The sequence below is a fragment of the Vipera berus genome (genome assembly GCF_964194415.1).
Source record: "Vipera berus genome assembly, chromosome: 5".
Taxonomy (NCBI): Eukaryota; Metazoa; Chordata; class Lepidosauria; order Squamata; family Viperidae; genus Vipera; species Vipera berus.
The window spans coordinates 35,338,689-35,410,777 of NC_138207.1; the positions used below are offsets into that span (position 1 = coordinate 35,338,689).

The 72,089-nt window shown below is 35.5% G+C and overlaps 1 protein-coding gene across 4 annotated transcripts; it reads left to right on the forward strand.

Annotated features, from left to right (window-relative positions):
• The first annotated feature begins 13,479 nt into the window (after nucleotides 1-13,479).
• On the forward strand, nucleotides 13,480-45,755 carry SLC25A36 (solute carrier family 25 member 36). 4 transcript variants are annotated; one of them, XM_081328910.1, is made up of 8 exons: nucleotides 13,480-13,595; nucleotides 24,189-24,350; nucleotides 27,285-27,390; nucleotides 28,311-28,388; nucleotides 31,075-31,175; nucleotides 37,059-37,125; nucleotides 38,659-38,948; nucleotides 40,337-45,755. In XM_081328910.1, the coding sequence occupies exons 2-8, from the start codon at nucleotides 24,302-24,304 to the stop codon at nucleotides 40,558-40,560; spliced, it is 915 nt and encodes a 304-aa protein (XP_081185036.1). In that variant the 5' UTR covers nucleotides 13,480-13,595; nucleotides 24,189-24,301; the 3' UTR covers nucleotides 40,561-45,755. The 4 variants fall into 4 exon arrangements, with proteins under 4 accessions (XP_081185036.1, XP_081185035.1, XP_081185037.1 ...); XM_081328911.1 differs by lacking the exon at nucleotides 13,480-13,595 and adding an exon at nucleotides 17,685-17,876; XM_081328909.1 differs by lacking the exon at nucleotides 27,285-27,390.
• Nucleotides 45,756-72,089: the final 26,334 nt, after the last annotated feature.

Consider the following 72,089-nt stretch of genomic DNA (forward strand, 5'->3'; position numbering starts at 1 on the left):
GTCCATTAAAACATGCTCTGTTTTTTTATTGTGTTTAAATATCCATTATTTTTTTTAAAAAAAAATAAAAGTGCAATATTCAAAAGTGGGTACAAGGATTCAGAGAGTTTAGGATTTGAAATGGGTGTTAGGCCTCAAAAAGGTTAGTAATCAGATGAAATACTATAAATTTGTAACATTCCAAAAACAAAAATGTAATGATTTGGGGAAGTTATTTATTATTAATTGATTGATTAATATAGCTTAGCTCACCTATTTCCCTTTGTGAATTCTAATGGATCACAAAATAGATGCTGGTAAAGCCATGAATGGCTCCCAAATTACTTATTTAGCACCTTTGACTTGCTTGAGAATTGATACTATATAAGTGGCTTCCATAAAGAAGTTTGGAATATAATAACTATTTGGTTTTCTCATGACCAAAAGCATATTTTAGTGCCTAGAACAACTAGTTCAGAACTAAATGGAATGAATCTTCCAGCATTTTTTAGTGCCATAAGTATACCCTAAAAATAAAATCCTATTGGCATATTTAGTGATGTTTTTGTTGACACATTAAAAATATGGTGACACTGTTTAGTCAAGTGGGAATTAAACATTCTCTCCTAAAGAGATACATTTAAATGCACATGTTTAATGAAAATTGAACCATAAATCTGCGTGTATGCTTTTAAGTATTCAGGATGGATAAACTATGGCTGTTAAGCCACACATTTATGACTTCTAGAGCTCTCCAAATTCATCCCAACAAAATCCAGTGGCAAATTACTGAATAATTGCTTACTTTAAGGCAAAACAAAATAAAACAAATTGGGAAAAATATGACAAAATTGCCAACTCCATCACTTCCTCCAGTGGCATCATCATATCTCTAATCCCATCCTTTGCCTGTCAACCACTGGAAAACAAAATAAATTAAAGTTTGCCTTCAGCTGCAAAAGGGCAGCTTGTTTCTGTTTTAATGTCTATATAATATCCAAGGAAATAATAATAATAATAATAATAATAATAATAATAATAATAATAATAATAATAATAATAATAATAATAATGATGATGATGATGATGATGATGATGATGATGATAATGATGTTGGAAGGGACCTTGGAGGTCAGCTAGTCCAACCCCCTTCTCAGCTAGGAAACCCTATACCATTTCAGACAAACGGCTGTCCAGTCTTTTCTTAAAAACTTCCAGTGTTGGAGCATTCACAGCTTCCGGAGGCAGGTTGTTCTGCTGATTAATTGTTCTAATTCTCTCCTTGACTAGTTTCCATCTGTTCCTTCTTGTCCTGCCTTCAGGTGCTTTGGAGAATAGCTTGACTTCCTCTTCTTTGTGGCAGCCCCTGAGATATTGGAACACTGCTATCATGTCACCCCTCGTACTTCTCTTCATTAAACTAGACATACCCAATTCCAGCAACCATTCCTTATATGTTTTAGCCTCCAGTCCCCTAATCATCTTTGTTTATTTATTTATTTATTTATTTATTTATTTATTTATTTATTTATTTATTTATTTATTATATTTGTATACCGCCCTTCTCCCGAAGGACTCAGGGCGGTGAACAGGGCACATATAAAAATACAGAGTACAAAAATTAAAAAAGAATTAAATAGGAGCCCGAGCTAAAGCAATAGATAGTAATATAAAAATCCACAATAAAAACCCCAACACATCCCCCATCAGGCCAGGCCGGCTTGTTCAAATAGATAGGTCTTCAGACCGCGTCAGAAGGAGCAAAGGTCAGGTGCCATCCGGAGCTCAACCGGCAGCTGATTCCATAAAGCCGGGGCACCCACAGAGAAGGCCCTCCCCCTGGGGGCCACCAGCCGACATTCTCTGACCGGTGGCACCCTGAGGAGGCCCTCTCTGTGGGAACGCACAGGGCGGAGGGAAGTTGACGCCGGCAGCAGGTGATCCCCGAGGTACTCCGGACCCATGCCATGTAGGGCCTTGAAAACCATTACCAAAACCTTGAATCTCACCCGGAAGACAACTGGTAGCCAATGCAGCTCGCGGAGCAAAGGTGTAACATGGGAGTACCGGGAAACTCCCAAGACAACTCTCGCGGCTGCAATCTGTACCAGCTGGAGCCTCCGAGTGGTCTTCAAGGGAAGCCCCATGTAGAGAGCGTTGCAGTAGTCCAGACAAGAGGTCACGAGCGCATGAGTGACCGTACACAGGGCATCCCGGTCTAGATAGGGCCGCAACTGGGGCACCAGGCGAACCTGGGCAAAAGCCCCCCTAGTCACAGCCACTATATGATCTTAAAGTAAGCCGCGAATCTAGGAGGACTCCCAAGTTGCGAGCCCTATCTACGGGGGGTAAAAGCTCACCCCCCCATGGAAAGAGGTGGAATATTCTGAATATCCCGGGATGTTGGGGTTGAGTTGAAGTCTGTTCCTCCCCATCCAGACCCGAACTGCCTCCAGGCAACGGGACATCATGTCGAGGGCATCACTGGGGTGGTTTGGGGTCAAAATGAAAAGCTGGGTATCATCAGTATGCTCCAAAACCACGAATGCTCTTCTCTGTACTCTTTCTAGAGTCTCAACATCTTTTTTACATTGTGGTGACCAAAACTGGATGCAGTATTCCAAGTGTGGTCTTACCAAGGCATTGTAAAGTGGTATTAATACTTCACGTGATCTTGATTCTATTCCTCTGTTAATGCAACTTAGCACTGTGTTGGCTTTTTGGCGCCTGCAGCACACTGCTGGCTCATATTTAAGTGATTGTCCACTAGGACTCTGAGATCCCTCTCACAGTCACTACTATTGAGCCAGGTACCACCTATACTATACCTGTGCATTTGATTTTTCCTGCCTAAATGTAGAACCTTACCTTTTTCACTATTGAATTTCATTTTGTTAGATAGCACCCAGTGTTCAAATCTGTCCAGATCCTCCTGTATCTTAAGCCTATCTTCTGGAGTATTCTTGCCAGCTTGGTGTTGTCTGCAAATTTGATGAGTTCCCTATCTATCCCCTCGTCCAAATCGTTGATGAAGTTGTTGAATAGCACCGGACCCAGAACAGAGCCCTGGGGTACCCCACTACACACTTCCTTCCATAAAGATGCAGTTCCACTGAGGACCACACGCTGAGTATGGCCTGTCAGCCAGCTACGAATCCATCCAGTGGTGATGCTGTCTAATCCACATTTTTCTATCTTATCAAGTAGTAGGTTGTGATCTACTTTATCAAATGCCTTATTGAAGTCCAAGTAAATTATATCTACAGCATTCCTTTTGTCACTTGGTCAAAGAATGCAATAAAATTTGTTTGGCATGATCTGTTTTTGACAAACCCATGTTGGCTTTTAGTAATGACTTTGCTTGCATCTAGGTGTTCACTGATTTGTTGCTTTATTATCTTTTTCCAGAATCTTCCCAGGTATTGAGATCAGGCTGATAGGTCTGTAGTTTCCTGGATCTATTTTTCCCCTTTTTTGAAGATGGGGACTACATCAGCTCTTTTCCAGTCCTCTGGTAGTTCCCCAGTGCTCCAGGATCTTTGAAAGATATAGTTTAGTGGTTCTGAGATCACATCTACCAGTTCCTTCAGAACTTTGGGGTGTAATGCATCTGGTCCTGGTGATTTGAACTCATCTAGGCTAGACAGGTGCTCACTTACCATTTTCTTGCCTATCTTAACTTGTATTTCTATTCTATTTTTTATGGCACTATTTTTGATAGGTTGGTCTGTTTTTTCCCTTTGTGTAAAGACAGAAGCAAAAAAACAAGTTAAATAGTTCTGCTTTCTCCCTGTTGCTTGTCTCCTTCTTGCCACTTTCCCCCACTAATGGACCAATCATTCCTTAACTTTTTTCCTGTTTTTTACATGTTGAAAGAAGCTTTTTTGTTATTTTTGACTTTGGTCGCAAGCCTTAGTTCATTTTGAGCCTTAGCTTTCCTCATTTCATCTTTGCAGGCACGGGCTATTTGCTAATATTCTGCCTTAGTTATGTTGCCCCTCTTTCTACTTTTTATACTTGTCCTTTTTATCTTTCAATTTATCAGAGAGTTCTTTATGGAGCCATGCTGGTTTCTTTTGAGAGCTCTTATTTTTCTTCTTTGCTGATTTTGTGCTAGACTGGGCTTTTATTATCTCACTTTTCAAAATTTCCCAAGTTTCTTGAGTTGTTTTCCCCTTTAGCACTCTCATCCATGGAATCCTTCCCAAGCTCTCTCTAACTTTATTGAAATTAGCTCTTTTAAAGTCCAAGACTCTAGTTTGACTGTGTTCTATTGCTTGTGCTTCCAGAATGTTTTATTCCAATATTGCATGATCACTTTTCCCCAAGATTTCTGTGGCTTCAACACCTTCTATCATTTCATCTCTGTGAGGATTAGTTCCAATATGGCTAATCCCCTAGTTCCCTTCTCTACCTTTTGGGAGACAAAGATGTATACTTGAGACTGAGGAAAGCATTTAGCCTTGAGTCCTATACTGGGGACAACATTCCAAGTAATAGACAAAGCCAAATAAATAAAAGGCTGAGGCCAAAACAAACTATTTTCCATTTTATTTAATAAAAATGTTGAAAAAAATTTTTTTCTTCTTCTTCATTTAATCATTGCCCTTTTTATAGTTTCATTATGTGGAATTGAAGACATGTGGCTTCTCTGTTGTGGCAAATTTCCTATACAGCAGACTCCTCATCAAGATTAATTATAAGAGTAATTAAATAAAAATGGTAAGGGAAAAAGAGTAGCCTTTATCAAGGAGAACATCATTCCAGTTATCTTAGCAATAATACAAAGTTCATCACTGGCTTCTTATATGGAGTGTTTTGTTGTTGTTTTTTACAAAATAGTTTACCATTCAGGCTTAGGAGGTTGAAGTACTAACTGGTCCAGTACTGTTCAATCTGTGAAGATCAGCCAAAATGAGCTAGATTCTGATAAGTGTTATGGTGTAAAAGTCTGTTTTCCCTAAATGTTCCAGTTTTGGCAACACAGAGCTTTTCCAGAGAGAGGCACAGATTCAGAGACTGTGCAGTCCTGAGCTGGACGAAGAAAAAGAGGGAGGGAATGCTGAGGATAGTCAAACCCTGGACTCCTAGGATTCTAATCCTAGAATACCTCAAGATTTATGTAGTAGGTTAGAAGGTTATAGCTCAAGTTTGACAAGAATCTGTACAATAAGTGTGAACAAATGAAGGACTGAACTCGATTAGAATTTGCAATGTTATCTCTGAGTTTGGTCCTGACCTCCATTTTAGATAGGGATCTACCAAGCTTATTATTTGTAGCATCCCATGCACATATGTGGGAAAATTGATCTCTTGATCTTTTTGCTATCTACAGAGAACAATTTTCAGAGCTTGAGCTATTTATTCCTTGAAACATTCCAACTCACATCTTTCTCCTACAAAGTCTTTTTGCCAGCCTTTTTTTAAAAAAAAAACATGGCAAGATATTAAACAGTTATATCCTGATACTGTTCTGCTGACATAAGAACAGAAGAACAGGACATTAAAACAGCAGGATGGATGAGGTCTACATTGGCTCAGTTTAGTTTTGTTAAACTATTTGTGTTTATTTAGAAATTTTTGGAAGGGCGAGGAAGAACACGGGAAAGTGAAATAAAAAAGCTATGTACATGTTATGGTTGGATTACAGAGATCCCTATTATATGAGATCCTGGCTCTTGAAGGATGTTCTTAAAATTGGAATAAGAACAGCATGCACTGATCAGTGTGCTTCATCTCATTAAAAGGAAATACTGTCCACGAGAAACAGAGTATCACATATTTTACTGCACAAAGTTTTACTTTGTTCAAACTTTGAGGCACATCCAATTTATACAATTACATGTTTAAAAATCCTGTAATTGGTTTCCTCTTATGCTCATAAGGAGAAAAAAACTACTAATTTAGTATCTAAATCAGAACTGAATGTTCTATTTAGAGGTTACAAAGGGTAATTTTTATTTGAAATTGTTACAAATTTTCTTTTTAAAATGATTAAGACACTACATAGTATACGTTCCAATGCTTCATTAAAAAAAATTTCAGAAATGCATCTCAGAGACATTCAAACCGTATTAGAAGAAAAGGAGAGGGAATACCTTAACATGATGTCTTGCAACATTTTCTCCCATTTTCAGTGATTATTTCTTATTGACTTTCACAAATATAGAAACTTTCTTCTTCCGTGCTTTTGATTCCTCATGTTTCTTTCTCAACTCAGAGATGTAGTTGAATTGTGGATTATAGAACATTTAATTCAGATTTGGCCATCCTGATGCATTAGAGCTACAAATATCTTTCCTTCCTTTCCATGAATCCTGTTTCCCCATTCTTGGTATTATGATTTTTATTCACCTGTAGCATAAAATACAAAAATACAAAAGCAAATAATAGGAAACAAAAGTAGGGAAAAGGGAAAAAGAGAAGTGGGAAAGTGGGAATAAAGGGGGGGGGGAACGGTGTTGACTTCTGACTCCGTCTGTTGCAGTAAAATAAGGCATTAACATAGAATCTCAACTTTTTACATTTGTATAGTAGTATGAACTAGCCATTTCTATATCAACAATCTAATCACTAAAACCCAAAATCATAGCATCATTTTTTTCCACCTAAAGCACAAAGTCCAGAAGCAGTTTCCAAGTAGAAACAAAAGTACTTACATTCTTTCCTTTACCAAAACAGTCAATTTAGCCATCTCTGCTAATTCCATCAACTTTTGTAGCCATTTGTCCATGGTGGGAAATGAAACATCCTTTCATTTTTGTGCATAGAGCAGTCTTGCTGCTGTCAACCCAGTAGTGGGATTCAGCTGGTTTGCACCACTTCATCAGAACTGGTAGCTAATTTTTTGTTGCCCAGGCCCAGAATGGATTTCCGGAAGTGGCATCCACACAGAGAACTGGTTGTTCACATATCTGAATTCCATTGAGTCAACCTATATAAAATCAGAGTTCCAGTTTTTTCCCAAGTCTTTTTCCATTAGACCTAGCAAGAAAGTTTCTAGTTTAATCTTTATATTCACTTTAAGAATTTTCTGCTTTATGAATAGACTTGAGTTCTACTTCCACCTTAGCCATGAATCCTACTCCAATATTTCTTTGCTTTATCACGTTCACCATAATTGATAAAAAGTCCCTTCTTTACATTTACATTTCCAATATTCATTTGAGATACCTTTATACATTCTAGATAACTTATCTGGTGTTAAATACCAGCGATACATCATTTTACAAAAGTTTTCTTTTAAGTTATAGTTTAGTGTGAATTTTAAGCCTTTTGTCCACATAGTCTCTATTGTTCAAGCATCACATGATATCCAAAGTTCCTTGCCCACTGAATCATACAGTGTTTTACATGTTCACTTTCCAATTCAATTTTAATAACATTTTGTAGACCTTGGCAATTCCCCATTCTGACCACAGAAGAATTTTGTTTAACAGAGTAAAGGAAATAAGGAAAGGCTTTCAAACTCCTCCTCCCGATCTAAGAACTAAAAAGCTGGGCCCTAAGCACTTTGCATCTTTGCTACATCCAACCTGGTCCTTGTCTCTCTCCCAAATATATGACAACCAAAAGTCTGCCTATTTCTTCTGTCATCTGGATGGTGTCAGATTGGACAAAACTGTCAAAACCCAACAGTCAATTTTATAACACTTGAATTTCCTTTATTTATGTCCATTCACATAAATATGTGAATGATGGTTAAGGCACAAGGCTAAAAACCATGAGACTTGAGTTCAACTTCCACCTTAGCCATGAAAGCTGGCTGGGTGACTTTGGGCCGGTCTCTCACTCTCTGCCCAACTCACCTTAGAGGGTTATTGTTGTGTGGAAAAGAGGAGGAGAAAGGAGTAGTATGTATGGTGTCTGCCTTGAGTTTTTTATAAAAAATAATAAAAGTGGGATAACAAATAAAGAAATGTGGTGCTGCTTCCCATTGCTTCTTACAGTTAAAATAGACAGAGGTTCCTATTTTCTCTGTGACACTCTTCCATTTTAAAATGTGGAGGATTTTACTCTACATGGCCTGGTATAATTTGTTGAAACCAGAAAACACACTAGTTGCTATCTCATGTCCACATCTAGTAGTAGCACCTGGATGAGGGAGCTGTGAGAAAAAACTAAAATAGGAAGGAGATCACAGATGAGAAAAGGTTGAGAAACACTGGTTTAGAAGTGCAAGTGGTCAAGAGGTTATGAGGGCAACTGAGACTGGAATTTCCATTGCTACATGATGTAATTGTAAAGCATGATGTTATGTGATGGTAGATTTGAGACATCAAATAGCACTCCTGCTAGGAAAGCTGTGCCCCATCCTAATGAGCAAGTGCTAAACTTTGATGTCACCTCTGTCTGGAAAACACTGAAGAAACTTAACATTCGGAAAGCACCAGGCCCAGATAATATCCCTGGACGTGTCCTTAGAGAGTGTGCAGATGAGCTGGCTTGTGTTCTCACAGATATTTTCAATCTCTTATTTGCAGTAGGCAGTGGTCCCATTATGTTTTAAGATGGCCATCATCTTGCCAGTGCCCAAAAAGTCCACAATTACAGTCCTCAATGATTACCGTCTGGTTGCACTGACATCCACCATTATGAAATGCTTTGAGAAGCTGATAAAGGACTTTATTGTATCTAGCCTCCCGCCAGCATTTGATCCGCTTCAGTTTGCCTACTGACCAAATCGCTCTATGGAGGATGCAATTTCTTCTATTCTCCATCTGAGCTTGAAGCACTTAGAGGAAAGAAATACTCATGTACGTTTGTTGTTTGTTGACTTCAGTTCGGCGTTTAACACAATCATTCCCCAGCATCTAGTAGACAAACTGGGCCTTTTAGGCTTAAACACCCCTTTGTGCAACTGGATTCTTGATTTTCTTACCAACAGGCCCCAATATGTGTGAGCTGGAACATACCTCTAATACCATTTTCTTGAGCACAGGGTCTCCTCAGGGCTGCATCCTAAGTCCACTGCTGTTCACCCTGTTGACTCATGACTATTGTGCTAGGTTTGCCACCAACCATATTGTGAAGTTTGCAGATGATACAACAGTAATGGGCCTTATTCATGATGACAATGTGGAAGCTTACTGCAAGGAGGTTGAGGGGTTGGTGAACTGCTGTAAGGAAAACAGCCTAGTTTTAAATACTGGGAAAACCAAAGAGATGATTGTCGATTTCAGAAAAGGCAGGCACAGCCACACTTCTCTGTGAATTAATGATTCACCTGTGGAGATGGTTACCAGCATAAAATTCCTGGGTGTGCAGCTAACGAGTAGGCTGGCTTGGTCGCTCAACAGTGAGAAACTGGTGAAGCAGGCACAGCAGCACCTGCACTTTCTGCGTCACATGAGAAAAGCTCATCTTCCTTCCCCTGTCCTTACCACTTTCTACAGGGGGACGATTGAGAGCATCCTGTCATACAGCATCACAGTCTGTTGGAAACATCACTGCTTCAGAAAGGAAGGCGGTGCAGAGAGTGGTGAGGATGGACAAAAAGATCAGTGACAGTTCCCTCCCTCCCTCCCATCCAGGACATAGCACAGAAGTGTTGTTTGAACAGGGTCTGTAAGATTATCTGGGATGCTATACATCCTCTTCACAACCTGTTTTCCTTGTTACCTTCTGGGAGGAGGCTTCGTGGTATCCGCAGCAGAACATTCAGATTCAGCCATAGTTTATTCCATACAGCATTAACCTTGTGAACTCTCAGGCTTCCTCCTTCTGTTATATATTCAAGATGGACAGTATTTAATATTTTATTGTTATGTATATATAGGGGTGTACGTCTATACATAGGTTGTATATAGTATATTTTAGGTGTGTGTCATGTGTAATATATGTGTGCAGGAATGTAAATACTTAGTACTATATTTCTTACTATTGTTAACACGTTAAAGTATGAGGTAAACCAATCTGACAGAAGAACACGCGGGAATTTTGACAGCTGTCAAAATTCCCCGCCAGAGCGCAGGCGCAGCCGACTGACAGCTCGCAGCTGTCAAAACAACGGAGAGCCGCCCGGCCACGAGGAAGAAGAACTGTCAAGGAGCGGCCCAGACGATTGGACGAGAGAGGCGCGGCGCGAAAAGACTAAAACCTGATTGGTCCGGCTAGCCGGCAGCCGGCTATAAAAGCCGAGCTAGTTTGTACCTTTTTTGCCTTGCTCTAAATAAACCCTGTTAGCCAGCCAGCTGTCACTGTGTGGTCCTTCAGCCACTTCATCATGTATGTGTTTCACTTTGAGAGCAGGCAACTAAATTTCATTTTTGATGTGTGCTGTTGTGCCCAAAATAAAAAATAACAATAAAGATTATCTTATCTTATCTTATCTTATCTTATCTTATCTTATCTTATCTTATCTTATCTTATCTTATCTTATCTTATCATCATCTTATCTTATCTTATCTTATCTTATCTTATCTTATCTTATCCTTAATCTTATCTTATCATTTAGTGATGGCAATACCAGCAGTCCCACTTGCCATCATAACTTCAATTAAAGAGGTTTTAAATGAGCACATGGGAAGTGATGGCAAGCAGGCTGCCAGTTGGGGGCATGGAGTGGGCCCTACAGAGCACATGAGCTGATGTGCAGGCAGAAAGGTATTGTAGGAATGTCCTATGGAGCATAGGCATGAGCACATACTGTAAGTGGATACTGCAAAGAGTGGGCCAGCAAGCAGTGAGGAAGCAGCTGGAGAAGGAGCAATTTGCAACCTACAGCCAGCTTCTTTATTGACTTTGCTTGTGGGAAACCAGCATGGAAGATCGCAAATTGTGATCATGTGATACTACAATAGCTGCAAATTTGGGGACTGGTCATAAGTCCCTTTCTTTCAGTGCCATTATAACTTTCAGTTATGATTGCTGAATGGGTGATTGTAACCCAAGGAGCATCTGTAGTTGGTACATTGCATGATGACTCTTTTTTGCAGGTACTCAGCTGATGGCTACATTGTTTTTGTTTAATCTCAAAATATTCATCTGCTGTCCAGGATTATTTTTTGCTTTTTGTTGTGAATGCCTCTCAGTGATAGTAGTCCTTAAATTATGACCATTTGTTTAGCAACCATTCAAAGTTATGATAGCACTGAAAAAGTGACTTACAGCCGGTCCTTGCACTTATGACTGTTGCCACATCGCTGCAGTCAGATGATAAAAATTAAGATGCTTGGCAACCAGCATGTATTTATGATGGTTGCAGCATGGCAGGATTATGCAATCATTATTTGCGACCTTCCCTTCTGGCTTCCTACAAACAAGTCAGTCCAGAAGCCAGATTCACTAATGACCATGTGATTCATTTAATGACTGCAGGGATTCACCAAACAACTGTGGCAAGAAGGCCATATAATTGGGTGTGATCTCATAATGTCTCTCTTGCTTAGTAATGGAAGTTCTGTTTGCAATTGTGGTAATAAATCAAGAACTACCTGTAGTGAGGGACATGAATGCTGTGTTCTATGCAGTGCTTTTTTTGTCATAGAACGCACAGAACAGAATTCTGGCACCTTTTTTGGATGGAACCTTGTAGGATAGGCAAGGAGGGTTGTATGACGTGTGTGAGTTAGGGCTCCTTTTTTTTTTTTAGGAAAAAAGCACTGGTTCAATGCATCAAATATGGGATAGCATATACTTGGATGATTTCCCAAGTGCTATGGAACTTTTCTGTTCTAGTTGTTTGGTTATTTGGTATTGAATCAAAGTTTGCTTTATTGTAACCACTAACAAAAGAGGCTTGGGAGTTATTGAGTTATTGCTGTGTTATTTAGTGTGACACTACCCTCCTAAAGATCCCAGAAAGGATAAATATTTCACTGTAAGCAGGGCTAGTGTAAGATATAGCCATTGACTGTATAGTAGCTGTAGTGCTCCTGTATAAACTTTTGGAAGATGTCACTTTTAATACTGCATCCAGTTTTGGTTATCATGATCAGGGCTTTTTTTCTCATAGAACGCCCAGAACAGAGTTCCGGCACCTTTTTTGGATGGAACCTTGTAGGGTAGGCAAGGCAGGTTGTATGACATGTGTGAGTTCCGGCACCTTTTTCTTTTACAAAAAAAGCACTGATCATGATACAAAAAAGGATGTAGAAGGAATGCAGAGTAGAGCAACAAAGATAATTAGGGGACTGGAGGCTAAAACATACGAAGAATTCTTGAGGAACTGGGCATGTTTAGTCTAACGAAAAGAAAGATCAGGGTGACAAGACAGCAGTCTTCCTATATCCAAGGGGCTATCACAAAAAAGGGGGTCAACCTATTCTCCAAAGCACCTGAGGGCAGAAGAAGTAACAGAAACTTATCAAACAAAGATGCAACCTAGAGCCAAGGAGAAGTTTCCTGATCGTGTGAAGGCTCCAGAAGTTGTGGTGCTCCATCACGAGAGGTTTTTAAGAGATTGGACAGCCATTTGGAATGTACGTGGTCTCCTGCTTGAGCAGGGATTGAATTAGAAGACCTCCAACTCTATTATTGTTCTGTTAAATTGATCAGGAAAAGTGCACTGTTTTCTACGACCGCCTGTACTTATAACATATGGAGGATAATTCTTAGCCCCGAATGTTAAAGTTGTCGCAATTTTCCAGGTTCCCCTTAGTACGTGTCAAGAGCCTGCGCTACAATCCGCTGGCTGCATGCCTACTGTCAGAGCCGCCTTTGGTTTAAAGGAAGGGGCGGGACAAGTTGTTTTACGGCGTCCCTTTTCCAAGTTAGACGGTGTGCTGCCTCCCAGTTTGGGGAAGTTGAAGTTTCCACAGAAAATGCTCCTTAACTGCCAAGCCAGGGAGATGTTAGTGAATTAAACAATATGTAAAATACATGTATTTTTGCGACAGTTGCCGTGCAGACGGCAGCAGATCACATATTACTAATTCTCCCCTAATTGGTGTTAGACAGAAATCAACAAATGGAAAATCCGGACACCTAGAGGCCACATGTGGAAGAGAATTCTGATTTCTCATTTCTCAATTGCATTGCTATAGCACTGCTCTAGGTTGGGAACAAAAACGTTACCCTGCTAAAGTGAACAACTAAAACAGCGTTGCGTAGCAGCCCCTTCTTAAGCATTCGAGAAATCGATTTTTACTTCTGGTGGCTGCCTGGGCATATCTACTTATGTTGGTAATAGAAGTGTTGGCCTTTGCCACTGCCGTTTTTCAGGATTTTCTTCCCCACGCTCACCTCACCCGTCCGAAACCTGATTCGACCGTGTTTAACAACCGAGTCGATTTGGACAGCAAGCAAATTTAAATAAATAATTAACTTATACTGAGATCCATTAAGTGCTCCCCCAACTAAAGCAAGCTTCCCTCTTTGAAGCCTCTACCACTCCGTATAAAGAGCTCAATTCAACATCAACACAAGCGGGCTCTTCCTCTCTCTCTGAATGGGCCTCTATTTATCGCTTTTCTAAATGACGATCAGTTCCTTGCCCAGAAGATGGCGCACACAGCGGTTCGCCAGGCGCTGCTGCACCTTTAAGCAATCACAGAGGAAGGAAGTGCCCGACACCATCTCCTTCCCTTCCTCTCCCCCCTCCCTCCCGACCGCCGGAGAAAAGAATGAGAGAGAATGAGCTGGAAAGATACCACGATCCATTTATTTGCTGGAGGGTAGGTAGAATTGAGGCAGGTTTGGGCCCTGAGGTGGGGCGTCAGAGGGGAAACGTGCGGGCACCTAAGCCGGCTGTGATGCTGGAGAGAAAGGTGAAGGCTTCCCCTGGTTCGCCCAGGCTAGCCAACGGTTAACGGGGGCGATATGGAACACGGTTGCTGAAGCTGTAGGCCTGCCTACTTGGGAGGGAGAGATTTGTCCGGATTTTGCAGAAAGACCTTGGGTGGAAGCGGGCCTCCTGCTGCAGCTCCCATAGAAATGGCTTCCCGAGAGTTGGAAGCATCAGCTGCTGGCCAGAGCGGTGAGTGTGGGCCCTGCGCGTCGAGGCAGCCCAGATGAACGCAGGAGGCCTAAGCAAGTTGACTGATGTAAAGCTAGAAATGGGTAGTCTGCGTATTGGATGGTAAGATTTAAGGCCAGAAAAATAAGGCTATAAGGAATTGTCTTCTGGCTCTGACTAAGGAAATTGGCCCTGCGCGAGATTTGGGTTTTTGAGGGAAGATGTTTCTTTTTTCTGTTTCTTTTAATTGGAAGGCAGAATCTCTTTTTGGAAGTTGCATATTTATTTATTTATTTATTTTAATTCCATTTATATCCCGCCCTTCTCCGAAGACTCAGGGCGGCCTACAAGCTTAGCAGTAGCCTTCATTCTATGTATATGCCTGCTTATTAGGGCTTTCACACACACCCCAAGCGTCATTATTACAAAGTCAGCTTAATTGCCCCCAACAATCTGGGTCCTCATTTTACCTACCTTGGAAGGATGGAAGGCTGAGTCAACCTTGAGCCTGGTGGGATGCGAACCTGCACTAATTGCAGGCAGCTGGTGTTGATAATTATTCAGTTGAACTAAAAGAATTTTGTGTGATTTCAAACTAAATGCAAGACCCAAGTTTCATCAAGAGAAAGTTTAATGCTATACCCTAGACATTATAGGGAGAATCTATTTGTCACATCACTGCTTATTCATGAACAAATTCAAACTGAATAATATATACATAGCATAGCACAACAATTTTGGGTGGGGTTGACACATGCACTAAGGCCCAGGGGTCTTCAAACCTGGCCCTTTTATGACTTGTAGACTTCAACTCCAGAATTCCTCAGCCAGCATGCCTGGCTGAGGAATTCTGGGAATTGACAGTCATAAAAGGGCCAAGTCTGAAGACCCCTGCACTAAGCCATGAATTGTTGAATAAATTATGTTGTTGCCCTGAGTTCCTGAATGAAAGGTAGGTTATACATCAGTCAGATAAATAGTTATGTGGGAATACATGGATTGACTTAGAAAACAATATTGTTTGAGTTAATCCATTGTGTGGTTTAGCAGGATACAGTAATCTTAACACTGCAGATTTAATAGTAGACTTTTATTAAGTTTGATTCTTAATTGAAACAAATATGTTTAGACAAACTATCGAAACAGCATATCACTTTTTATTAATTGAATACTTATACATGTCCACATTTTTGTACTTGTATTGTGACACAGCATACAAGTATGTAAGAGGCATATTTGGTTATATAGTAGTGTATTCATCTTGGTTCATTTAACCCAGATGTTGCCAAAATGGTTTACCAGTTACACTGTGCTGCTGAAAATAGCTTTTTGTTCATCTACATTGGAGAATCATGGGCTGCTAAGGCTTGAAGCAATAAACAGCCAACATCTTAATATATTGTGAAAGGTTGGAAATCAAGATAAATTAAGCACTGAATTTTGCAACATTGTTTTCAAGCCCTTTAAGATAGAATCCAGGTGCTCCTCAGTATGTATTAATTACACATGTCCATTTTGTATGATCACGGCTTGCGATGTTTTCACTCAATATAGAAAATATTGATCCTAGCATTTTAGGAATACCAGGTAAGCCATCTGTGCATAAATGATTTAATGGCTATTGGATGGTTATATATATTTGCAAATATGTTGCTATAAATATAATACAAATATGCCTCAGTCTTTTATAATAAATTTGGAGATGGGAAAAAATGTAATCTTGTTGCAAAATAACCTGACCTGTATTTGTTCCTTTTAAACCAAGTTGGACTTTTCCATATTTAGAGAAATGAACTTCAAATAACCAAGAAAAAGTAAAGTCACAAAAGTATGTTCAGGACAGGTAGTTGTTGCTGCAATACAGGAAAGAGAAAGCTTTTCAGATATTTTCAATTGCAGCCTTATCTAGGTGTGCTAGGAATTCAAAGTTCTATTGATTCATGGAGTTAGATAATGTTTTAACACTATCCCATTTGTATCCTATACTGAAATAGTATTCAAAGTTTCTTTCTTTAAAAAGCGACAGATACAGTCCTTTTAAATTCTCAAAATAGCTAAACTTTGAAAGGTATTAGTAGTAATGCAGTTCAGCAAATTGTCAAATTTGTTGTTTATTAAGCACTTATGATTTGTAAAAATTAGAAAATCAATAAAATATTATAGAAAAAGATAACTAGGATGCAGAAAGTAACAAACAGTATCATCAAGCTTTTTTATATAAAGTAAGGCTTTTTTAAAAACAACAACATAGTACTGTGTTAGATTTTAACTTCCTTAACATCCAACAATATTAGGTGAGTAGTTGTCATCCAGTACATCTAAAAGTGCTAAGTTGGAGAAAGCTACTTACACAGAAGTAAAATCCCATTAGGTTTATTCTGTTCACTCCCAACAGTTCACAAAAATTGGCTGTTAGCAGAATAGGTCCTCTGGTCAGATCTATTAAGTCCCTTGTGTTTCTTAGTGCTTATACAATTGGTTCTAAAGAATATTTAATCCTCTTGATAGTTGGGATAGGGGGATGATAAACTTTTCCCAAAGCTGATGGCCATGCAATTTTTAAAAAATGTTATACTGGTTGAAGTTCGAAAAATATGGGATAGAGGTAATGAATCTTGTACTAAATTAGAAATTACCATAGAACTATTCTAAAGAAAGTATAGAAAGGTCCTGAAGTTAAAATACATAAACAAGCTGATAAGAAATAGTTGCAGTCTGAGATGCTGAGTCCCATACGGCTGAGGAAGGGTAAACAGTGTGGAAAGGAAATATTTGTAAAGCTGAGTATCTATCTCTTCTTGTATTCTTCCAAAATTAGTAAAATTGATTGGAGTACAACAGGGACTAGAATTGTGAACATACAAGTGAGAGATATCATTCCATTTTCTATACTAAACTCTTTAAAGACTGAAGTAACACAGATCAAGTCCTCATTCAGCTATATCGTTGGATATTGTTTGAGCCCATCACTACCTATGTTTGAACAATCTATATAATCTATCCAACGATCTTTGCCTACCAGACCCAGAAAATTAGGTGAACTAAATATCGTGGTTCTGTTAATTGTGGGAAAACAGGTTGTGCAAAACTCAGCTCCTGCCTACGATACTTTATAACTTTTTAATTGGAGAAACTTTAATATGAATCTCGCTCTCACGAGGCAAAGGGAAATGAATAGCTCGCATGTCCCTTTTTCCCTCCGACAGGAAAGGGGGGAGAGGGAGCCGCGTCTGTGAGTTCGCACCCACCCAAACCTAAAGAGAGAAAAGAAAGTCTCTAGAATCCTCTGCTGCTTGCAGCAGGTGCTTCTCTAGAGCAGCGTTTCCCAACCTTAGGAACTTGAAGATGCGTGGCTATGCGTGGCTATGCTGGCTGGGGAACTCTGGGAGTTGAAGTCCACGCATCTTCAAGTTCCTAAGGTTGGGAAACGCTGCTCTAGACCACTCTAATTCGTATTTACTCGAAGTGAAACCCAACTTCAGGGGGGCTTGGTCCCAAGAAGGGAAGGAGAAACGCGAAAGCATGCGCTTCCCAGGCAAACTAGATGGTGCAGCGTCTCTTGCTAACCCTGCCCTCGCCATCCCGGCTTAATCGATTTTGAATTTTTGGGGTGTTTGTTTTTTTTAGGGAGATGCTTTTGCTTTGCGTCGGTATACAGCTCAGCACGTAGTCACGTGCACTAAGCCCGCCCAATTTAGCCAGCGACGTCATGGTCCCTCGTGAGCCAATGGCGCGTCTGTTTATATTGGGCTTCGCTTTGCCTTGGAAGCGAGAGGCCAGGTGGCTGCGCTTTTGCCTGATTCCTTGCCGGGGCCGGAGTTTCTGCAAGTCGTCTCTGAGGAAGCGCTGTTAGGGCTTCCTAGTTTGTGCTCGTCGCCGTTCAGATTAGCAAGAAAGTGGTGTGGGAGAAGCCTCCCGTTCGGTCATCCTTGAATCTTAATCGGGATAAGAATGAGAATATGAGCCAGAGAGACATTTGCGTACATCTCTTTGCTGGAGGGTAGGTGAAATATTACGATAACCTCCCTAACTTTCTGCCTTAAAATGTATTGACTTATCTGCTCCATATACAAAACTTCTGTGTAATGTGTGGCCTATGATATTTAATTGTTGGAGCGTGTGGAAGGGTGTATGCGTAAGATAGATTTTTTTTCTCTCAAAATAGAATGGACATTGGGATGATTTGAATTAAGACTAAAAGATTTCTGACTGAACCATTTTTAAGTCACCATGCATTAATGCATATTAGGTAATACAGGTTTTAGTATTTCATGGGTAGATTTATAATAAAATGGTGTGATACATCTGTAACATTGATGTTGTGTGCTGCAGGAAAGAAAGTTAAAACTTCAGTCTGTGCAGACAGAGGTTATGATCTTGAATTAGCTGGTTTTCTCCCTATTTTTATTTGTATCATTTATTGTTGGCTGGATTATGTTAATCTACCTTGCAAACATGCATGCTGGGAAATCATTTGAATGTACAAAAATTACTTTTGGATAACATCAATTTCTTGAAATATATAGTTGATCAGATAATCTACTGCGGTCTGGTACTAGGTGCATTTTCTTGAGTATCTTCAAGCTGATAAACTGGTTCTAAACACTACTCTTGTGTTATAGACTTTGTATAAATAAAAGATTATATACTCCCAACAATTTCGCTTGTAGTCTTACATGCATTTATCAGATATACATCCCATTCAATCTAGCTGGAAGATCAAGTACTAGATGGTAGTTTGATGTAAAAATATGTAAAAATAGGCCCATGGAATGAAGAATTCTGACCATATACACTTGCTTTTATTTTTCAAAGGGGCTTTGCAAATAAATTCCACTGACTTCAGTGGAACTACAGATTCACTGATGATGTTCCATTCAGGAGATTATATTTTCCCATCCTTCTGCAACTTTCAGAATATTTTCAGATCTGTGTTGCATGACACATTCATGATTTACTCAAGCTGATTTTCTAAACCCTGGTTTATTTAATCAATTTTTCCAGGTTTGAAGAATGAACTGATCTATAAATTTAGCACATGGTAAATTTATACACAACTGGCAAAGCTAATATATAGCTGGCTAATTTACTGTGTTGCAAAAAAAATCAAAATTGGGAAAAGTTAGGTTTCTCTCCTATTTAGTGATCGAATGGATTTTTAAAGTTCTGATTTTGTAGTATTACTAGCAAAGTGTTAGAGCATAACAATATTCTTTGGTGCAACTAATTAATGTAGATGTATGTTTTGAAATTAAATCCTTAATTTTTGAGGTGAGGAACAGAGCTTGGAAGCAAACATTGCAAAAGATAATGCTGTATCTGAATCAGACTAGGGCTCTAAATAGGGTAAGTGAATATAAATAATTGTTCTCTGCCATAATTGTGGCTGGCATGGGAACCTTTCTAGACTACTTGGTTTAGAATGGCTGTAGGGCAGTGGCCCTCAACCTTTTGTGTACCAGGGGACTGATTCCCTGGAGAAATGTTTTTCTGCAGACCGAAGGGGGCATGGTTTTGCCTGCTGCCTGCATCCCTTCACTTGTTTGCTGGCATGCCGTGGCCCAGTGCTTGTCCATGGACTGGGGGTCGGGTACCCTTGCTGTAGAGTGTATTTGTTTGTTTAGAGGATGATATTGTGGCAAAGCTTCGAAGCAGAAAATTTTAAGGAATTAATTCAAAAATTTGAAATGTGTTGCTAGTTTCTAAATTATCAAAATCCAAATGCTATTTAATACATGCCTTTGAATTTCAAGCTTTTGTTTTAAATTACTCTAATGTAAAATCACAAACCTATATGTTAAATTTACCCTTCTCCTTTCACCCAGGTTTACTGATTAGTTTTTCATTTTTGAATGGTCTTTAGTTTTTGAATTTGCATGTTTTGGAACTGGTCTACACGGGCAGTCAATAATTCTTTTAGGAAAGTGCTTGTTTCATTCTGGCTGGCTGTCATGGTGGGCAAGGACAGGCCAGTGATGAAGCATGTATTGCAACATGACAATGCAAATTTATCCCTTAAGATACTTATGCATAATATGATGCAAGTATAAAACCGAGCTTGTGTTGTTATAATACAAAACTCATTTTGACACCATATGGTCTCCCATAGTTACACTATTTTCCCCAGGATTCCTATCCCTGTTAGTTCAGTAGAGTTTTTCTTGCAGACAAAGACCATGACCATATAACACTCAGGCATATTATTTCTCAAACTTGTAATTTTCCTTTTTCTTCTGGGTTGTTTCCTATGGTAGGATTTTTTTTCTGCTTCCTATTTTCAGAAAGTTGGTCAAAGTTCATACTGTGTAGAAGGTATGTTACAGACCTTGACTGGCTTGTTATTAGAGTAGTTGAAGGCTTCTGCCTAATCTCTCAGTCAGCAAAACACAAAAAATATGTGTGTGATCATTGCAGAGCAGGGTGAAAGTAACTTGGAGTTATCAGTCCTAAGTATTTTTATTACTAGCAACTAGCAAAAGCTCTTTTGCTTTCTTCTAGTTTTATGTTGGCTGTAGAATAAAGAAGTCAAAATATGCCACTTTTACTGCTTTACAAAAATACCTTAACAAAAAAATAGCATGTTTTAAAAAGAGGAAGGAGTTACCAAAATAAAAACAGTAAAATAAATAGCAGTGGGAAAATTAACAGCATAAATTTACAACAGAAGTTAATCAAATGTAAGCATATATGCAGTATTGCAAATGTAAATACATTTACACTTTGCCTTCGAAGGGGACATAAATCTTTATAAATATAGTAAGTTATTCAGAAGTTGAAAATGAGAAGTTAGAAAACAATTAGCTTCTCCCTTTATTCTTTTGTCTTTTATTCTTTTTTATTTTTAGTTAGTGTCAGAGTTGCTTTGTTTTTCAACATAGACAAATATGTAACATTACAATGAAAACTTTAATTCTAAGTAATCGTTTTAAGGCAGAAGCACAACAAATATTTTGATTACATTTGTAGCAGTTTTTTAAATGTTATATTTAGTTCTGGATGCGAAGCTAAATAATCTCATACCTAATTACACTGACATAGTTAATACTGATATTATACCTTATTTTTTGTATCTTTAATGGTTTAAGTTATTTAACCTTAGAGTACTAAGATTATTTAGTTAGTGCTGTACAAATGCCATTGCATCAAATAATGTAATGCATTTTGTAAGTTTTACGATAATATAATAGAAAAGCCTAGTAGTAAAATGAAAATGCTGCCTTTGCAGCATTTTTCATTTATGGCAAACTTGTTATAGGCAAATCCTTCTGTAATTTAACTTATCTAAAGTCAATGAACTTTGAAAACAAATCATTTGATTTCAAATTCATCCTACTACTTACTGTATGTTAAAAAATTAAGTTGTGCATTTTATCAAAACATGTTTGTTTTGGAAGGTTCCTCTACTAAACAGACTGAATGGGGATTTGAATTTGGGTGTCTCCAGTCCTAATTGTAACTTTGGTCAGTTTTACCAGGCTGTTATGCCAGGATTGCAAGCTTGGGATTGAAATACACCTTAATAAAAGTTATTTATTAAAATAATAATAGATACACACATACACACATACCTATACATGTATACATATACATACACACACACACACACACATTATATATATATATATATATATATATATATATATATATATATATATATATATATATATATATATATATATATATATATATATATATATATATATATATATATATATATATATATACCATTACCAGTGCTATTGATTCAAATGTAAAGGTACTTCAGAAACAAAGGCCTAAGTCAGGGGTAGGCAACCTTGGCTCTTTTATGACTGGCTCAGGAATTCTGGGATTTGAAGTCCATGAGTCATAAAAGAGCCAAGGTTGCCTACCCCTGGCCTAAGTGATTCCTTTTGGAGAAAAGGTGTATGTTATTGAATATATTTTCACTGGGATCTTTATTTGCCAGTTTTAGAAACCAATTGGGAAATTGAGCTTCTTTAAATTTTTAATAGTAATTCTTGCTATCTATTTTCAAAGGTCCTAATACAGTAAATCTACATATAATTGTAGAAGTCTGAGTAGTTATGCAATATTGAAAAAGATAACTCATTTTTTTTCCTCCTTGGTAGTATTTGCTCATTTAGAAGTGATATTTTGCTAGTGGAAATAATTGATTGTAAATGCAGAAAAACATAAATCCTTTCTGTAATGAAAGAGTTATTATATAAATTTAGTATATCATCTTTGTTTAACAAGTCATATTTGTAGAAGAAACCCAGTCATACAGAACTTGTGATAAACACATGAGGATATGTATTGAAATCACCAGTTTCAATTAATGAGAAAATGAAGTTAAGTATATTCCTGTTTCTTTTGCCCTGTTTCTAGAAATAGTTTAGTTAGTAAATAAACTTAAGATTTTTTTTTAAAAAAAGCATATTGAACATGAAGTCTCACATTTATCTTGATTTATGCACTTATTATATGTTTTATTGTGAGCCGCCCTGAGTCCTTCAGGAGATAGGGCGGGATATAAATCCCATCAATAAATAAATAAATAAATAAAAACCCACATTTGTCAATTTTTGTACCTGGCAGCTTCACTAAAATAACATGTCTTATTTTCCTTAAGAACTCTGTTGATATACTATTTAGTCACTTAGACTGAACTTTATTTATAATTTATTTAGAAGGAACACACAAATGGCCAATTCAGTTCTATATTGGACATTACAGTTTGTATATATACTGGACATTTTGTATGAATATAGAAACTCATACAAAGAAAATAAATCTAATTCTTTATTCTGATACCAAATAAAAGAACATTCAGTTTTCCTGATATATCTTCTCAGAGGTATACTGTATATCATCATAATATATAGGAAATTATATTAGGTCAGACATTTTATCAATCTGTACTGAGTTTTCTAGGAGTGCTCACAGTAATTGGAAATGTACTAAGAGGTATTTTACTTCTGCTTAAAAACTTCAGGAAAGATTGAAAAGATTTAAGGAGTAATAGGGGGATTTTTCTAATCCATTAACGTAATTTTCTAAGCCACTAACATTATAATTTTTATCCCTTGTTTACCATGTTTGGTATTAGACATGATCAAAACCTAGTTTTTCTAGAATAATATTCACAAATGTCAGTGTTGACTCTTTACTGAAACTAATTTGCAAGAGAAAAGAAAATATAGTACCAAAATAATTGTAGTTGGTAATATTTTATAATTTACAAAGGGTGTACACTTTCTAATGTTGATAAAATATTGTGGGTCTACTAGGAATATTTCACCAGACTAGAAGGATCTAATCTGGGGACTAGACTCTTCTTTAATGGAGAAGCAAAACGGAAATCATTGTTTTGACTAAAGTAAGTCAAGATTCTTGAAAAAAGAATAACGGAGCTGAATGCTGTTTAGTGAAGTTAATTCAAATGCCCCAAGTATCAGTAGTGGAATTTTGCTGGTGGAGGAGTTCTTCAGAGAATTCTTGATGTATTGATTATGTGGTTGCCAACAATTTCCATCCTCCTTTCCAGAGTTGAATTTGAGAAAATGGTGGAAATTGTTGCTCAATAGCTAAAATTATCCCTATTCACTTTTAGAAATTCAAAATAAAAATGTAGTGATGCGACAGAGCTCTTGCAGGGCAGTTATAATAGTTGATAGTAGATATTATGTAATTGTACTTTCAACAGGTTTCAATATCAGACGTATGAGCTACATTAAGCTTTTTGAAAAATTAACAGTAATATGACATTCTAAAGTGCAGAAGTTAATGGTTCAGTTCAGTTCTAATGTTCCTTCCTGTTCTAAAAAGCAAGAAAAGTAAAATGCAAGTAAAATGCCAGTTAAAAATACCATTGCTGAAATATTGGATGAGTGATTCTATTTTTTATTTTAAATTGTAACTGGATAAATTATGTTTAGGAATATTTTTATCCATTTATAAACTGCTTCCATGGCGTAGCTTGCTTCTAGAAATCTGAATAGCATCCTCCCTGAAGAAAACTGTTTCAGAAGTTTTGATGGATGAGAGGTTGGTTTGGAATACAAGCTTGCATTAAGGATAATAGAATTATTCATATGGTTTTATATATTCTATAAATTTCTTTTGAGTTTTGGAAGTTGGTAGCATAGAAATGATGTAAATAAAGAAGTAACATTTTATAATTATAGCATCTAATTAATAATTTTCTTTAGCCGAGGCTGAGAAAACATATGTTTCAGCTTGAGCTAGATCTCCTAATGAGAGATAAAATTGAATTTTTATGAAATGAATACATTTCTCAATGAGGTAATCCCAATTTTTTTCTTTGCAGGTGTGGAGGTACAGTAGCTGCAATCCTGACATGTCCACTAGAAGTTCTGAAAACACGATTGCAATCATCATCTATTACTCTCTACATTTCTGAAGTTCAGTTAAATACTGTGAATGGTGCGAGTGTTAATCGAGTTTCCCCACGGGCTTTCCATTGCTTTAAGTGAGCACCTATTTCTTCCTATTTCCTTTTCTCTTAAATAAGGAAGACTTGGTAGAGAACAAGTTTAGGTGTTTTATAGATATTTTGTAATTAGTTCCCTATTACTATTGTGATATGCTTCCTACATACCTTAGTTAGCTGACTAGCAAAACATTCATCTATTTCCTCTGGTTGTTTGGGTGGCCTATAGTATACACCTCTGGCAATATCATTTTTTCCCCTTTTGTTGTTGTTGCTGTTAGTTGCGAAGTCGTGTCCGACCCATCGTAACCCCATGGACAACGTTCCTCCAGGCCTTCCTGTCCTCTACCATTTTATGGAGTCCATTTAAGCTCACGCCTACTGCTTCAGTGACTCCATCCAACCACCTCATTCTCTGTCCTCTGCTTCTTCTATTGCCTTCAATCTTTCCCATCATTAGGCTCTTCTCCAGTGAGTCCTTCCTTCTCATTAGATGGCCAAAGTATTTGAGTTTCAACTTTAGGATCTGGCCTTGTAAAGATTAGTCAGGGTTGATCTCCTCTAGGACTGACCAGTTTGAACGCCTTGCAGTCCAAGGGACTCGCAGGAATCTTCTCCAGCACCATAGTTCAAAGGCCTCAATTCTTTGGTGCTCAGCCTTTTATATTGATGCAAATGCATTCAAGACAGTTTTCATAATTATTGTACTCTATTTCTGTAGAGATCTAGTTATTTCTTATATAGAGACTCCACCTCCTCTTATTTGGTCTGTTTCTTTTAAATAATTTAAATCCTTCTAGCTGTGTATCCAATTTGTGGGTTTGTCCCGCCAAGTTTCCGTAATGGCAACAATATCATATCTGCCCACAAGGAGCCTTGGTAGAGCAGTGGGCTAATGCCTCCTTAAGTAACACCAGCTGCCTGCAATTAGTGCAGGTTCGCATCCCACCAGGCTCAAGGTTGACTCAGCCTTCCATCCTTCCGAGGTAGGTAAAATGAGGACCCAGATTGTTGGGGGCAATAAGCTGACTTTGTAATAATGCCGCTGGGGGGGGGCGAAAGCCCTAATAAGCAGGCATATACATAGAATGAAGGCTATTGCTAAGCACATTGGTTTGTGCTTAAATTGTAAGCCGCCCTGAGTCTTCGGAGAAGGGCGGGATATAGATGGGATTAAAAAAAAATACCTGAATTTCTAATTCACCTTGTTTATTGGTCATACTCTGCGTTGGTATATAAACATTTGAGTCCTTTATGACTGACCTTTATAACTAGAAACAATCTGATATTTCTAAAAAGGTTCTCCTTTCTCAACTACATGTTTTATTTTTGTTACTGAAACATGTAATTATTTTGGTTTGTTCGTAAACTCATTTGGTTTTATAAACATCTTTAGCTGCAGCCAATATGTCTCTTCTATGTGTACAACCTGGAGATTTACAATAGCTTTTTTAAGGTGTTCAGAAATAAGTATCTCTGTTCTTTAAATCCTGATTTTCCATATTGAATAGGGAGATTTAAAAGTATTTTGAAAGGATCTTTCACATTGGTGGAATGTGAGTAAAATTAGTTAAGGATTTCTTTCTGTTTGTATTCAAGTGCATGTAATATAAACCCTCCTTCAGATATTTTTCCACAATTTTAAAAAAGCCAATGACTTAATGAGTGGGAATTTTGGGAAGTGGGGTTGGGTTTGCATGTATATCAATGTTCCTGGTCAGTCATTACCTCAGTAGGTTGAGTCTACTAATAAAGCCAATAATGATTTACCATTTGATGCAATTAAGACAGCAATCCATAAATGATTGCCAGTCTTCTGTAACTAGCAAAGATAGTTCAGTTAAGCTAGGAATTAAATGTTATATTGGGCATCATTTTTAAGTTTCTTAGAATTTCTCAAACTCTCCAAAATTTACAGATGAATTATATTTAATTTGAGAGAAATACATAAAGAACATATATGCATCAACTATAGTTAAATTAACAGTAGAAAATTAATATTCTTGTTGATCTTGCTTGTCTTGTATACTGATACACCTGATGGCAAAATAATACCTTAACTCTAAACAATTAAAGGTGCATTATCATTCAGGAATGCAGTTGCACAACATATTTCTGAGCTCTGAATTTTGATCATGTGGATTAAAAGCATTGTGGAAAACAAGTTTGTTTATAAGCAATTCTAATAAGAGGAAACTTCATATTTTGACTGTAAAATTAGAGGAGAAATTGGGAGGGCTTTTTACTTCCAATATTGTTACCAAGAATTAATACTGACATTTGAAACTACTATAATTTGTTGCATAATGCTGTTAGGCTTAAACAGTTTCAAGTGAAGTGGTGTTTTTTTTTTAAACACTGTTTGCAGTTTGCTCAATCTTCATGTCATCAACCTGTATTTCTATTTGTACAAGAAATACTTTAAAGACATTCTGATAATACAGAACACCTATTGATAAATATGCTCCAGTGTATAGCATGTTGATATTAGATAATGTTAATTTTCTAAACTAGCTCTGAAAATATTCAGGAAACACAGTATTTTACCAGTTAAAGCAAAGTGAAGCATTTAATCATTTGTCTCCTGCAAAGCTAAGTGAAGCTGGTCCAGGGGATTTCTTACCTTGTTTTCTCAGCGCTGAACATGAACATTTTCTCTGCTTCATGGGCAAAGCCCAGAAGTGTTCTGTTTCTTTTACATACACCTGCACATGCAAACGCCTCAGAAAGCCATCCCACACGGTTGATAGTACTGATTGTCCTATAGAAACTATTCTGATGCAAACTAAAAATTTCAAGATAATTGCTAATAAATGTAGAATATTTCTTCTGTGGCATTTTCTGAAAATCTGGACTGCTAATTGTTTATATTACATATGTACCTGTCTGTGGTTAATGCGTAAAACAGCATGTCATTAAATTAAAACTGGGGAATACATGTTTTAGCTACTACAGTATACTATACTATTTCAGATTCAGACTGGCAGCTGTTTTTTTCATCTAAATGGATTGTGGACCCGCCTAGAACATGGAATCCTTTCTCTAAGGCTCAGCAGACTGATGTTAAAGGAAAATATATGTAAATAATGACTCTTCAGTAATCCTAGCTGATATGATTTAACTGATATTCTCAGGCCTTTCATCACACTGGAATTGGCACATAACTATGAATTTGTTCCTAATTCCTGGCAGATGCTTACTATTTTGCTTTTAGGATCTCACCATATGGTGGTTCATGACTTATAGTTTCTGTTGAAGAAGAGTTGTATGCACTGTATTTTTATTAACTATAATACCCTGAAACCTTTCCCTTGTTGTCTTTGGTAAATGTTCTATTTACCTTTCCCCCACCATTTCTCTATACCAGTGATTGCAAACCTTTTAGAGAATGAGTGTCCAAAAACTGGGCCCGCCCCATCCCACCCACTCCGCCGCTGCCCTGCCCATCCGCAGGGCCATTCACCGCCTTCATGGCCTGCTGCAGATCACCCAGGCGGACCAGCAGCACCATGGCCATACCCTCTGCCTGTGCACTGCAGCAGCATCTGCACACAACAGGGCGCAAGGGTGGAGTCTTGTCCCTGCTTCCCGGCTGCGATGTCTTTGGCTGCGCTGCTCCGCACAGGCCGTGCTCGGAGGCAACTTTCCTCTGAGGGGGCTGCTGGTGAGGAGGGTGAGGCGGGTCTGGGGTGAGTGCTACCTCTGGTATGTGTGCTATATGTTTGCCACCACTGCTCTATACCATATAAGCAATATTATAGAAAGTTGAAGTAAAAAATGTAGTTGCCAGAGATAAGCAATGCTGTAGATTGCTAGTTTTGCAACATCACAGCTTCTCCCTGGATTACTGACATTCTGAAGTGGTATTGAGTTATATTCCATATAGAAACCACAACATTTGTATAACAGATATTCTGTAGACTGTGTTAACTGTTCACTGGAACTCTCCATCTGATCTTAAATCTACCTATAAATCTATCATATGTGCTTCTTTCACAGGATGATCTTACAAAATGAGGGTCCTCGGTCATTTTTCAGAGGACTAGGTCCAAACTTGGTAGGCGTGGCTCCTTCCAGGTAAACAGAAAAATATATTTATTTGGATTATTTCATCTGATAATAGAAATTTGTAATGCTTTTCATTATTTTGAAGTCACTGGACAATATATTCCTTTCTTAGAAAGCTATTTCTCTATCCTTATTAGCACAGTTCAGTGACAATTATGGAACTTTCAATTGAAGTATGATGCAAACTCATTTTACTCTTTATGATCATCTTATGAATTCTGGCAAAAATGCCAACCATGTAAACTTGCGTTATACTCTCAAGTTAAAATATACTATATTTGGAAGCCATATAAACAATAGATATCCTAATATCTGCTATTGTATTTTTTTCTAATTTGGGAATTGAAATTTTCTGTAAACGTCATTTATTCTTGCAACTATATAACTGAGATATATACATAAATACATATATAGTTAATTTTAATTTTACCTATTTTATTAAATAGGTGCATGCCATTTTATTTAGGACAATTCAAGTAAAATTTTGTTTCATGTAATCAGAATATCATTTCCCTGTAATTCATATAGTACAAAATAAGCTCAGACTTGTAGAGTGCTAGTCAATATAGAATTTTGTGTAGATATTAGGTTCATTATCCCTTTATGGAAGATAATGAATGTGTAGAATGAACTATGAAAAAGAAACAGTTTGTAATGGCAGAGGAAGAAACATGCCAAGAAACGACTATTCTGTGAAAGAGTCATGGTTGCCTGCCTAGTTTTGGGTGCATACTACAGCATGCTAAAATGGATTATCCTCTGAGTTAACTTTAGTCATTGTTTGCAGGAAAGAAGAGACAGGCAGGTCCAATTTGCAATTTATGCAATTGTCTCAAAGCTTTCAGACATCAAGAATTGATTCAACATGATTGCTTTTAGATGCTTGCATTGGAGACAAATAATATTATTTTAGTCTTGTTATGGATATGGCTGTACTTAAGGTTCTCATAATCCTATGTAGGACTACTTTTGTAGTATCATAAACTGACATCAGATTAATAAAAATTATGTACACTTGACAGATTTAAGTTCACCATGTCCTTTCACTGGGTGTATATGTTTAATAAAGATTTCAGTAGAGAATTAAAAGTTGTGATTTTGGCTATTATTGTCTGTGAGTGAATTTTAAAGGAAATGTAAACCTTAGCCAGAAGTAAGGCAGATTACTTATTAATTAAATTCCTAATAAACAGTTTATATAATCCATTATACACTGCATTTGAGAAAAAGTAGGCAAAATAATCCTTTATATGAGCTGGAAAGTACACATAAGTAAGATACAAACAACACTTGAATAGAATATTAAAAATAGAAATCAGAAGGTTGGAGAGAAATGGGAATTAGCCTAAAAATATATTATCCAGTTTGTATGTTTTTCTCACCTACCTATAATTGTGGACTTTCTCACAATTTTTGTACTATGCTTGTCCATTTGCTTATGTATTCTTGGGGTTATGAATAAATTCTAATCCTTTTCAAGTCATCAACCTTGTACAAATACATTTATGTTTCATTTAAACATTGCTGAGTAGCTTTAGCAGCACTTCCCTATTTAAATAAGACATAATGAGGCCTGTTTTATAACATATATAGCATACACCACTGATTTCAAATTCTCCGTTGCTAACTACATCACGTAAAACAACCACTTTATCATATTTTGTGAAAGGCCACATGTTTGCAGAGCTAATGGCATTAACTTAATGTTCTGATGTGTGAACTCATTTATTCAGATCATAACTCCTGTTGATAGCATTTTCCAAACTACCAGTACAAAGATGTTATGGCAAAATAATAATTTGGTTTATTCTTGATAAACCAATATCAATAATATTATTATTTTAATTTATATAGACTTTTAAAATGAACTTAATAAAGTTCATTTTAAAAGTCTATACAAATTAAAATAATAATATTAAATATTCAGTGTTGTTACAGTAATATACCCAGCTATTGAACATAATAGAATACTAGTCCATAGCATTCATGTTTAAATACTTCAGTGTTATGACGAAATACTTCCTTTTTTAAATATTAAAAGTTTAAAGTAGCAGTTCTCAACCTTAAATGAACATTCAGAAAATGCAAGGACATTTACACACACACACACACACACACACACACACACACACACACACACACACATAATACAGTTTACTAAAGAATACTATTCAATAGAAATCTCTGAATATTAAGTCTAGGGGAATCTGCTCAATAACTTCCCATTTTTTTGTTGCTTAAATCTCTTATTACTCTTTTTGCTTTGAATTGCTTTTATCAGACATAGTTCCACTTAGCTGAACATATGTGAACCTCCAGAATGTTAACTGCACTGGACACCTCTTAGTTACTTGAAATTGAGCGTTCATGACCATTTATATTGTCACTTGCCTGCAGTTTCAGGCACTGACCTATTCTCACAAACCAGCTGATGGGCAGAGAGCACTTAGGGAGGCAGCAGTAGAGGTGGAAAGCAAGATTTTACTAGCTGTCAGTGCGTGTGAAGAGGTGAAGCTGAGGTGGTGAGTGGGTTCTCATTAGTTCACTCACATTAGCTGGGATGGTGAGCAGGAAACTGCACCTCCACACCCGAGAAACACTACTGTGGAACATTGTTTCTTACTGTAACATAACTATTATTATTGGTCCAATGGCAGAACTATGTTGTAGTTAACTGTTTTTGTTCTACTTTTAGAGCATTATATTTTGCAACTTACTCCAAGTCCAAAGAAATTATGAATAACGTATTTGAGCCAGATTCTACTCAAGTACATATGACCTCAGCTGGAGTGGCAGGTGAGGATTTTTGAATTCTTGCTTTAATCTCTTGAAAAGCTTTTAATGGAATGGCTGCAGTAATAAATGATCCCTAAAGAAGTAATAGAAATAGACAGTTCAGAATATAATGAAGATACAATGACTAAAATACTGTATATGAAAATCAACTGATTATGTATGAATGCTTGCTACAAGCATTAACAGAAGATTGACTTAGAAAGTATTTTATTTTCTTCCTAATTCCAAGTTAATGAATCATGTAGACACAGTTTGTAGGACTATTTAGTGATTTGGAGTAAGGGAAAAGTGATTTGTAGCATGCAGGAGCATTACAATTCCATTAACTCTTTTAAAAAAAAGTATTTCCTGGGCTTAAAAAACGGTAGCCGCATAATTGCAGGGAAATATATGCTTTTTAAGAGGTGCCAACAGATACATGTGCTCACTTAAGTATGCTCCAGTGAACCATTTCCCTTTGAATCTTGATCAGTGCATAATTCTATCAAGCTAAGCAAATTTTATGTGGAATAAAGGAGCCTCTCTTGTTTCCTCTTCATTGACAGACTTTCTATTGCAAACTTCTTCCTCTGATAAACCACTTGCAATATCTTCTTTGTACACCTTCATAAGAAGGAAGCAAGAAAACAAGCAAAATTTTTCCTTTTGGCAGCTGCAGCGGGGAGGATATAAGAATAAGTTTCTTAGGAAAGGAAGGAGATTAAACCATATACTCCAACATAATTATTTACATGTTTATTCAGAATTAATAATAGAATTCATGGAGTTGCAATTCTAACAGTTATCTGGTGGTAAACCCCATATGATTTCTGAGGCGTGTGATGAGAAAATGTAAGATTGTGTTATTTTAGAATAAATGTTTCAATTAATGACTTACACAATGCGTTTAATATCAGAGTCCTGACGTATTTGGGAGACAAAAATGCCCATTATAATTAATAAGCATAGTTAATCTTCTGTCTTATTGTTTTGGAGAATAGAAGTTTAAATTTTAAGCAGCTCTTTGTTACACACTCTTTTAAAGAAATCCATGGGGAATGGGAGGAAAGGGGTAACAGTGCAATTGAGGATTCATTTAAAACTGTACATTGATTTAGAGACTGTTACCTGTCTTCTTTTTTTCCCAGAAGTTAAAAAGAAATTAAATTTCTCTTGACAAAGAACAGAGCAGAAGATGAAAATGGATTAGTAATATTTTTAACAGAAAATGACCTTCTGTTTATTACATATTAATAGTTGTTTGGAATTAGCTTAAATATTAATTACCTGGTTGTCATAATGATTGTTGTAAATATGCATAGAAAATGTAGAAAACTGATTTGTTGCCAAATTTCATATCTACATGCAAATCCAGTTTCCCCATCCAGCAGTATTTCTGATAGTAATGATTTGAATTATTTGTATGAAAATTCTTTTAAATCTGTTTAATTACTTAGTTTTTCATAGCTGTCACTTTGAGACAAATATGCTTTGTTCTACTTTTAATATAAAAAGCTACCTCTTTTGAATTTCTGTGATTCTGTTTTATTACATGAAAGTATCTTGTTCATGTGCTTACAAAAAATTGACTGGCAATAACGTTCAGCTTTGCAGTTATATACCTAAACTACATTGTTGGTGAAAAAGAACATTCTGTGCGCATTGGCTTTGAAGGTAGCTACTTTCCCTTTGAACTAGCATAGTTTTAGGATGTTAGAAATCCCATAGATTGCATATAAACAATTCTTAAATACATATACAACTACTGACATATAATTTTGGCTGTATTGTCACATAACTAACATAAAAAGCATATGAGAAAAATGCTAACCTTGTCATTTTTGCTTTTTAAAATGCTTACTTATTGTATTAAATTAAACTATTAACAATTTTGCCTGCAAGATACATTTTAGCTTAGAGCTACTAGTACAGTTAAGAATACATGGAATGAAAGAAGGAAGAAATACCGTATTAGACTTTCTGTATACAAATATCTTTTTAAAATCTTTCACAGAGTATGAATTCTTTCTTAACTTTCTTAATCATGTACTTTTCAATAATTTTTAATTATTTTTTAAGAAATATTGTTTAATGTACAGATAGTAATTTTTACAAAAGCTAAATAAATTTATCAAAGCTTAAAAATTACATGTTTAGTGGCTAGTGTGTCTTAATATTTGATTATCCAATAAGAAATATTTTGTTGGACATGGGTATTAATCAGTGCATTCTTGGTGAGCAAAATGTATATTGACTATTCAGTTCAGGCAAATGTGATGTTACAAATCCAGAAAAACCTTGAACATCTATTCTGATCCTATTACAGAAACTAGATGAGGCACTGTAAATTTGTTAAATATGACTCTAGTCATATTTATGCTGTTCTACGTAGCAGCCCAACTGTAACACTATCAGATACAGACATATGCTAAATACAGATGACATTCTGCCACCATAGTACAGCTGTATGCACATTTTCTTTGGATGGTAATAGGAACAGCGTTATCACATGAATGCCTATTCCACTAAAAGATTTTCTATTCCTGAATCCATACAATATCTTTGCTAATTTGTTGAATATGATATTGCAGCTGTTGTGTGATACAGTTCTGTGCAAATTATTTAAAAATACTGGCTTAGGTTTTTCCAGGTAGCATTGGCCATGCATACAAAATGTATACTTTAAAGCTTTTGTTTTCTGAGAAAATATTTGTTACACCAATTCTAATATGAAACAAAAAATATTACCGGTATTATAATATTATATCACTAGTCATCCCACTAGTCATCATCTTGATGTATTTTATATAGCAGCAACAGAATTAATAGTTTTAAATTTAAAATTTTTTTCACAATAAATCTGCTTTCATATTTGTTTAAACATCTGTTTTGAAAAAGGAGATAAATAGTTGGACTATGATTTTTCTCATTTTTTCTCTTTGTTAATGCTTTTAATAATGTTCAAAACTAGCTTGATTTGTAGTAGCAAAGTTCAGGGATGACTTCATATTCAAAATGACATCTCGGCATTATATTATTTCTGATGACAAGGTTAGCATTTTAAATTATTTTTAAAACAAAGCCAAAGCAATACTTTGCATTTCTTTAAAGTTCATAGGTAAGTATTTTATGATATAAAATGGTTAAATTGCTGCAGATGGCAAAAATTTCAGTACTCAGTGCATTTTACAAACCCCTTTTTAAAAATATTTGTGGCCTGTATTCTTTTTTTTATTTTTTACTGTTGCTAAACTTTTAAAAATTAGATCTCACCTTTTATTAAGTCACAAACCCTTCCAATGGGATTCAGTTTTGCACATGTATCTGATGAGGTCACTGCTTGTTGTTATGATACAGAAAAGCCTGTGTCTATTTTAGGCATTTACTGTACATTTCTCCCGTGAAAGAGTGAGATCGTGTCATCTCATGTTCCCCATCCGCAGGTCAGTTCCTGCAGAAATATGGACTAACTTAAATCTCGTGAGTACTGAACTGAGCATCTCTTGCAGCCTGTAGTGTAAGAACCAGAGTTTGGGTTTGTAACCACTCTAAAAGAAACAGAGTTAAGGGGAATCTTTTATTTCTGAACTCCAGTTGTATATAATGTTCACTCAGCTGTTTCTTTCATTCAGTTTGGGGAGAAGCGGAAAACCTTTTAGTCAACTAGTATAAAATTAACCTAATTTGTTTAGTAAGCTCTCTTTTGATAATATACAGAATTTACACAGAAATTTCTGTGTAAATTTTGTAGTTATTCACAACTGCACCTAAATAGTATTGCAGTTAATTGAATTCATTGATCAGAGCCTTTTTTCCTTTAAAAACAGAGTTTAGCATTACTTGTATTCATACTGATTTATCAGTTCAATTTGTCTCACAAAGAAAGTCAGCAGAAATAATTCCTGGGATCTTGAGGTGTTTTAATTGAAACATGGGGTGGATTTTCCTCTAAAATTCTTCTGATGTGTACTTGCTATGTAGTCAGAGTTTTCAGCCAATAGTTTTCAGAACTAAATAAGCTCACAATACAGTCCTATACATATCTGCTCAGAAGTAAGTTTTATCAGGGTGCCTTTTTCCTAGAATTTATACATTTTAGCTCAAATCATATATTAAAACTGTAATTCTACATATATTTGTTATTTTTAAATGATTTAAACTCATTTTCTGCACACAAGCATTTTGTTTAGAGTACAAATAAACTAAAAAAGCCATTTTTAAAATATTGAAGCCCAACCATTTCACCCAGTAAAAAAAAATAGTACATCTTTTATGCCCATGTTGTAGTTAAAGATATCCAAGTAGAGAGAATAATACACTAAAAGACCAGAAGAAATTTAACATTAAGTAGGCATAGCTTCACATATTTTATTATTGTGAAAAAAAGTTTAACCTTAAAATATATTATGCTGTTTTATGTTGTATTTCCCAAGATAGAAGTAATTATTGTAAAATTAGAATCTAATGTTTAAATATAATAGCAAGAAAATAATTTTGTTTGCTGAATAGAAATATCCAAGTCAATTTAGAGCTCAAACGGGAAAAAGTGCAGTAGAGCTTCAAACTTTTTAAAGGAAAGACTTGTGAAAGAGGTGGAATAATAAACTTTTTTAAAATTATAACACTGAGAGAATGAGAATTTTACTGATTTATTTGAAGCATTCTAAGATAGCTTTATAAATATGAAATTAATTTAAATGCTTGCACTCAAAGCAACCATGAAATTAAAAATTTTGGACGGTGGTTTTAATAGATTAATTTCAAAATTATTGGATCATTTTATTTACACTTTTTAAGGCTGTAATTTTATAAATACATGATTGGATGGGACTTCCTTCTGAATAGACATATATAGGATTGTGCTGTTTATAATTTTTATGCTGTGAGCAACTGTAGAAATTATCTAGAAGCTCTATATATGACAGCAAATTAAGTTTCTACATTCTCTGGTTTTGGAATGTACAAAAAATCTTGAAAAAGATAAGCCAAATACTGACTCTAAAATCCATAATTTAGGAAGAAAGTAGGATTTGTGATAGCAAGAATAGTGCTTTGCATTTCTTTCCAATAGAATAACAACAACTGGGTGGTCAGAATCTAGTAAAATTTATTCTCCCTTCTGTGTCACCTTATAAATGTTGCATTTTATATTAATCTTGTAACTGAACAGCTATTAAAAACTGCCCTTTCAGCCTTCTGCTTTCCGTGTTTTCTGATTCTACAGTGGGTGAGATAAACTTTTAACTAGTAGTCTCAGCAATATCATCTTACTGGAATTTTGAATAGTTGTTATCTTGCCTGCTTACAGTACACATATATTCACATTCCTTTAACATAATTTATTTTTCAACGTATGAGAATTTTCTATGGCCCAGTTTGAATGTTAAGTAGTAGTTGCTGGCATAAATTGTATGATATCCAACTTCTATTTCGATCAAATATGTCAAGTATTTATACAGAGGAAGGGGTCTGACTGTTGTTTAGTTAGCATCTTTTTATGTTCTTGAATTTTCAATGTATAAAGTAAATTTATGGAGAATAATTTATTGATGTGGTTTAATGTTATCTGCAGTTTACTTTTACGAATTATATTTAGTTAGCTGGCCTTTTTTCACACTGAAGAAAGGTGCCAAATGAAATTTATATGAATAGAATGGTACAAACTGAGTTTTATATGCACCTATGGTTAATAATTTTTAATAACAAATGTATTTTTGAAATCATGCAAGTATTATTGTCCTTGTGGACTTTTAGTAATAAAATTTTGGTAGATATTTATTTCTGAATTTCTACAATTAACATAGTATAAGTCAGTTTAAATCTTCTTGCTGTATATGTTGTAGTTTAGCCTATTGTTGCCATGATGTTAGAAACATAATTTATTTTTTTTAAATGTTTGTTTAGGTTTTACTGCAATCACAGTAACTAATCCAATTTGGTTAGTAAAGACGCGATTACAACTTGATGCAAGGTAAAATCTCCAATGATCTCTTGAAAAAATAAGTAAATTGGTATGTATAAAATTGGTCAAAAGTTACATTATAAAAAGTTAATGTAAGGAATCAGTAAAGTTCCTTCATTAAGTACCCTCCTATGTCTGTTTTTAAATGAACCTGTTGACTTGCTGACACTTGATACAGCTATCTTTTTTTACTTCAGTTTCAAAAAACACACATACACGAACATACATATGTTGCATGTGCCCAAAAACATTTCTTTTGAGTATCTACTTTAGATTATCTATTTCAGAGAGATTCTAGCATATACAGTCTACACTATTTATACCTAAAGCTTTAAAATGTAACTAGGTATGGTCAGACCATTACTACATGGATTAGAAATATAATCTCTATGATTTAAGATACATTTTAATCCTTTTAATGAGAAACATGTTTTTTAGATCTTGAAATGCTGTTACAGGTGATTCTGAGTTCTTATTTTTTATTTTGTGGGTCTATGGAACATGAATTAGCAAGAAACCTGAGGCAAATTGTTGATTGGCAATGAAAAAAACATTGAGAGCAGTAATTTTAAGTCTGCAATTCAAAAAAGGTGCAGAAATAGCAACTTTTCTGCTATGTCTTGTCTAAGTGACTAGGTCAGCCCCTCTATGTCCCAGTTCAAAACATCTTGCTATAACAACTTCAAGAACTAATCCATACAATCACTAAGAGCCAAGACCGACTTGAAGGCACACAAATAAAAAAACTGGCTTTAAAGAAGGCTTTTAAATGAAAGAATCTTGATCCTAGATGCATCAGTCATAAGGCTTTAGCTTGTAACGCTGGCAATTTCATGAATAAAGAATATAATTAAAAGAAGCCGTTCTTACATATTTGTCTGAGCATCCAGACATCTAGAACTAAGATTGAAAGGCTAGTCATGTCATGATTAATGTCATGTCATGTCTCTATTAGAGAATATAAAAAGCTATGCAAACATGACTGAACCTTGGGCACTTGACAACATAGCTGCATTTACAGCCGTTTGCAGTGTCCAGTGGTCACAAGATTGAGTTTTACAAAAGTTTTGCTGACAATTGGCACTTGCAGGGTTTTGCAAAATCATACCCATAGAGAACCTTTGGTTTGAAACAATTTGAAATAGCGAATCTTTGGTTTGCTATTGACCACAGCATTCACTTAATGTCAGCTGCAGAAAAGTCATAAAATCAGATCAGTCACGTGACCAACCCATTTTACGATGTCATAAGTTAAGGACTACTTGCAAACTAGTTCTGTGAGAGGAATTGAGGCATACAGTTCTAGTTGAAATTTAATCAGGCTTAATATAGTCAAGCTATTTGTATGCAGGTGAAAGGCTGCATTTTTTTTCTTTGATCATTGATAATATATAAATGACTCCACCAAACTATGCAGATGTGAGAATTGTGCAAGCTTTGGGCCACTGCTGCATGGAGTATGTCATGCTGGTTCTTAGTAGAAAGTTATAAACTATTCAGATTTCAAAGTAGTTTTTACTTTTGTTTTGTTTTCCATTTTAGGAATCGTGGAGAAAGACGGATGAATGCTTTTGAATGTGTACGCAAAGTTTATCAGTCAGATGGAATTAAAGGTTTTTACCGAGGGATGTCTGCCTCTTACGCAGGAATATCAGAGACTGTTATTCATTTTGTTATTTATGAGAATATTAAACAAAAAATCTTGGAATGTAATTCTGCTTCTGGGATGGATAAGGAGGATGAGCCTGTCAAAAAAGCATCTGATTTTGTTAGTATGATGGCAGCCGCAGCCACTTCCAAAACCTGTGCTACGTCTATAGCCTATCCACATGGTAAGGATCATTTGCTTAGAAAGATGGTGAACAAAAAAAGATAGCATTTATCACTGTATATTGCAACAAATCATACATTACGTTAACGTTATTTGGGTTGTTAAATGATCGCCATATTCGTCTTTTAAGAATGCAGGTTGAAAGAAAAAAAAGAAGCAGGATATTTTCAAACTTGGATTTATTTTATCAATGGCTGGAGAAAAGAATAATTTTATCAATGGCTGGAGAAAAGAATAAGGGATTAGGAATTCAGTTTATTAGTGAATGATATACTCAGACAACACGTTTGTTGAATAAGTACTTTTGAATTGTATTAAAAAATCAATAAAAACTTTTTTTTAAAAAAATAGAATACTGTGGGGCATTTGGTGCTCTCTGAGGCTTGTTTGTTTTGTTGCAGACATTTCATTGCCCAACTAGGTAGCATCATCAATGCTCAAAGGTAGACTGATGATGTTGCTGGTTGGGTGATGAAATGTCTGCAATAAAGCAAATTTAGAGAGCACCAAGGACTCTCCAGTTTAACCCTGGGGGGGGGGAGAACATGCAGTTTTCAGAAAACTGATGAAAATGCTAGCCAGATATTATTAATAAAAATATTCACACTGACATTTGTAAAACATTATAAACCCAAAACAATAAAATACAATTAATAAATCATCCAAGAAAGATACTTTAACACAGTTAAAAGTCATTATTCCAGTGTAGTGCATATATTTAAATATATGGCTAGGACAAGAATATCTTTACCTGGCTCTGAAAAAGATGGTACGAGTAACAGGTTTCCTTTCTTGGGAAGACCATTTCAAAGAGAGATAGCCAAACTGAAAATGATCTCTGTGTTGTACTCATCCATCAAAGTTTAAGAAGACATTTGAAGGAGGACCTCAAAGGATGATCAACCTGGGTGGAATAGCTAAAGCTATTACTTGACATACTGTTGATATATTTAACTGCAAGCCATTCAAGGCTTTTAACATCACTACTAAAATTTGGAACTTGGCCCACAATTTGATGAAAGTATTTATGCTGATCCCCTAGAAAAGTATTGTAATTAGGTGAAGAAGAGAAGTACTGTATTTCTGTCAACCAATCTAAGAAAGGTGGTAGATGGATTTAATTATTTTGGACCTGATAGACCAGATTTACAGTCCATTGGTCATTACCTTACATGCTTTGCTCCTTGAGACATAGCAGTATTGACTAATTTAAAACATACTAATGTCCAAGAAGCTAAAGGTTGTTGAATGTGGATTGAATCAAACAGAGATGAAATTTGTTTCCCTGGTCTTTGCATAGTGATTGCTTATGAATATTGCTTAGAAATGGAGATTTTTGTATAAAATACATGATCAACTATGAGACTTTCTCCTTTTTCTTTAATCCAGAGGTTGTACGAACACGACTACGAGAAGAAGGAACAAAGTATCGATCCTTTTTCCAGACCCTATCCTTGCTTTTGCAAGAAGAAGGCTATAGTTCTTTCTACCGTGGCCTAGCCACACACTTGATAAGACAAATACCGAACACAGCTATAATGATGACTACCTATGAAGTGGTAGTATACTTGCTCAATAGACAGCAGCAGTACTATCTGACGATAGGGAAGTGAAAGACCAAATGTTTGCAATGGACCATAGACATTCTGAATGATAGACAGCAGCTATACATATATATATCATCCAGGTGTATCACCCGTATATCAACTATATGCAGATATGGACAAAGTGGAAGACTGTTGGTAGGCAATCATTCACACTTCTGCTGGCTTAATATGGTATCTCTTGCAAGTTGTTCTTAAGGATTGCCTTTAACATGTCATACTTCAGTTGCAATTTCCTATTTCTATGTTAGCTTTTTTACTTCTATGCAGCAAGGACTTGCTGTGAGCAAGGAGGTTGTAACGTGTAAATCCATTATTGGTTGTAAAGTTATGTTCTACAGCAGTTTGAAGGCTATGTCAGTGTAAAACAGATCCATGCTCGTACCTGAAAGTCCATTTTGCAATTGAAATAAAATGAAAGGTGAAGATTTACATTAAGCTTCCCATTTTACTACCTCAATGGGTCTCAGGAGGAAATGTAGATTCCTACATTCCTCTAAAAACATAGTGGTCTTCATTTGTATAAATGGGGACAGGGCAGGGAGAACAAAATTCTAATCTTGGGGGTTCGGGTGCATATTTTAATAACCTGAAGAATTTTTTTCTGTACAAATAGAAAAAGGTTTATTTCTGTTCTGTATACATCTGTTAATGTATCCCAGTAGGGCTTAAAGTATTTCTAGATTATGTTATTTTGAACCAAGAATCAACCAACACTTGCAGAGTGGCAAATATTTTAGTAATTCAGCGTTATGTCAGACTTCAGCAAACTTTAATTCTTGTAAGAGTTACTTCACCTGAGCTGAAGTCTGCATCAACTAAATGCCAAACTTTACTAGACTTCAAGAACATGTCAAAATCAAATGCTAATAGAATTAACTAAAGAAATTATAATTTAATACTCTGCATTTAGGCATTCCCTTGTATTTCATTATTTGCTTAATTTCCGGTGCATTTGCAGAAATTAAAAAATGAATGTCCCCCCCCCCCTGAAAGTATGGTCCTTAAAATTTATTTCAAGATTTATTCAATATTATTTACTATAATTTAAGAGTTGGTCTTCACTAAATCATAGAAACTACGTTGTCTTTAACAAACACTATTCACAGTATTACAAGAAACCTATTTTAGTGTTATATAATAAATACAAAAATCCTACATTCATTTTTTTAACTACATCCCTGCTGTTTGAAGCAAATTTCTGCCTATGAATTACTGTTTTCTAATTGAATATTTTTTTATTTGCAAATTTAACTAGTGATACCAGAAAATTGTGAATTTGTTTGCGGGTATTTAGTTCAAAGACAATATTCTAAAAATGTGTATCAAATGCAAATGTGCATTTGATTGTTATTATTATTAAAGAAAATTAAATAATTATAATGGTGCAATCCTACTCTTGTCTACTCAGAAGTTACAAAGAATTTAGAAAGATTTATTTCTAAGTCAGTTATTTCTAAATAGAATTATAGCTTAAAGTTTATTTGTGGCAACTGGCTTAAATCATGGTTAGTTATTATTATATATCTTTTGTTACTGAATAATGCAAAGAAGTGAAACATGGGGCATGAGGAAAGCTTAAAATTTATTTCTATAAACTGTTCAAAAATAATCTTATTGGAGGCTACTTTAAGATAATGCAGGGGTAGTGAGGATATAGCCAACTGTCAAAATGGATTCTCCCTGGATATTCTGTAGCAGATATGTTTCCTATAGACTTGCAATACTTAGTTTGATGATTGTATTAAATTGTACCTTGTTACAAATAATTCTGCTGGATGTTTTTAGCAGGAAGCAGTTTTCTTTAATGATCTTTTTTTTATTAAAGAGTTTTACAAAAAACAAAGTTTTACAATATATCCCCAAATCCCCCCCACCCCAAACCCGCCCACTTCCCCCCCCCACTTCCCAGAGCTAAATACAGGATTATAGTTATAATAATCGTATTCTAAATAAAAATTATGCATAATATACAATTAACCAAATTCATAATGTGCTTTAACTCCCCTTTAACATAACTACAAAGTACCAATAACAATACCCCACTAAAATCTACTCATAAGCTAAATGGAACTTTTTAGTCCCATATTTGTTCTGAATATAATCTATCCATCTCCTCCAAACTGAAATATATCTTTCCTGTGAATGATCTTTCAAATAAGCAGAAATCTTAGACATTTCTGCAAGATTCGAAACTTTACACACCCATTCTTCTATAGTAGGCAAACTATCCTTCTTCCAATATTGTCCCACCAGTAACCGTGCTGCTGTTATCATATTCAACATCAAATTAGTTTCTTTAACATCACAATCTACAACAATACCCAATAAAAACATCTTTCTCTTAAAAATCTTTTGAATGTTCCACCAAATTTTGATCCAAAAAGCTTTTATATTTGTACAAGTCCACCACATGTGAAAATAGGTAGCTTCTAAACTACCACATCTCCAACATTTAGACTGTAAATTAGGATACATGTTGGACAACTTCTTGGGATCCAGATGCCATCTATAAAACATTTTATAAAAATTTTCTCTTAAGTTTTGAGCCTGAGTAAATTTAACATTTCTGACCCAAATTATCTCCCAGGTGTCCAACGAAATTGGTTCCTGAATATTTTGTGCCCACTTTATCATACAGTCTTTAACCAATTCCGTTTCCGAATCCAATTCAATTAAAGCATTATATATCCTCTTTATATGTGCACTATTTAAATCTCTAATTTGTTTTACTAAATTTTGATCTATAATTGTGATGCCAACCTTTTGATCTGACTTCCACCTAGCTTTCAATTGGGTATATTGAAACCAAGAGTAACTTATGTTTTCTTGTCTTATTTATTTTATTTATTTATTTTAATTCCACTTATATCCCGCCCTTCTCCGAAGACTCAGGGCGGCTTACAAGCTTAGCAGTAGCCTTCATTCTATGTATATGCCTGCTTATTAGGGCTTTCACACACACCCCAAGCGGCATTATTACAAAGTCAGCTTATTGCCCCCAACAATCTGGGTCCTCATTTTACCTACCTCGGAAGGATGGAAGGCTGAGTCAACCTTGAGCCTGGTGGGATGCGAACCTGCACTAACTCATCTAATGATTTAAGTTGCCAATCATTCCCTTGCAATCAATGATCTTGTTATACATGTAGTCCTTGGCTTATGACTACATTTGCGGCTGAAATTTTGGTTGCTAACCAATGCAGTCATTAAGCAAATCTGGCTTCTCCCATTGATTTGCTTGTTGGAATCGTGCTAGGAAGTTGCAAATCATGATCACGTGACTGCAGGATGCTGCATCTGTTGTAAATGTGAGCCTGTTACCAAGTGTTCAGATCATGATCACATGACTGCAGGGATGATGTGATGTTGTAACTTCAAGGACATGTTATAAATCATTTTAGCACCATTGTAATTTCAAACCATTAAATGAATGATTATAAGTTGAGGATTACCTGTATTATTTTAGTAAACACGACAGATACAATCATTAGTTGAACATGAATGAAGAAAACTATTGTTAAGCAACGGATTACCCAACAACTTTTCATTTGAACACATTTCTTGCTTATAAATATTTCTGACAAAGATGTTATTGATGGTAAACAGTAGGCTACAAATGCTTGCTGTCTTAAATGATAAAATTGAGTAATGTTACTTTGTTATGAAAAAAACGTCTAGAAAAACTGACTTCATATTTTTCTATTTCTACACTCAGGTAGATTCAGATAACTAAGCTCCTCCCCCTCCCATTGTACAATCACCATTAACTCCCTGTGATAGCATTCCAGCAACAATTGTTCAAAAATAATGAATCAGAGAATTTTGGGGCAAGTTTAAAATGTAGGGTGAAATCATGATTACTTACTATTTCTACATCTAACAGTCTTTTAAAATGAATATTTCAAAATCTTTAGCTGTTCTAGCATGCCAGCTTTATGAATACACATTTTTATTGTTTATTATAAAGTAGATCACAGTATATGATCATGCAGCACCCTGTACTTAATATCACTAAAAGGTTTACTTTCAGTTGCTTAAGGTACATGACGTTGCCAGATGAATAAAGTTTCTTTTAGCTAACATATCTATTTTGAGTATAATGTGAAACATTGTTACATAAACTTCTTTTCGTAAAATTTTTATAATATGCCTTTAGCTGACAAAATGCAATTAAAAGGCATACATTTTTGTGAGCCGTAAATGAGCTCATTTTAATAGACCTGATTTTTGGCTGCCATAGATAAATACAACTCTCTTAATAAACAAAAATAACCAGAAGGTGGCGCTATGGTAATGCCAGTTTCAGAAGTGTATCTGTACACATCTATTACTATGTAGCACAGAAACAAGCCATAGTAGATCTTGCACTTGCCAGATTTTTATTACCCTGTGTAAAACACCATTAAATCAAGGAATAACTTGTATGTTTCTTACATAAAGTTATTTTTGAATTGTAAGCAAGGTTTTCTTTAAGCATATAATAAATCTCAAATTTGACACTTTAAATGATAAAACAACTAATGTGATTTTTTTCAGTGGGCTGGTTATCAATCTAAAATTTTATGTGAAAAGATTTATTTCCCCTACAATAAAAAGTTTGGGATTGCATTTGAGGTATTTTAGCAATCTGCTTTACTCATACCTAGTAGGTTTCCAATGCTTTCCTTTCTTCTTAAAAAGCATAAAATGCACTTACTAAAAATTAATTTATCATTGAAATGTAGTTTTATGCCTATCTAACACTATAATTTTAGAACTGATAGAAGATATTGTGACATCTCATTTTTAACTCTTTCAAATCTGTATGATATAACTGCAGCCTGTAATCTGGAGATTTTGTTTTCATCAGGTTTTATAAATTCTACCATCTGCAGAATACTGATGATGTGTGCCTATATATGTTTGCTACTTTAGAATTCAACTGTTTATCTTTTGATAAATACCTGAAGTCCAGTTTCAGGTTTGTTTTTATTTTATGTACAGAAAGCTTGCATAGCCTCTATATGTGAATGTGGTTTTTCTAGAGTTCTTGTTGTTTACAAAGTCAGACATTCTACCACTCCTACAAACTTTGTTTTAATTCTTTCTAATTTTTGGCTGTCAAATATGTGCTTTAAATACTTTTTGTATTTATGCCGCAAATGGCAATGTTTTGTTTGGACTGCTCAAAACTTCCAAATAAAAGAGTTTATTCAAACTAATTAGGCTTCATTAGCTTTTTGTAAAACACAAAGAAAAGGTTGTTTAAATGATCAGAGTGGGACAAAAAACATTGGTTTTTGAATAAAGTACATAACAGATAAGACGTTATAAAAAATATGCTTTTAGGATAGTGTATTTTACATAAATATTTTTCTTCAGGTCTTGTTTCTTTATGAATAAATATCTCCTGAAATATTTTCCTTGTTTTTAAAATTCCATTGTGCAAAAAATTGAGAAGACCTCACCATACTACCTTAGCATAGTGGATGTTCAGAGATAAAGTTTCATTTCTTGTAAAAGAAAATCTCCATTGTGAAGATACTACAGTTTATACTGTATATTAAGACAGAGCTTTTCAACCAGTGGTACAGGTACCACCTGTGGTACATTGGCACCTGGCAGGTGGTACGCGACTATCCTAGAAAAGTAGCGGGGGAGGGGAATGAGCTGAACGGGTAGCAGCACCACACAAGCCTCAATGAGAGACGGCTGGAGCTGCAGGGCTGTCAGGGCTCAGTGAAAGCACCAGGCTCCAGCTGTAGCTCGGCACTGATCCTGGCGCTTCTGAGCCCAGAAGAAGCGCTGATCAGCTGGAATGTTGCAGCATCTCCAGGGTCTTGTGATTTACATTCAGATGCTTGGCAACTGATTCATATTTATGATGGTCACAGTGTCCCAGGGTCATGTGAAGTGACCAAAACTGCAACTTCCCTGCAGGCAGGGAGAATAAAAACCAAATAACCCCCACCCCACCCCCGTTGCCAATCCTCAACAGAAATGGTCACAACAATGAAAACCTCGGACAGGAGGAAGAATGCCACCGGGCGGGCAGGCAGGTGTCTTGCTCAGCTGTGGCTTGGGGGACACTTTTTTCAATGCCATTGTAACTTTGAACAGTCACTAAGTGAACTGTTGTAAGTCGAGGACTACCTGTACTTCATCACTTTTTTCCTCTTTTTTTTTGGTCATCAAGTGTTTGACACCTTGCTAGGCGACTGGTACTCTGATGTTGCCATATCCTAAAAGTGGTACAATTGGTGAAAAAGTTGAAAAGCCCTGTATTAAGAGGGTAAGATTCGTGAACTGCAAGGGAAATTAAGTGATACTACATAGTCGCACAACCTTAGGAAACATCTCATTTCTGAGTACAAGACAAATAGCAACCTATGGCCTATCTTCAAAATTACAGGTACAAGTAGTTCTCAACTTACAACCACATTTGAGTCTGAAATTTTGGTTGTTAGTTGTTGCAGTTATTAAGCAGGTCACCATGTGACCTAATTCTATTTCCCACTGTTCTTATAACCATTGCTAAGCAAGTCACCAGAATTATTAAGTAAGCCACGTGGTGGTTTAGCAAATCCAATATATTCAATGGGTGGGCCTTTTGTCATTTTTTGCTGGAAAATGGCAAAACATTTCTATTAGGGTCACATGACCACAGGATGCTGCAACCCAGTATAAATGCCAACCATTTGCCAAGCACCTGAAATGCACTCACTACCAAGAGAGATCCAGCAGTGTGAGTAGCTATTTGAAGTCTCATAACTGATTGATTTGAGACTACAATTCTTTTGTTTAGTTTCTTCTAAGCCAGTATTTCTCAACCTTAGCCCTGTTAAGATATGTGGACATCAACTCTCAGAATTCTCCATCAGCTTGTTGAAGTCCACACATATTAAAGATACTGCAGTTGATCTATTCTAGACCATGCTTGATAACAATATTTTATCTATAGGTAGAAGACCAACATCTGGATTTCAGATTTACCCATTATAAAAAGGATGGGTGGCCATACCTATGAGCCACATAGGTAACAACTACCAGAAGCTGCAAAAAAGGTACACCTTTGGGGGCTACCCTCTCTTCCAGATATATGGCAATCACAGATTCTGTATAGAATGTATAACAGGTTTTCCAAGACCAAGGTAGTTCTTATCCTTTGTGCACAGAAAATGCCAGCATTAATTCCTTCCATAAAGAAAACTGGCAGATATTCTAGTCTGTAATCGCAGAGAGCTCTGCCAGCCAGTGTAAACAATGTTGAGCTACAAAGGCCAATGGTCTGACTCAGCATAAGGCAGACTCCCATGCTCCACTTTAGAACATTGTATTCTTTTCCTGACAAGTGAGATGAGAAATTGCTGAAAATCACTGTTGCAAGAGTTCGGTACTAAAACCATTTCTGTCATAGCAAAAATAAACAAGAAGATATGCAAGAAAAATGAACAAAGTTCTTACAATGATGCTTGTTAAGTGTGGAAATCATAGCCTACATTATGGCTTGCATTTCCTTCTTTATAAATGCTGGAAATATCCAATTAAATTAATTAAAATGTATACAAATAATTTTCTAATCATGAAGAGATGATATCAAGTACTACATGTAGAGTACTTCATGTACCAAACTAGGTAGCAGATGTAGATGCATGCTGCCATTTGCAAGATTAGCTGATATACTATTAATTTGGTAGTTTGGGGAGCATTTCACTTCCAGCTGTCTGATATTCTACATGATAATCTGGAGTGTTCTATGAATAGAATAGAATTGGATAATTATTTTACATTATTTTTATATAGCACCTTATATTACATAATTAAAGGGAAAAACTGTATTCTGTTTCCATAAAATTTAGAAACTTGATCACTGGATCATTATTTTCCATTCCCATGTTAAAATTAAATATTTGTTACAAATGTCTCATATTTTGTGCTGCCAAAAATGACAACTAAGTTTGAATTCATTCCATGGAGAAAGTCATGATTTTAGACCACCTCTACAGTATAATTAGATGGCTGTCATGTTTGGCCTGCTTGGTAATCATAATAGATCATTTATGTTGGGAATAATTTAAACCATATTCTCCAACCTTCAAGCATATCTAGTGTCTGCCTTACTAGAAATACCTTAAGCAACTTGGGAGTAATTCAATCCCTGAAAAGGCTTGGAAGTATTTCTACTAGGAAATAAATCCCTTACAATATTTTATTATTATACATATTTTATAGGCCTGGAAAAGAGAGACCTGGGGGAATGATGAATTTGTGGTTTAAGCCAATACCTGTGAAAACAGCTGCATAAAATTGTTATGAAAATTTACTTCTCTGGGAAAAATACCTACACAACTGCCTATCCAGATAGTGAAAGCTAAAAATAAAAATTATTATATTGTACTTGAATATCCATCAATATAATTCCTTTCAAAAAGCTAAGGAAATGCAAGCAGTAAAATCGTATCATTTACAAACTGAATAAGGAAAAATCAGCCAAGTTCAAAAAATGGAGTGTAAGACTCCTGCATTTTTACTTTCTATAATGGGTTGTAGAAAATGAGAAGACTGTGACAAATAGTAACATTGCAATATATACTGAAGTTATTCCTTGATAAGATTAAAAATGTGAATCCCAGACATGTTAAAATTAACAAACTAAACGAACACTGGGATGAAATAACAAAAACTAAAACAGTTTTTATTGCTAAAAGATCAAGCTTTCATTGGCTAACTGCCAACGTCGTCAGGATGGAGACGCTGGGGTGGGGAGATCGCGTTTATACTGTTGGTGTCTGCACTCTGCTCATGGAGCGCATCACCGATCTGTTTGTTGAGGTCGGCCGTATTTCTTTGAGTTGTCGCGCATCCGTTTTTGGGGGATGTAGTTGTCTCTGGGTATCTGTTGTTAAAAGTGAATTGCTGATAGTTCCATGTGTTGTAGCCATAGCTCTAGTCATTGCCCGTGTTCTCATACCATACCATTTTTGGCATGTGTATCAGGAACATATCCATCAGGATTTGGGCCCAAGCCCCTGGAAGTGTCCCTCAGTCATTGTGTTATAGTGGTTAAAGTGATGGACTAGATACAGGAAAATCCAGCTTCTAATCAATCCGTAGCCATGGAAATTTGATTTGAGACCAATCTATCATAAAATCATAGGGCTGGAAGGGACCTTGGAGGTCTAGTCCAACCCCTGCCCAGGGCAGGAGGCCCTATTCCATCCCGGACAAATAATTGTCCAAACATTTCTTGAAAACCTTGAGTGATGGGGCACCCACAATTCCAGGAGGCAAGCTGTTCCATTGACTAATTGTTCTCACTTTTAGGAAATTTCTTCTTACTTCCTGATTGGATCTCCATCTGACTACCTTCCATCCATTGTTTCTTGTCCTACCCTCAGTGATATGGAGAATAAATTGATGTCCTCTTCCCTGTGACAGCCCTTCAAGTATTGGAAGACTGCTGTCATGTCTCCCCTGAGCCTTCTCTTCAGTAATCTAAACTTACCTAGTTCTAACAACCATTTGTTGTATAATTTAGACCTCAGACCCCTTATCATCTATGTTACTCTTGTCTGCACTCTTTCTAGGACCTCAGCACCTTTTTTGTATCATGGTGACAGTAACTGGATGCAATATTCCTGGTGTGGCATCAGCAGTGCAGTATACAGCAGTTACTTCCACTTCTTGTAATCTCGATGCTATCCCTCTGTTTTTTTCTTAACCAAACCTGTTGTTGTAAATAATGAGGGAGAACTATTTATGATGCCTTAAGCTCCTGTAAAAAAGATGTGATGCACATGTAATAAAACTAACAAACAAGACCCTGGAAGCACTATAAATATTGGAAATGCTATGCAAAGAACTTTTGTGCCATGGTGACAATGGAGAATAATGAATTTGATCACCATGGCTGGAGCTGCATTTATCACCGCTGTCACTTGCTCATTCTGTGTCTGCTGCCTGTGGTTATCTGTGACTTTCACCCCAACTGTCCCTGTTAAGCTAGGGCAGGGAAGGCAGGCAGGAGAGAATTAGGCACGGGATGACTTGGATGACTTTAGCAGGGCAGTTGTGATTTAGGCATGGAGCATATGGAGGAGAAAAGCTAGATGTGTCACTTAGATGGCATTATGTCTTTGTTTTTATCAATACTAAAAGCATTTTATTTAGTTTATGAATGAGTCTTTTTGCACTTCTTAATAGCCTGTTAAATAATAAAAACTGATTGAAACTATAATAAGCACAATAAAAATAAAAAAGTAGCATAATGAAACCAAATTTGTTTTTGTACTCTTTGGAGCATATTCTTTCTCTTCCTTCGAACTTCTTCTTCTTCTTCTTCTTCTTCTTCTTCTTCTTCTTCTTCTTCTTCTTCTTCTTCTTCTTCTTCTTCTTCTTCTTCTTCTTCTTCTTCTTCTTCTTCTTCTTCTTCTTCTTCTTCTTCTTCTTCTTCTTCTTCTTCTTCTTCTTCTTCTTCAACAATTTTGTGTTGTACATAGCAGAGAGCAGATAATTTATGTGTATATACCGAAAGTGTAAATCACTTAAGATGAAATGTTCTTGTTACTTTATCTGCATCTTTAAATTGTGAGAATAGACATTCTTTGGGTCATGTTGAAGATTCATTATGCCAGGTGGTAAGATGTTGCACAATTCAGGCTAAGAGAAATGTTGCATAGCTGCAGCAACACAAAGTAATAAAGTGACCTGGTCCGTATTACTTGGCAGTTGGGCACACCTAGAATTCTTTATAAACTAGCAACTGTAGATTTATGCTTACAATTATGCTACAAAAATGATAACAGTATACTGATTGGGGGAAAAACCCACCAAGCCAAAATGCTAGTTAATAGCAAAGCACACATTTTAAAATAAGAGTATAAGGAAAGTTTCTCAATTATAGTAATCTTATCATAAGCATTATAGTATACAATTTGTTTTCCTTTGTACTAATTGCATTCACTTTTTGTTTCTATTATTTCTCTATTTTTCTAAGCTAAAACAAAACAAAACAAAACAAAAAGCAATGCTGCAGCAACTCCTTTTTAGAAATTATTCTGTTCTAAAATGGATGAAAACTAACCAAAGAGAGAAGCAACCTAGAACTAAGGAGAAACTTCCTGACAGTTAGAACAATTAATCAGTGGAACAACCTGCCTCTGGAAGGGGTGAAGCTCCAAAATTGGAAGTCTTTAAGAAGAGATTGGACAGCCATTTTTCTGAAATGGTATAGTTTCCTGCCCGAGCAGGGGGTTGAGCTACATGACCTCAAAGGTCCCTTCGAACTTCTTCTTCTTCTTCTTCTTCTCCCTCTTCTTCTTCTTCTTCTTCTTCTTCTTCTTCTTCTTCTTCTTCTTCTTCTTCTTCTTCTTCTTCTTCTTCTTCTTCTTCTTCTTCTTCTTCTTCTTCTTGTTATTATTATTATAGAATTTTGTGTTTGCAGAATTGGCTGAAAAATATCTAAGATATTCCACTCAGCTTGATGAAAGAATAGAAGATGAGTGCAAATCACTTCTTCCATTTTTCCAATGACTCAAAATGCAGTGGAATGCATTCCATATTTCTGGATATACACTTTCACAGCCAAGTGTAATCTCTATACTTTACTTTGCATTCATGACATTTTTTATGCAGCTATTCAGTGGCAGGGAAGCTTGAAAGTATTCCTTTACAGATAATCTTACACAAAAGCTGTGCTACATTTGTAGAATTAAGATACAAGATGCAACTTGCAATTTAGACTTAATTTCCAGTGAAGACACAAGCTGTAAGTTTTAAGCAAGAACAATTTCATTTAAAAAAATATTGTTTGCAATGGCCAAATATTCATCATGGCACTAATTATTTATATTTTGGGAGAACTTCCCAGTATCATGGCCAGTGCCTAGGCTCATACCTATCACTATGTGAGTGATGCTGGCTACTTAAGATAGCCTGGCCTTTTGACCCATAGTAGGTTATACATTCAGTGGCACTGCTGGCTTTGGTTCAAAACAGTAACTGTTTTTCAAGCCAATAAGGACCTTCTGAGGAAGCATATACCTATCTGTGTTTATCCATTTTGTTTTTATTTGCAGATTAGCAGATTCTATATATCATTCAAGCAAATAGTTGCTTTCAAAGCCTTCTTTTTGTTTCATTCCTACCTTCAAATTTGGGCTCAGCTGGGCCAAATACTTACAGTTAATTGGGAATAAAAACTGTCGGACTTAATGCAACTTCTGCCAGTGTGCATGAATAAATTTTTCCATTCTATTTCCATTAACCTTACATACCAACAGAAAATCATTCACCCAGCTTTTGGAAAGTCAGTGCCTACTGAGTTGGCAGAACTAACTACCCATTTATAAAGACTTCTAGATTGAGATTCACATAACATGTCTGAATACCCAAACATGGATTTGGGGAATTTGTGATTCAGTATATTATGGAAGCTCAGTCATTCTTTTATCATGTTTCATGTATGGCAGATTAAGTTTTTATGCTGCAATTAATAACAGATACAGTTACTAAATACTGAATAAGTACTAACTTGGACAAACAAACTTGGTAAAAGAATGTTCCACCTTTTTTCAATTTCTTTGTATACTTTCCAGCAGAACAGAGCCTCCTTGTGGTTTAGTAAGTCATGGGGCATTTCATTATAATCTATTATACTGTTTATGGCAACTGTGTGATCCAAGGTACACAACCAAGGGTTTCTGATCTCCTGTGAGCTGGTCCTATCAAAGCTAACCTATTCACAATGCCATAAGAAACAGCAGAAAATAAAGGAAAAATGTATTTCTACACCTCAGAATTGTATATATTTGGGGCAAGGTATGTTTTTTTTAAAAATGGAAAGGAGAGAAAAAAGAAACTCTGACTATACTTATTCTGCAGCACAAAATCTATAGCTGGATTGTTGTTTTCAGATACATAACCAAGTAATTGCATATTACTCTTTGAATGAAACAAAGTTGTCCAGGTGTGGGGAAAAATGATTGAACAAGATTCTCTTTTGGCAAAAAATAGAATTCTGTGTGATGCAAACTTAACAATACGCTGAACAGAATTCTACAATGTTATTAGCAAAGTTGAGCACAGGTTGGTGGGTTACAATGCACATAAAAAATATAAGTGGACCCTCAATTTCACTGTTGTGGCCACCATTCTGATTTTGTTACACAACCTGCAGACATCCTTGATTGCAAATATGTACACAGTAAAATCTGACAGAATTATGCCCTCGCAAACAGATCAGTCTGGTAGAAACTGGGAGAGATGGAACATTTACATTAGGTCAAACTGGACAAAGATAGTAATAAATAAATAAATAAATACATAAACAAACATATTATGCAGCTTCCTCAAATTTCATGCCAGTGTATCTCACAGTGGTTGAACCTGCAGGTAGCAATGTCCAAGAGAGAAATGGAACAACAGAGAAGCATTGCACTTTGAGTCATTTTGAATTACGTATGTTTAGTGACCACAATTGGTCTGGCAACTCAATTGTTAACTGAGAAATGCTTGTGATATTACTTCAGCTTTCCTTTTGTTTCATAGATGAATGTCATAAATGCAGGAATTGATTGCAAAGTTCCTTTTTCATCACGACTGTTACTACAAACACTCACTGTCCAAGTCACTATTACCTGTATTACCTATATTATCTGTATTCTCCTTCCTTGTATCTGACACTCCAATATTATAGCCAGTTTTTATCTACCTTTGTCCAGGAACTGGGTACAAAAACTGCTATCCTAATGTCTAGAATGGTTAGGAGCAAAGAAGTGGCCTATATCCACTTTGCACCACTCATAGTTTTTATATCGATTGTGAGGTTGTGTCCATGTTTCACTGGCATATGTTAGAGCAGATAGCACACACTGATCAAAAACTTTTTTCTTCAGGCATAGGGGGAGATTGTTTTTGAAAACAATGCTTAGCTTGCTGAATGCCTGCCAACGACATTTAACATGCAGTTCAATTTCCTTTATTGTATCACTTTCCATTGAGATCCAATGGCTAAGGTATATGTAGCGGTCTGCTATGTCTAGTTCTGTATAAAAAATTGTCTTTAGTGAATTTATTAAACATAACTTGGCTCTTTTTAACTATTAAACATAACTATCACATAACATAGCATTTAAATGTCCATAAACTGTCACATTTTAACCAATAGATAACCCAAATATCTTGTTGAACTTGAGAAAATATCTGTCTGAATAACTGTGGCTTGACATATTCCAGTGTTTGGATTTGTGGCAACAATTTTGTGTTGTACATAGCAGAGAGCAGATAATTTATGTGTATATACCGAAAGTGTAAATCACTTAAGATGAAATGTTCTTGTTACTTTATCTGCATCTTTAAATTGTGAGAATAGACATTCTTTGGGTCATGTTGAAGATTCATTATGCCAGGTGGTAAGATGTTGCACAATTCAGGCTAAGAGAAATGTTGCATAGCTGCAGCAACACAAAGTAATAAAGTGACCTGGTCCGTATTACTTGGCAGTTGGGCACACCTAGAATTCTTTATAAACTAGCAACTGTATTGACTGAACCTTGTGAATCCTAATGACAAAGGGGAAATGAATGAATATTTCAAATATAAAGGAAAGATGAATGCTTACTCAGTGTTCATTCCATGTTGAGACAGGCTACAATCACATATTTACCTTTTAGTAAACAGCTTTACTTGAAGACTAGATTCATACAATACAATGAATAAAATATGGTTGGCTAGTTTGTGGTTCATGCAATCATGCTCGCATTTCTCTTCACATCATATTTTTGCCTTAAAATTAGATAGAATACTTTTCATTCAGGAAAGCAGATGTTAAACAGTAATTTAAACCTCATGGACAGACCCAAGCACTCCCCAATCACTTTAAATCCATATAGTTGAGGACTCCTTTTACCAAAGATTTCTTTCTTCATGCAAGGTCTAGGAAAAACAGAAAACATTTTTCTGCTTAATTTCCAGAAGTACTGAGCCAAGCAAGCATCATGACAATACTGAAACACAAGGGGTAGCTATGTAACCATAAAGTCTTATATATGAGGATATTTTTAATGATAATTTTCAGTTTCCAATCAATGAAATAAAATCTGGACCAATGAAAAGTTTATTCAACAAATTATGAATACAGAAAAGGCAAGAATTCCATATGCAGAATTTCAAATGCATATAAAATCCACATAAAATCAATGTTGTCAGCAGACTGTAACAAGTTAGTACCTCCTTAATAAGATCTTGAATTTTTGAATTTTTGAAAGTTCATTACTGAGTGGATAACTGAAGAGGTACCTCTTTTATTAATTTTTAATATTAATAATTATTAATTAGAAAATTATTAATTTTCCAATTTTACATTTAAGAATTTAAAAAGCAACATGGTGGCTGAGTTAATCAATAGTTCAATAACAAACAAAAATCTTAGTTACAACATCAAATATTTCCTCTCTTTTTCCCTTAATATCTACTATCTCCTATTTAAGCTAATACAGTTCTTATTATATGAACTAAGTAAAAACATCATTACATTTATCAATAAATTTTTAGCTTATACGTATCTTAATTACTTTTACTTCAATCTTTATAGACAATCAATGTACTGTTATTGATTTTTTTTCCAATTTTTAGTTTCCCATCAATATTCAAATTTAACATTTGGTATTTATAATTTCCAGGCTTTAGGTAACCAAAGTTTCCCTTATCTCAATTCATAACAGAATCTAATATTCAAAACACATATCTTATCTATTTGAACATAGTCTTGTTCTATTTCCTAAAAGTTATATATTTCTCACCATATTAAATCATCTAATTAATAATACAATATCCCCTTTAATAAATCAAAACCATTATATATATTGTCTCGGTTAATCAATAAATTAAACATATTCATAATTTTTGGGGGTCTAATTTTTAAATATTAAACAAATAGAATCCTTATTTTCAACTAATTTCCAAATATTTTAAATTTAATGACCAAAATTCCCTTTATCTCAACTTCTCCCTTTAACTCTCTAATTAGTAATATGAAATCCCCTCTAATAAATCCCCTCTAATAAATCAACCTAATTTTCTTCAACCTTATTCTGGCTTTCATCCTTGCCAACAGCCTTCCATGGCAGTGCTTCTAGATCACCATATAGATCTCCCTCTATTATATATATATTATTTGAAATAAGACAGACCATTTAGTTGCCATTTTTTTGGGAAGGGCTAGTGGCTAGCCCATTTGTATTCATTAAGCCATCTTTCTATTATTCCAATTCCCCATGATTATCCTGATATGTTTATCTTCCATTCAATCTTCTTTCTCAGATTTATTCTGACTTATATAGAAAGTCTTTTCCATTTTGTCACTCCCTTTTCTGGATTTTCCATTAACTGTATTTTTTGGTCAATTGAGTCTTCTGTCTTAATATTTGATTGTTCCACTTCTTCTGTTATCTTCTGCATTGTTAGTTCTTTGGTTGTAGTCAAAATTTGAGTTTGTGTATCTAATAATAAATAAGCTGGCATCTTGTTCTTTTATGTTGGGTCTTATTTTGTCACAAGCTGAAAGAATGGTTTCATGTACTGTTTTCAACATGGAAAGGATCTTTTCCTGGTCTTCATCCATATTCAATTAATAATGTGTTAAGTTGAGGAATTTAAAATCAGACATTAGAAATAATTTTATAACTAGGTATGGAACCTCTATTTCACATGTTTATAGGGAGTCTATATAGTAGAAGTCATTTGTCAAGTAAGATTTTATAGTCCAAGATATTTCATCATCTCATATAATAGCCAATGTTCCTCAAATAAAGAGATAGGAAAGTAATTTCCCACATATAACTCTGAAAGTCAGTAAAGGTTTACATTCATAGTTCAAGCAGTCCAGTTATGCCGCCCAGAAGTTCTCTTTATAGCTGAGTTTCTCACAGGTGGTATCTATCAAGGTCGAAAGAGTTTTATCTGAAGTCTGGGCTTCAAGCCAAGTCTCTTTTAGGCAATAACAAGTTGTAATACCAAACGTCGCCACGAGGTGTCACTGATGTTGTTTTTAAAAAATCAAGTCCAAAATTTTTATAATCTTTTTCCCAGTTTTATTTCTTTTTGTAGACAAAAATAAAAGTCTCCAGTAAAAATAAGCAAACTTTTGGTCACCAAGTTTCAGAAACATATAAATCCAATTAGATTAAAATTGTTCTTTTAGTGCTTTAACTCCCATGGGTAGTCAGTCGCTGCTATTCTTAGAAGGTGGGGCAGAAATTCCTTTCCCTCTCTCCTCACAGGGGGAAAGATACTTTGGGCAGCTTTTGCAGAAAAAGAAAATAATTAGGATCTTAAAGAGAAGATCAGATCTCACCTAATTTCATCTGCATTGCTTTAGAAGTGCTTGATGGTAAGTTTGGCTCTCTGCAGCTTAGTGATGAGCCGTATTGCTATGGCCGGTCTTTCCTCCACCAGTTTGGCTGGCTGCCCCGGATCAAGTGGAAGGGCTGCCGCTCTCCCGCGATCAAGCAGGGGTCCCCTCCTTGCTCATCACCCCTACAGGACAACTTTCGACCCTTTCTAGGGTCCCCCAGCAGAACGAAATTGGACGCGGAAGATGGAGCTCGCCTTCCCGTGTTGGCCACGATGGCAACCTTAAGTTAGGTACCTTAACTTTTGAGATACTAAACAAACCTTTTCTCTTTTCTCTTTATAGAACACTTCTATAGAACAAGATTCTTTGGAAGATTGATTATTGCTTTGCCCAATAAAGCAAAAAATTAGCTGGCAGCTAGACATAGCTATCTATTGATTCTGTCATTAAATGATAAACCTGCTGAAATGGAAGCTCTAAACTTCACAGTTTTTTTAAAAAAACACACACACAGACCAAACACACAGATACACAAATAGACAGACAGACAGACTAAAAAGGAAAAGAATGAAAGGAAAGAATGAGAGTCATTTGAGATTGAGATAAGTGGCATATAAATTTAATTTATAAATTAATTAAGACTCCTTTGCTGAAAATGGAAGATGATAATGGATATTTGAACACTGAAGAGCACATGTCATATCTGTAATTGCAATGAAAAAGAAAAGGATGTCTTTTGGCTGCACAAGGCTGTGATTGTTGTGGGAAAATCTTTTATTTCTGCCAACTTCTGGGCAATAAATGCTAGACAAAAAGAGAAGCTGATGACTGGTGTAATGAAGACCTGGCAAGGAGATCAGCTCTTTAATAATTTCTCTTTGGACAAGAACAGGTTCTGAGATTGCTCATAAGTGACAAAACAGTTCTCACCAGGAAATCACAAGACCCAGAGATTTAATGCTCTTTGAGCATATAGTAATCTTAACAGAATAACAATATATCAGAGTTGGAAGGGACCTTGGAGGTCTTCTAGTCCAACCCATTGCTCAAGCAGGAAATACTATAGCATTTCAGATAAAAGGTTGTCCAATCTCTTCTTATAAACCTCCAGTATTGGAGCACCTTCAACTTTTGGATACAAGTTGTTCCGTTGATCAATTATTCTAACTGTCAGGAAATTTATCCTTAGTTCTACAGTAGATTGTTTCTCTTCTTGATTAGTTTCCATCCATTGCTTCTTGTCCAGCTTTCAGGTGCTGTGGAGAAGAGGCTGATGCCCCTCTTCTTTGTGGCAGTGCCTTAGATATTGGAACAATACTATCATGTCTCCCCTAATCCTTCTTTTCATTAAAGTAGACATACCCAATTCCTGCAACTGTTCTTCATATGTTTTAGCCTTGAATAAACTTCTTGAAGAATTGCTTCTTGCATTTATGCCTTTTATAAATATTTTTTAAAAATCTGTTTCAAGTCATTTTTCATAATAGCTAGGGAAAAGTAGACATTTGGCTCTATTTCATGCTAAATTATATATGATGTTAATGTGTAATTGTTTTTAAAGGGCATAGTTACAAAATTGAGTAGCAATCATCTGTATGATCAGATAATAAGGCGGGATCATGCGAACAAGAAATGTAATCCTTTTCTACTGTCCTGATGAAAACTGTCCTACTAGACTGGGGGTGGGTAGGAGGCTGCCCTCAAAGTCTTTTGGGATATGTGGTCAACCATAGTTCAGCCCTCAGTACAAATGACAACATTATCACCATAATTAAATTCCAAATAAAGTATCCTTAGCATTTCAGTCTACTTGCTGCACTTAGAGATTGCACTATATTGTAGTGCAATGGCAAGCTTAGTTTTGGCTATTATTTTTATGAACCCAACCATTGTGATATGTGAAATATAGGTAATGATTTAATATGTTGCAAAAGAACACAGACAATTGTGGCTTATTAAGTAAGCAAAGAATGGTAAGCATTATGTTTTAACTGAATTTTGAACTGAAAAGTGAATTTAAAAAGCAGAAAAGATGTGTATTAGAGTGTTTTTGTAATGGCAGTGCTCTTCTTTACATCTTAAATTACCAGAAAGCTAGCCTTCTCAAATTTCTCTAAAATGCCATATATGATTTCTTATTTAAATTGTCTTGATTGTGCTTTTGAAAATTAAAACAAAAAGGATAGCCTTGTGCAAGGAGAAAAAAGCTATTGTTTATCAAACATATCCCAGGTAAACTCAAATTTATATTGCAATGAGGGTAAGGAAGATTTGAATGGAATCAATTGCCAGATTCCTGAGGACGAGCTAGTTCAAAGAAAACAACAGTTTAAAGATATATAGATTGGTATAGATTTAAACATATTTTTAATAATATTTGTACCTGGCAATATAAAACAAAATCCACCTTCAGATGTGGGATAAGTTTATTGTTTTTGATTTCCTTGATAATTTGAAACTCTTGATTTCCAAAATGATTACTGAGCAGTATGAGACAATAGATTGCAGAACCTGCCCTGCAGTTCTTCAAGGCTGTATTTTGTAGAAGACTTAAAGGAAAAATAACTTTTTGAACTGAAATCCAGATGCATCTAATGTTATGACATTTGTTTTCATGGCTGATTATGAGAAGCAGTTTGATTTCCATTTTCCACAGCTGAGGCTGTGTCAGACAAGAATGGTAGATGTACTGCTTTATCCAGTGGCTCAGAAGCAGATGACTTTATATAATGGATTAGATATAGCTGCAGTCTGCAATTATTACATAACCAAAGTAGATTTTTTTGATAGAACTAATATTTGTGACTGATTATGCACTCATTGTTGTATGTAAATGTGTTAATCCACAATACATGGGTTCACATAACAAGCTAATCCAGATTCTTATCATGGCTGGGTATAATGAGAAAACCCAGTACAAACTAATGTAGGAAGATTGCAGCTTAGCCAAAATTGCTTGATTCCCAAATAGCATTATGTGGTAAGCCACAATTGATGGTGGGGTTCATTTGGCGCACTAAGTGCTAAATATGAAGATGATTTTGGGGGAAAAACTGATAGCATTAGAAGTATAGACATGGAAAATAGCTTCCTGATACTGGGCAGCGTAGATTGAAATCAAGAAGATAATTGGTGGTGATTCAAGAGAAAATGTTTGTGCCTCCCTTAATAACCCCCAGTGCTTTTTTTGTAAAAGAAAAAGGTGCCAGAACTCACATGTCATACAACCCGCCTTGCACAAGGTTCCATCCAAAAAAGGTGCCAGAACTCTGTTCTGGGCGTTCTATGACAAAAAAAAGCCCTGATAACCCCAGTGACTCTATTCAATTTTGAGTATTTCAGGTAGTCAGCAAACTTTGTGGATTTAACAATAATTTTATTTTCAATTAATCTGATGATTATGCTTTGCCTTTGAGATACAGTGAGTTCTGTCTTGATAAACCACATAGTCATTAAGGAAAAATGTAAATACAGTGAGTTTCCTTTACTGCTGGGTCTGTATATTGATATTTTCAGAAATGATGACCCTTGAAACATTAAATGGCTGGTGAAACATTAGAATTCATACTTTCTTTCCTTGAATTGCTCACTAATATACTAGTCTAGTAGAAGACTGAAATGGATTATCTTGCAATCAGGATATTGCAGTTGCAATCAGTAATTTGATGTGCATGAAAACAAGGGAGCACCACAAAGTTCTCAGGTATAGGTCTACACAGCTGATCATGCCTCTACTAGTTAGTAAGAACCCACCTGTTCAGTTGCTCACACACTTCATATGCAGTTTTTTATGATGCTCAAAGTGTTTTTACAGACCACAAAGCATATTTTCTAAGTTATTATAACTTTGATCATTACCTGCTTATAAGGGGTGGTGGTGAGAATCGAAATGTAAATATTGATCTGTATGTGTGTGGGGGGGGTTGTGTAAATTTAATGTTAAGGCTTCTGTCTTCCTTAATATATACAGCAGGAAGGCTAGACTTTTTTCCTTAACATCTGTCCACCAAGTTGATATGTTTGGTGAATGCTTCCAATTCCTTTGTTTTGATCTTGACCCAAGTATCGTCCACATACCTATACCAGTTCGTGGGTGGAATTCCTGTGAAGGAGTTTAGAGCTTTGGTTTCTACCTCTTCCATGTAGAGACTGACCACAATGGAGGACACAGGTGAGCCCATGGCACAGTCATGTTTTCGTCTGTAGAAACCTTCACTGTATTGAAAATAGGTACTGGTCAGGCAGAGATCCAGCATGGCACATATGTGGTCTGGGCTGAGCTGGGTTCTGTCACCTAGGGTGCTGTCTTGTAGCAGACGTTTTTTCACTACCGTGACAGCTTCAGTTGTTGAAATGCAAGTGAAGAGGGAAGTCACATCATAGGAAAACATGGTCTCATCCATGTCCAGTTTTATTTTCCAAACCGTGCTGGCAAAGTCGTGTGAATTATTGATGTGATGAGTGGTGTACAAACTAGAGGAGTTAGTATGGTAGTTAGATATTTTGCAATGTTTTAGGTGACTGAGTTGATGCTGCTAACAATTGGTCTGAGTGTTGTTCCTTCTTTATGGATTTTGGGGACTCTATATATGCATGGTGTGGCTCCCCCAGGGTAAAGACAGTAATATTATGGCTTGTCAATGGTATTGTCCTTTAATAGTTGTTTCAAGAAATCAATTACCTTTTTCTTGTAACTTTATCAGCTGGCAAGATGGTGAAGTTTGGGTCTCTTCCTAGGGATTCACTGCTCTCCTTTATTGAATTGTGAGGTTGGAAGGAGGTATTTTGGCATTGGCAAGGGCTGCAGATGCCTACATTCCTAATTGTTCTGCCACTGGTTCTGCCAGTTTATTGTTCCTGATGGCTGACTGTGAGGAGCTCTACAATTGGTAATTGTTCTGGTGTTACTGCAAAATTCAGTCCTTTGGCTAAAACATTATTTTCTGTTTGGGTAAGATCTGTCAGATAGATTTCTCACCTATTGGTCAGTTTTCTGAGGCCTCTCACTGTCCATCTTGGTTGGTTCTTCTGTTTGGGGTATTTTTTCTGTCTAAGCTGTAGAATGGAAAATTTGCCTTTTTGTCATGCTTTGCTCTTCTTTGTAAATTCTATGACTTGTTCTAATATGTCTGTTGGTAGAAGAGATTTCAGCTCTTGGAGTTTGTGTTCTACTCTGTCTTTCAAAACCTCAATTGTAAAATTAGTCTGTCTTATTCTTTCATTTAGAAGTTGGGGCTATGCTTTCTGCAGGATGTTTTCTGCCCTGTGTCCCTTCACTGTTGAACACAGGTGCAGGCTGTTGAGGATATCTGCATTTCAAACTGAAATGTAAATGGTTCCTATAGACTATTATTAGAGGTTTCTGTATATTATTAATAATCCTGCAGATTATTAGATTACTTTCATTTTTTATCAACTGCCTTTCCTTAGAAGATGTGAGAATGCTATGAAAAAATACATATAATATGATTTTACTAGTACAGAGTATTGAAAAGTGCTTTTCAGAATGTAATGTTCAAAATTTTACAATAGTAAAAAATTTCAGTTCAGAAATTCTAGCAGATGTTTCTTCAACTTTTGGGGGGTGGGTGATATGAAAGTGTTCTCATACTGAGCCTTCAAGATTGTATAATGCCTCTGGGCTTCAAATATGTAACATATACATATTTACATTTTACAAGGCAAATGTGGTATTCTAGCATTGGTATGTACAAGCTGGATGACAAGATAGTGTACAGGTAGTTCTTGACTTACAACCATTTGTTTAATCACTGTTCAAAGTTTCAACACTGAAAAATATGATTTATGACCAGTTTTCATAGTTACAACCTTTGCAGCATCCCCACGATCATGTGATCAAAATTCATATGCTTGTCACCTGGTTCATATTTATGACCTTTTTGCAACCTTCTGACAACCAAAGTCAATGGGGAAGCCAGATTCACTCAACAACCAGGTTACTAACATCCACTGCAGTCGTTCACTTAACAGCTCTGGCAAGAAAAGTCGTCAAATGAGACAAAACCTATTTAACGTATGTCTCATTTAACAACAGAAATTATGAGCTCAATTGTGGTTGTACATTGAAAACTACCTGTACTGTACTGTAATAAAGTGAATATCTAGGTCGATCAGAAGCTGTCCTGAATGAATTAGTGATTTGTCATCAAACTGGCATGAAATAGGGTGCCACAAGTACTAATCATAGATTCTATATTCTTCAACATTTTTATAAATTATTGTGGATGGCAAGATAAAGTAAACTTTATGACGTTTGCAGATGAAACAAATTGGATATGACAGAAGAGGATAGGATAAATGGGAAAAAAGAATGAATTTAATTGGAATAGAGATTTCCTATTCCTAATTCTTTTTTCCAACATTCTTTCTATTTCACATAGAAGGTATTTATATTAGCAAAGTTTAATTCCTTCCTCTAAAAAAATATTGAAGGTAGGCTTAGTTCAGAACATCTCTGTTCACACCTGGACAAATTCATTAAGACAGTTTTGCCATCTTGCTGTGGCCTCCCTGTACCTCACTTGACACTTTGAATTAATATTCCCCCCCCCTTGCCAGCAAATTGCTTGAGGTACAATCCCTTCCCTCCCAGACCCCCACCTCATTTCCTGAATTCTAATTCTTTGTATAGAAGCTTGATAGTTCCTGCTGCTCTATTTATTTTCCAAGGGCCATCTCATCTTGCATCCATTCCTCAATCCTGATGTATGAGATAGATAGCTATGTCTCTCAAACTCTGTACTGTTTTTCTGCCAATTAAAAAATAAAAATAAAAACAATAAGTTAATCTCTATAAGGATGGCCCTGCAGTATAATAGGCATGGTGAAAAGATGATTTGGTGCTTTCTTCTCTCTCTTGGGAGATAAATAACTCACAGGAAAGAAACAAAATAAAACATTATAAAAGAAAAAGAAAAGTCTAGTGCAAGTTCTTGTCTATATGAAAAGCTTAATGAAGCTGGTCAAGATCAGTGAAGGAAGAGATACAGAAACCATGATAGATTTAATATTAAAGAAAAGATGAGAATTCTGAAAACAATAAGAGGAATTTCCCAGCCTTATATATATTTTGTTAAGTAGAAACATTGGAAACACTTCTTCCCAGTGTTTCTTTTCTCCTAATATAATATGCTGCTTAGCAGAAGCTGCCAACAGATGTTCCTTGTCTCTATCTTGATTGTTTACCTCTCATACATATTTAACTATTTCTACAGATAAATTTGATTATACGAATTCATTTCAATGGGGTATCAGACTTGGCAAGACAAAATATTTTTTTATTGCTCTACATCTACATCAGGCTCTAGATCACAGTTTTATAAACTTGGCAACTTGAAGATGTGTAGACTTCAATTCCTAGAATTCCATATATCTTAAAAATGCCAAGTTTGAATTCCAACTGTCCTAGGTGGAGGGAGCGCAACCCTCCTAAATTTCTCAATAAAATTCAGCACCTTTATCCCCTTGGATTACCAACTCAAGAACGGTGAGTACAACTTTATTTTGACCACGAGGAAGTTTCTAAGATAACTCATTTTACTTCCTCTTGCTTAGACTGCTAAGATTGTGAAAGATATAAAGCTGAGAAGGGAGAGTCAAGAAATGAGCCCAAATTGAAATCAGCATTAGATTTTCTGTGAAATGAGACATATAGCCTGTGTCAAGTTAACCATATATTACTCAATTTATCCATTTTTTCCCCCACATAGAATTTCCTGATGCATGGGCTAATCATTTGTACATTTGTGTCTGAGCATATTGTGCAGACAGGAAACTGGGTTCATTTGGTAGACAAAAGGAAAACTGGGTAGGGGCCAGATAACTGAATGTCCAGAGAAAAGTAATCAGGCCTCCTCATGATAATTTACCTAGCTCTAACCATTTTCAACTTTCTACATGAAATGCAGCTGCAAAGATGCATGACTTGTGGCATAATGACACTACTTATTAAAAATACAAGAGTATTTTTGCATCTGTCTGTCTGCATCTCCTTTTCTCTACACCGACACAGGGAAGAGGATTATGGGCTGCTATTTCAAATTCCTGGTAAGAATAGTCTACAGTTTTCTGAAATAAATGTAGATTTGCAGAGCAAAAATGGGGGTGATGAGATTATAGATGAATGAAGTTCATTCCCACACCGATGAATCACAGTCATTCAAGAAGCAGATTGTGTGTCCACATTCCTTTGAGCATGAATACCAATGCCACAGTAAGATGAAAGAAAAGCAATCAGCTCATTGCAGAAAAGCTTCATTTACCTGTCATGACATAGATTCCTATTTGACTGGAGGGTGGGGCAGACAGAAGCTCTGTTGGTGGAACACCATATTTGGGATCCTAGTGTGTGCCCAAACACCACCCTTGGTGCCTTCATGACTTCTTAAAAAGGATTCTTTTAATAAAGAGGCAGGGAAGACACAAAGAAAAGATATTTCTCTCTTTTACTTGCTTGTCTGGAAAAAGACACAAATGCTCTCTTTGTTGGATTTATTACTACAGCATGGTAAAATCCCAGGTATTTAATGCTTTTAACTGCCTGGATGGAAATTTCAAGGCTGAGAAATAAGACATGCCAAGGAAAAGCTTGATGTATGGTATCTTGTCAGGTTAGTTCATATTCTAACATTAAAAAAATGTTTTCAACTAGCCATGGCTACTCTGGAAGGCTTTTCTGAATCAGCAGGTCTCCTCTTGGTAATTGCTTTGTGAATGCTTTGTAATTGCTTTGTGAATGATCCCACCATATGCACCCCAAATTCCAAATGTGCCCTCACTTATACCCTTCCCCAAATACTCCACTGCCAAGCACACCTGTTTTTAGAGTAACCTATAAGCCTTACCTTCACCCAATTGGATTTAAGTTGAAACAAATACAGTCTTTCAGACAAATTATGTCTATTTAAAAATATGTGTAATTTATTTTTCTCATTTTTATACTGAAACAAGCAGGATCATGGAATAATTGTGGCATTATAGTATTTTCATCCATAATAACTATGGTTATTCTTTTTATTGCTACTGTTAGTAGCATTTCAAAATCTTTACAAAGGGATATAAATGAAAGCTACAAAACCAAAAAGTAATTAATTTTATGGAATGAGAGATGTTCACTAAAATATATTATTTAACAGTTCATGTTTATATTTTATTTACAATTATATAGACTCTGGCTATAGTTGTTTAGGATGAACAAGATATAACTTTTATTACTTAGTTTCGCAGTCCACAAAGCCATGGGATTTTTAAGCTATGGTTTGTCAAACATGCTATAGTGACCTGAATGACACACTAACCAAGCCACTGTAGCTGTATTTTTATAAGATATTGGGGTAAGCAAAAGTTGTGTAAACCCAGAAATATTCTGTATTTGTTCAGTTAGCTAACCTCTAGGAGTGGAGAAAAAACAATAAAAATATTTATTAGGTGTTATGTAAAAAGGTTTCATTTATCTGAGAAAACTTGCTTTCTGTAGTTATTCACAATGATCCAGTTAGCTCTGGATATTAGAGCTAAGGATCCACATTACTGGATAACTTTATCGGTTTTAGGGGGAAAATTCTGGAAATATAAAATGCTGTGTCTTCAACTATAAATCTTGATTTTTCATAGGCAAGAAATGCCATCTTATCTCTATGCAATTCTCATTGTAAATACATGCTTTTGAACAATATGGTCATAAATGGTTCATTTAAGCACACATAAACCTCATTTTTCTCAATTATATTTATAATTATATAAAAATAGAATAATAACCTCCAACTCTTTCATGGGTATACTAAAGAGATTAAAGTAGAATGCTAAACATGAAAAAATATATATAAAGGTACACAAGAAAATAATTTAATCTTTTCAGACTCAGAAAAGAGATTTCCGGAATTCTAACTAGAAGTAAAAGCATGTTTCTATTTTTTTTTACTGAACATATTTAAAATAAAAAGAAATAGAATACGAAGAATTAAATACCCTTAAAATTTTAGCCATACAGTAATGAATAATTGTAAGGCTCCTAAATACTTTCCTTCAATACATTCATAGAACAGTAAGTACAATATAACTGAATATATGTCTAAATATGAAATTTTTCATTTAATGATAAAGAATTATGGTGAAGGAATTTAATTACCATCTGGGCATCAACTATCCACATTAATTTATGTCATTTTCCCCCCATACCTCTAAATTATCAACAAGGGAGATTTAAAATTATAGCATTTCACAGAATAAAATAGCATGAAAGAAACTGTGCCCAAACCAATTTCTCTCCAAGGAGTCATCATTAAATTTTACTTCTTTGCCTGTCTGGGTGATGTGTGCTTTCTAATTTGGCATTTAACAAATTGAAGCAGTGAATTTTCATATTATTTTTTAATTTGTGTCTGTAAAAGCAGGGAAAAATTCTTTTTAAGTTCTTCAATCAGATATTTATCAAATATTTATTTATTACCTTCCTCAATTTGTAAAATATTCAACTACCTAGGGCAGCATATATAATATCAGTATAAATCAGCCTAATCTCCACAAGGTCTGGAATAAAGTAATACCTTCTTTTGCATCTGGGTCAAATTCTCATTATAGTTGTGGACTCAGGTAAAGCCAGCTATGATTCTATTTGCAATATAATCTTATTTTTTATTATAATAGTTGTATAACATTGACTCAAAAAATTGACAATAGTTTTAGATATATTCAATAAATGCAATTGCATAAAACAGTTTTAAAATATCCATTACCAATCCACCCAGATTTTCTAGCCCAGTAATTATCTTATAAATAAAAGGGACCCTAAAAAACTTTATTTTGTGGATTCCTTGGTATTCTGAGTTTGGTTGTTTGCTTGAGATGTTTCATTACCTGACTAGGTGGTATTATCAGTGCTGATGAGTATTGGATTGGCTCCCTGTCTACATACAGTAGCTGTCCCTGCCTGCATTGTTGGGTGTGTGGTTTTCTCCTTTGTAGTTTCTTAGGTAGGGTATTGTTTTGTATTTGACTGCTTGTCTGGGGTTAATCCCTGTTTACCTGGGTGATGTTTTCTGGAGAAGATGTGTTTTGGTCTTTTTGTCTTGTTCTTTGCTTTTTAAATGTTTCTTTGGAATGATGAGTAAATGTGTTTTATCTGTATCTTTCTAGGAGTTTTGTTTTAACTGTCTTCTTAAACACCATTAGGAAGGGTGCCATTTAGATCTGATGATAGACCATTCCAGAGGATGGGACCTAGACTGCAGAATACTGTGTCCTATTCTCTTTTTTAATGAACCTTACCTAAGAACAGGACTTTTGTCGCTATAACTTGGGATGAATGAACCAGTTCTATTTGAAGGAAGAAGTCCTAAACACAAAAACACAATGGATGTGATTTATATTTGAAAAGATATTGGAAGCCAATGCAATAACTATAACATGGCATTGTGTAATTACTGCTGGTCTCATTAACCAACAGACAAGCTGCTATATATTGTACCAGTTATAGTTTTTTGGTAAACAGTCCTAGAGTTGATACTGGCATAGACAAATCAAGAGCTCTCCAGCCAATCCACAAGTGTCAGACTATCCAAAACTAAGCAAAGAACTCCTGAGCCACAACCACCACCACAGCATCAAAAAATTTGGCATGGGTTCCCCCCAAATATAGCATGGTCAAAAACACCAGCAGGAGCTCACTGCTTTAACAGTTTAATTTTTAGGTTTGTTTTTGTCCAAACCCCAGAACAGAAATAAGATGCCAATAACATGGTCTTATAATCTGAAGAATACTATAGACAGTCTCAATAATATGGTCTTGTTATCTGATGAATTTCCAGCTAGATGGGTGAGGTGGGTGTTCTAATAATCTGACAGTGAAATTAGAAATTAAATTACATTGTTTGACAATGTATAGGTGTCTCTTCTGAAACAAATAGACAGGGTCAGAATGAGGAAACCCAAATCTCATGAACATATTAAACTATTAACTTTTTCATGAACCATGAAAAAGGAACCTATCCTATTGTCCTAAGAACAAAAAAAAAGTTGGTCATAGAAAAATATCTGTTTGCCTGTGCGTATATGTGTGTACGTATTAGTAGAGATACACTGTAAAACTCCATTAGGACACAGAGACATGCATTTCCTTGCTCTGTGAATTTATATGTACTATAATTGACCTTACCTACTATCTTTAATAATTTATTGTTTTGCTTTATTCAGGAAGCACAGGAACATGATTTAATCTTCCTGTCTGATGTTTGTATATTTATTCAACATTTCATTAAAGGCATGAAAAAATAATTTAATGATTTGTCTCAACAATTCAAGTCAAACCTATCACATTAGAGTCTAAATTAAAAAGGCAAAGATAATAAATTTCAAAGAGAAGGCTACCTTATCTCAAGCAAAATAAGTGAGTGGCAGAAAGATAGAAAAATCAAGTGTTAATTCACACTTTACTACTTAGAATTATCTTAATGGATTTTCAAAATGATTTAAATATTTCAATCCTCATAATCATAAAAATATTTTTGTAAGAACACAAAATATAAATCCTGATATTTGCATTCCTATTTGCAATGAATGGGCCAGGTATTTCTATTTAATTTATATTTACTTTAGAAAGTAGAGAAATGAAGATAGATATAGTCTGAACTAGCTTCCTGTTGAAGCTTTCATACTTGGAAACTTGTCTTCTTAGTACTGGATTATAAGAATTTTCTCTCTTTTTTAGTTGAATATGACAGCTGAAAAACTAATCTGTTCTCCTTTGAAATGCATTTTAAATATTTCTTTTAAGATGGCTGAGACAGCTAAAAGAGTAATCAGTTCACAGCTGTAATGCATAATTTTAGCTTAATATAACTAAAAAAGCTTAACAATCTATTAGGTTTTAGGAAATGTCTGTAAGTTTAAATACAAATATAGGAACATTGTGTATGAGTGTGCACACACACATCTGTATATGATACATGGATACATATGGATACATATTTATTTTATTTTTTTATTTTAATTCCATTTATATCCCGCCCTTCTCCGAAGACTCAGGGCGGCTTACAAGCTTAGCTTACATATGTCTGTATATTGTAGAAAATCATATGTTTGTTACTCTCTATTTTTGCCAAATTGTCTCTTTGAAAACAAACAATAGAATTCATGTGTATTTAGAAGCAATTCCTGGCTCCTAAGATAATTAGGTACTGTATACTGCATGATTATTTCAGCCTTCATATTTCATTGTCTTTGTTACATTGTATGTTATCATTTGTAAATAATGCAAAATTCAGGATAATCACAAATTGCATGTTCATTACCATTAACATTCATTACCAAGTTACGGTATTTCTGAAGGATTGCTGGCTACAAATATGCATAATGTAATACTTTAATTTTAACACTATGGATTCTTATTTCTCTAATTCCTTTCAGATTCCATTCTTCCGTCATTCATTTTACTAGCTACTTTCATATAAATGAGTGTCAAAGTCAGTTCTGTCATAAAACAAGCTGACCTACATGGATAAGGTACAATTATAATGGTATGGATATTATTTTTTAACGAAGAGCTAAACATCATGTGTGATTAAAAATAGGATGGAAGTGGACAGGTGTCTGTGGTCCCCTAAAGAATATAGATAAATTAATAATCATCATCTTTTTTACTGTTGGTACTAGCTGTCAACACTGTGACAGACAGAACTGAAGCCATTTTCATTTTGTCTTCGTTGCCACGTATTTAGTTAGAAGAAGGAGGGGTGTTGTGTAGTTTTCAGTTAGCCAAAACATTTCACATGTATGGGTAACAAGGTCATTGCTGATAACATTTTGGTGGGCTGGAGCAGCTGGGAGGAGTGCCTGCCTTTTACACAATTGGTGAATGTGATTTATGACAGTAATTTGGGGTGGGAAATGAAACTTGTAACTTTGTAACTAAGGGAGGGGAATTTAGTCTTTGGTTCACCCTTATATGTGCCGTAATGTTGTAGCCAAATAAAAATGTTCTTTAAGGAAGAAATGCTTACCTTGAAGTTCTTTTAAATGGCCTCATCTATTGGAACTATGACACTAGCAGTGAAAGAGAAAGTATGTCAGGAACTGGAAGTGTGGATCAGTCCATAATGACTAGCACAAGAGCCAGAAATGGGAAGAGCCAGATTCCATGTTTCCATTCACGCATACTTCATTTTCATTTATTCTTCTCTATACATCT

Bases quoted from the DNA above. Each gene is read 5' to 3' on its own strand.
- SLC25A36 (XM_081328909.1), top strand. From the start codon at position 13,555: ATGAGCTGGAAAGATACCACGATCCATTTATTTGCTGGAGG. The intron at 31,176-37,058 runs GTGAGGATTTTT...ATGTTTGTTTAG, and splicing joins GACCTCAGCTGGAGTGGCAG to GTTTTACTGCAATCACAGTA. The intron at 38,949-40,336 runs GTAAGGATCATT...TCTTTAATCCAG, and splicing joins GTCTATAGCCTATCCACATG to AGGTTGTACGAACACGACTA.